Raw genomic sequence first — 72,089 nt, forward strand, 5'->3', positions numbered from 1 at the left:
TCTCAGCCACTGATCTTATTTGTTACACTTCTTTTCCCCATTTTGGTCAGGATGGAATTGTTGATCTCATGGTGCCAGGGCCAGATTCATCCCTGTGAGTCATCTCCCACGCCATCAGGAAAATATTCACCCCTGGATGTCATGTCCCACGTAGAATTTTGAGGGTCTTATTAAATGAAAAGCCCAGAGATCTGACAACTATTGGTAGAACAGCTAGATGAACATGAATATTATTGGAAGCAAACTTCTACCAGTGTCCATCCATGGGAAGAATCTTGGCAGGGCCTAGAATGTCTATCTAGGATATAGGACCAACAGTCTTATTGAGCCATAAGAGGGTGGGGTGGGAGGGGACATGTATGAAGCATAAAAGATTTTTATTTAGATTATATATTTCTGATTGATGAAGACAGTATTTTTTTACAGATATTTTTCATCTCGTTTTAAGTAAAATTAATAAGACAAAAAGTGTCTATGACACAGAATGTTATTATTATTTTTTTTAATGGGCATGCTGGCTGGGTGCCTCTGAATTATCATCAGTGGCATCCCTGTGAGGAAGAAGAAATGTTCTCTTCCCTTGAAGAGAATGAGACTTTTCTGTGAAAGTAGGGATGGGCCTACATTCTACCCCTTTAGAAGTAGAAGCACTTATATGAACCTGGTCCTCTCTTTCTTACTCCAGAGAAGATGAAACTGTTTGTGGAAGGGTTTCTCTCTCCCAGCACTCCTAGGTTCATGGACAGTGGCAGGCAGAAGACTGGAGGGGACAGCTAAGAAAAGAGCGTGGCTATGGCAGAGGAGAAAGGCTGGGACTGTGCCACAGGGTGGGAGTCAGGGGAAGGGGGCTCCTGTAGTGAGTTTGTGGAGAGAGGTTGAGGGGGCTCCTGAGTGAGCCTGTAGAGAGGGGGTGAAGGAAGTTCCTGAATAAGCACGTGGAGAGGTGGTGAAGGGGGCCCTTGAGTGAGCACATGAGAGGGGTTAGGAGGCTCCTGGACTAGTATGTGGAGAGGGAGTAGGAGTGGTCCTGGAATGAGCATGTGGAGAGGGGTGAGGGGGTTCCCTGAGTGAGCACATGAACTTGGGTGAAGAGGCTCCTTGAGTGAACAGTGTAGCTGGGTGAGGGGGAATCCTGGAGTGAGCCTCAGAGATAGAGTGAGGGGCGAGGGGGGATCTGAGCTTTGGCATCTAAATTAGCCCTCCTTCTCTCCATGCCTCCCCTCAATAATTTTTTTTTTTTTTTTTTTTTTTTTTTTTTTTACATGGGCAGGCACCGGGAACCAAACCCAGGTCCTCTGGCATGGCAGGTGAGCATTCTTGCCTGCTGAGCCACCATGGCCTGCCCCCCTCAATAAATTTTTAATGAGCACTTACTATGTGTGGGAGATGGAGGAAGGTATTGGAAAGATGCATGAGCCTGGGATCCTGCACTTTCAGAGTACTTGCAGTGGGTCAAGTGGGTGGTATCTGAGGGGAGCATCCTGAACTCTGGATGTGGGGGATGGACAGCGGATATGTCCTACTTGCTTGTTTAGACAACGCACAATGGTTTATGGGCCCTGTATCTGCTCATACATCTCTCTTTTCCAGAATTCAGTTTGCTCTACCAAGTGCTCGTTTTCCAAATTCAGCTGGAATATAACTGCTCTGCAAAAATTTCCTAACACTGAACACAGATGACAGCACTCATAATGCTCTGCTTTCCTCTTTGCCTCCTACTTTTACACTTGGAGGTCCTTGGTACCTGAGAGCGTGGCATAGTCATCTGTTATTCCCACTGTCCAGGACAAAGAAGGTGTGCAGCAGTTGCCCTTGAGTGAGTGAATGAATAAGCCTCTGGTCTTATATTTCATGTCTGAAGCATTTCTTGTTAGATTCATTTTCTCATCTGCCTGCAGCCTCCCAGACTTACCATCAGCCATCTAGTTTAATAAAGAACAGCATGGAGCAAGCCTGAAAACCTTCTGTTTATAAAACTATTTGTCCTGTGTATTAGGTTTCTATTGCTGCTGTAACAAATTATCAAAATTAAGTGGCTTAAACAATACAAATTTGTCTTCTTACGGTTCTATAGAGGTTGGGAAGACTAACACAGGTCTGACTGGATTAAAATATGGGTATCACCAGGACTCTGATCCTTCTGGAAGCTCTAGGGAAAAATCCTTTCCCTTGCCTTTTCTAGTTTCTAGAGGCTGCCTGCATTCCTTGGCTCAGACCCTTTCCCTCCATCTTCAAAGCTAGTGACAGCGGGTTGTATACTTGTCACACCACCATCTTTCTGGTTCTCTCTCTTCTGCTTCCTCTTTCACTTATAAGACTCTTGTGATTACATTAGGCCCACCCACAACCCAGGAAATCGCCCCATCTCAAGGCTGATTAGCAGCCTTAACTCCTAGTTTATTCAAAAGTGTCAGAGAGTAAGACGTGGACTTCTTTGTGTGTGTGTGTGTGTGTGTGTGTGTGTGTGTGTGTGTGTGTGTACATTTTTCAGTTAACATAGCCTGAGATACATTTCAGATCCCAAGCAGGGAATCTTCTGATTACATACAGTGCTGGGTTGAAAGGATGTATGTCCCCTAGAAAAGCCATGTTTTAATCCTAATCCCATTTTGTAAAGGCAGCCATTTCTTCTTATCCCTTTTCAGCATTGTATGTTTGCAGCTGTAATTAGATCATCTCGCTGGAGATGTGATATAGTCAAGAGTAGTTGTTAAACTGGATTAGGTGACGCCATGTCTCCACCCATTTGGGTGGGTCTTGATAAGTTTCTGGAGTCCTATAAAAGAGGAAACATTTTGGAGAATGAGCAATTCAGAGAGAGCAGAGCAGAACGACATAGTCACAAGAAGCAGAGTCCACCAGCCAGCGACCTTTGGAGATGAAGAAGGAAAATGCCTCCTAGGGAGCTTCATGAAACCGGAAGCCAGGAGAAGAAGCTAGCAGATGATGCTGTATTTGCCACATGCCCTTCCAGCTGAGAGAGGAACCCTGACTGTGTTCACCATGTGCCTTTCCAGACGAGAGAGAAACTCCGTGTTTGCCATGTGCCCTTCCACTTGAGAGAGAAACAGTGAACTTAATTGGCCTTCTTGAACCAAGCTATCTTTCCCTGGATACCTTTCCCTGGAGACATTTCTATAGACTTGCTTTAATTGGGACATTTTCTCAGCCTTAGAACTGTAAACTAGTAACTTATTAAATTCCCCTTTTTAAAAGCCATTCTGTTTCTTGTATGTTGCATTCCGGTAGCTAGCAAACTGGAACACGTACACATAGGTTTTTTCCATTACTGCTAATGATTGAGAGAAAACTGCTTTAGGTTTTGCCATTAAAGCCAGAGACCATCATGGATGTAGGAAGTGACTGATCCAGAAAGAAGCAGGTGGCTGCTATGAGTGAACACCTCACTCCACACATGTGGGAACATGAGTCAATGTGAGGCTGTTGGCTTTTCTTTGGTTCTCAGTCTTGATCACAAGGATGCACTTAACCACAAATCAATTATACCTGGCCTGAAATGACTGTTAATGTGTCAGGAACTCTTTTGCATGTATCAATTCAATTAGTAGCTTCCCCCAGACCTGGGTATTATTGTCTCCGTGGTTCAAGTGACGAAATTGGGGTTGAACTGAGTTAAGTAATTTGCTCTAGGTCACATAATAAGTGGCAGAGCTGGGTGCCTGGGCTTATCTGATGCCACCCCATTAAACATCAGCACCAAGGAAACCATTTCTTAAAAATCCTCTTGATTTCTTTCTGTTAATTCTCAGGGGAGAGGATGAACATTAGCATTACCTGATGTTTTTTTTTTAATTGTCAAACCTTAACAAACAAACTACAAACATTCTTGACATAATAACATTCTATACATGGTATACAGTCAGCGGCTCACAATATCATCACATAGTTGTATATTCATCACCATGATCATTGTTTTGAACAATTGCATCACTACAGCAAAAGAAATAAAAAAAAAAAGAAAACAACTCATACGTACCATGTCCCTTACCCCTCCCTCTCATTGACCACTAGTATTTCAATCTACGCAATTTATTTTAACCTTTGTTCTCCTTATTATTTATTTTTTATCCATACTTTTTACTGATTTGTCCATACCCTAGGTAAAAGGTACATCAAACGCATGGTTTTCACAATCACATAGTCATATTGTAAAAGCTACATTTTTATACAATCATCTTCAAGAAACAAGGCTGCTGGAACACAGCTCTATGGTTTCAGGTATGTCCCTCTAGCCACTCCAGTACACCATAAAGAATAATCTCCAGGATAACCTCTCAACTCTGTTTGAAATCTCTCAGCCACTGATACTTTATTTTGTCTCATTTCTCTCTTTCCCCTTTGGGTCGAGAAGGTTTTCTCAATCTCTTGATGCCAAATCCCAGCTCATCCCAGGATTTCTGTCCCATGTTGCCAAGGAGATTTACACCCCTGGGAGTCATGTCCCATGTAGAGGGGGAGGGCAGTGAGTTCACCTGCCAAGTTGGTTTTGAGAGAGAGGCCATATCTGAGCAACAAAAGAGGTTCTCTGGGGGTGACTCTTAGGCCTAATTTTAAGTAGGTTTAGCCTATCCTTTGCAGGGATTAGTTTCATAGGGGCAAACCCCAAGACTGAAGGCTTGGCCTATTGATTTGGTTGCCCCCACTGCTTGCGAGAATATCTACAAATGGGGAATTCTCCAAATGGGGAAGTTGAATATTTCCTCCTCTCTCCCCATTCCCCCAAGGGGTCTTTGCAAATACTTTATTCACTGTCCAAATCACGCTGAGATTTATCAAGGCATCACACTAACTTGAACAAACCAACAGAATTTCATGCCCTATTCAAGATTCCATGTACTTATGGTATTCACTTAAACTGACCTTACAAATTAAATTAGAAAATGCACTAGTTGAAATATAAATTTTGCCCCAAATAAACATGTCTCCCTTTAGTCTCACATAGAAGTTGAAGTTTTAAAATATGGATGACCATCTATTTTCAACACCCTGCAATACTGACGTTCCTTTGTTCTTCCTCATGCAAAAACATTTTAAAATTTGTACATTTAATCACCATCATTGAACACTCTAGGCATTCCTAAATTATACCATCTCAGTCTTTATCATCTGTCTTTCTTTCCAGTTTCATACATGCCCCCCGCCCTTCTCCCTCTATCATTCTCATATTCAGCTTCATTCAGTGTACTTACACTATTGTGCTGCAAACCTGCTCGGCTTTTAAATAATTTCAGTGATCTGCTTCATACCAATTACATCAGACTCTTTGGAGGTGGGGCTTGGTCAACTGTATGTGTATATGTTTGTTCCCCAATTACTGTCATGTGTGGTTAGGGCTAAGAACCGCTGCCTGAGAGGATGTTGTGTGTTTTCACAGAGCCAGCTTTGTATCACTCTGTGCTCTTAACCTCTGTTGGGTTACCCCGCTGTTCTATGGCAAAGGAGGAAGAGGTCAGCAGGTTGGGTTTCTCTAATTCCCTGTAGCTACCTGGCCCCCAGCTTGTTGGCGGACTTACTGGTTAATCCACAGATTGGCAAGAGCGTCTCTTCCTAACTTTGCCATTTTGTCGACTTGGCAGCCACTGCAGGCCTGGGCATCTGTGTCGACCCAGGTGAGCCGGGAAGCAGAGAAAATGGCCCCACGGGTGCGGAAGTAATACGCTGCACTTCAGAGGAATAAAAGCACTTCATTTTCACTCTCTCGCTCCCCTTTCCCTCATTGATTTTATGTTGGAATAAGCTCCAGCAGAAAATAGTCGTTTGCAAAGATGGTGATTTAAGTTCTCCCCCTGACTTCTTGTTGGTTTAGTAAATCCGCATAACACTTTAGAGGAGAAATAACTACTACCAGGATGGCAGACATGCTGTTTTCAGAAAGAGTGGGCAGCTGGGATGGAGGGGAGCTGGGTTTTAGCCGCATTTCTGCCACAATGTTACCACTGTCATTCTGGAAGATGATTAAAACTCTCTCTGTCTTCAGCACAAAATTGCCGACCCCGGGAGACTGGTGGGAATACCTTTGGGAATTTCTCAGCTTTCTAGGTGAGAAGGTATGTTAATATATAAAACGTGTATGTATTTTTAAACTCATGAGAGATTTAAAAAATAAAGAACATTATAACATGATATAACCAATGCCTGTTATCATCACAACATTTAAACAGTGCTTATTCTTTTGTCATATTTGTTATAGATCTCTTAAAAAAAAGAAGGATAAATTAATACCTCCCTACACAGCTGTTGCCCTCCCAACAAAAAGTTGGTGATCCCTCACTTGAAGCTCATCTATGTTATTCTCATGCACGTTTAATATTTTAATTACATGCATATATATTCATAGTAGATTAACTGTATTTTATTTTTCCTGTTTTTTTTTTTTTTACTTTTGGTGGTAAGAAATCCTGCCCTGCTTCAAATTCATAAGAGATATTCTCCTATGTTTTATTATAAAGGTTTTACAATTTTGCTTTTGCAGCATTTAGGTCTTTAATCCATTCAGAATTATTTTTTGTGAAGGTATGAGGGAGGAACCTATTTTTATTTTTTTCCACCTTTCCCTAGTGGTTATTAAGGTCACCTCTATTGTATGCCTGTTTTTTCACATATGGAGTCCTTTTATGCTCTGTTTTCAGTTTCATTGGTCTAGATGTCTATTCCTTCACCCACATCACAATATTTTAATTGCTATAACCTCATTAGTTCTTAATTACTATTTTTTGTTGAGATATAATTTGCATATCATAAGATTCAACCTTTTAAGGCTTTCAGTTCAGTAGTGGTTAGTATATCCACCAGGTTGTGCAACCATCACCACTATCTAATTTAAAACATTTTCATCTTTCAAAAAGAAACCCATACCCAGTAACAGTCTGTTTTTGTTCCCCTCTCCCCGTTCCCCCGGCAAACACTAATCTACTTTCTGTCTCTATAGATTTGGCTACCCCGGATATTTCAAATAAATGGACTCATAAAATATGGGGTCTTTCCTGACTGGCTTGTTTCACTAGCATGATGTCCTCAGGGTCCATCTATGTTGTAGCCCATATCAGAACTTCATTCCTTTTTGTGGTTGAACAATATTCCATTATGTGGATATACCATAATTTGTTTATCCACTTACCAGTTGACGGAATTTGGGTTGTTTCCATTTTTGGACTCTGGTTAATAATGCTGCTATAAACAACCATGCACACGTTTTTATGTGAATATTTGTTTTAATTTATCTTGGGTTATATATAGGAGTGGACTTGCTGGGTCATATGGTAACTCTGTGTTTAACTGTTTGAGGGACTGCCAAATTGTTTTCCACCAGCAATGTATGAGGCTCCCAGTGTCTCCACATCCTTACCAATGCTTGCAATTATCTGGTTTTTTGATTGGAGTCATCCTAATGGGTGTAAAGTGGTATCTCATTGTGGTTTTGATTTGTATTTCACTAATGAGTAATGAAGCTGAGCATTTTCTCAAGTACTTATTGGCCATTTGTATATATTCTTTGCATAAATGTCTATTCAAATCCTTTGTCTCATAATAAATTTTGACATCCTACTAGGGTGCTTCCTTCCTTTTACTTCAAAATTGTCTTGTCTATTCCTGGCCCTACACTCTTTGATGTGAATTTTATGATAAGCTTATCACATACAAAAATTCATTAGGACTTATAGTGGAACTGATTGAATTTATAGGTTAATTTGGAGAAAATAATTTCTGCATACATCTATTAATATGGATGTGGCAAATGATATTAGCTGTGGGAAATGTACAGCGGGGGTGTATGTAAACATCATTTTATAGTTATGATTATACTTGAATTCTGATTTGTGGAAAATTTAAATTATCTCTTATTTGATATTTAAGGGTATTACTTTTCCCCCTGTCATTTATTAATTCAAATAAGTCATCTAAATAAGTTTTAGAAATTCGACAAAACTGTCAATAGAGTTATCAGAGCAGTTGCATTTTAAATTAATTTTAAACAGAAGTCTTAATTGGAAATGAATTAAAGTAATAAAATTATAAAAATATTAACTACCAAATATTTTGTCACAGAAATAACATTTTAAAGATATTAGGCTTTTTTTTTTTTTTTGCATGGATAGCCTCTGGGAATCGAACCTGGGTCTCCGGCATGGCAGGTGAGAACTCTGTCACTGAGTTACCATTGCACCACCCAGATATTAGGCTTTTGAGGTGAACACTATATAGTTAGATAATAATATTCTAGTTTTCCTTCATACATTTGTGCTTTGATATAAAGACAAATGTAAATTTACTCCAGTGGTTCCTGGTAGTAAAGGTGCTTAATCTGAAGGTTTATTTACTTAGAGAATAAAGCTTCATTCAAAAACAATTTTATGCCCAAATTATTCTTTAATGCTCATTTTATAAAAATAATCTTGGCAAATAATAAAATAAATGTTTGTTGGATTAAACTTTAAAGAAAGTGAAGTGAAAGTAAAGAATATCTTCCCATTAAATAGATTACTATTTGGTCCATCTTCCAGACCATCTCTGGATGCTTATCTTCATATTACACGAAAGAGAAAGATGTCTTTTTTTTGGGGGGGGGGGTGTCTCTTTTACAACTCTACCAAAACCATATCCCAAATAATAAATGGTAAAATTTTCCATTTATTTGCATTCTTTGTATTCTTCAATTTTTAAATAGCTTTGCCATATTTGTTTGATACATTTCTATGGTCTTTATGGTGTTTATTTGTTGCAATTGTTACATGCATCATATTTCTGTTTGTTGCTAATGTATAAGAACATTCTTGATTTTATGTACTGTTTGTGTGCTAACAACTTTAATAATACTTTTATTAGTTCTATCCGTTTTCTAGACTTTTTTGTTTTCTGTGTCCACACATCATCTGGGAATTATGATTTTTTCCTTTTCTAACTTTTATATTTTAAAATTTCTTACTGCACTGGTTAATATTGATGGTAAAAGTTTTTATAGAATCAATGACAGTGGGCATTCTTAGATTTTTCCTTACTTTAGAGGAGAAATCTCTGATTTCGCTATTAAATAGGATGTTTGCTGTTTGTTTGTGATGAAATTCTTTATGCCTAAAAAAATCCTTTCTCTTTCTATTAAGAACGGGAGTTTAATTGTACCATATGCCTGTTTTGAGTCAACTGAGATAATCATGCTTTCTTTTTACATTTAGTTTGTTAATGTGCGGATTACATGAATAGATCTTCTAACATTAAAACTTTTTGGAAGTCCTAGGTTGAAATCTAGAGGCAGGTTGGGTTTTTTTCTTGGTACATTGCTATATTTATTTTGCAAAAGTTTTTCTTTGCTTCTGTTCGTGAGATGAGTCTATGGTTTTCGAGTCTCATCTTGTTGTGAGTGGTTTTGGCGCCAAGGATAAGCCACACTTATAAAATGAGTGGGGAGCATTTCCTCTTTTTCTGTTCTCTGAAGCAATTTAAATAATATTGAAAATACCTCTTCCTTCAAAATTGGTAAAACTCACCTATGGAATCATTTGTGGTTGGGTTTTTTTGTGGGTATATTTGTGTACGTGTGTGTGCATGCTTGCGTGTGAATAAATTTAATCTATTGATTCATTTTTTAAAATGATCAAAGATGTATTTAAATTTTATACATTTTCTTAGACAATTTTGATAAATTATATTTTTCTAGAATATTACATCTTCAAGTGTTCAAATATTTATAATAAAATTGTTCGTAATTCTTAGGATTTTTGAAAGTCTCCACTGTATTTGTAATTAAGGTCCTTTTTTCCCTTTTCTTCACTGGTGTGTGTGCATGTGTACTTTTCAATCACTGATTTCTTAATCTTATCAGAAATTTATCTATTTTATTTAGCTGTTTTTTAAATATAGGCATACCTCATTTTGTTGTGCTTTGCTTTATTGTGCTTCATAGATACTGCTTTATTTTTTTTTTTTTCAAATCCAAGGTTAGTGGCACCCCTGCATCCAGCAAGGCTATTTTTCCAACAGCAAGTGCAGACTTTGTGTCTCTGTGTCACATCGTGGTAACTTATTCATTGTTATTCTTTCTGTTATGGTGATCTGTGATCAGTGAGCTCTGATGTTACTGTCTGATTAATATGGGGTGCCACTGAACTGCAGCCATATAAGATGGTCGGTTTAATTGATAAATACTGTATGTTTTCTGACTGTTTTGTTTTTTTAATTAATTTTTTTAAATACCAAAAACGCCAAGCACAAACATTCATAGCTTTTGATCATTCCATTCCACATATATAATCGGTATTCACAATATCATCACATAGTTGCATATTCATCATCATGATCATTTCTTGGAATATTTGCATCTATTCAGAAAAAGAAATAAAACAAAAACAGAAAAAAATTCATACACACCATACCCCCACCCCTCCCCCTCACCGATCACCAGCACCTCAATACAAATTTATTTTAACATTTGTTCCCCCCATTATTCACTTTTATTCCATATGTTTTACTCATCTGTTGATAAGGTAGATGAAAGGAGCATCAGACACAAGGTTTTCACAATCACATAGTCACATTGTGAAAGCTATATCATTATACCATCATCATCAAGAAACATGGCTACTGAAACACAGCTCTACATTTTCAGGCAGTTCCCTCCAGCCTTTCCATTGCATCTTGACTAACAAGGTGATATCTATTTAATGTGTAAGAATAACTTCCAGGATAACCTCTGGATTCTGGAATGTCTCAGCCATTGACACTTTATTTTGTCTCATTTCACTCTTCCCCACCTTTGGTCAAAAAGGTTTTCTCGATCCCTTGATGCTGAGTGTCAGCTCATTCTAGGATTTCTGTCCCACATTGCCAGGAAGGCCCACACCCCTGGGAGTCATGTGTCATGTAGACAGGGGGAGAGTGGTGAGTTTGCTTGTTGTGTTGGCTAGAGAGAGAGGCCACATCTGAGTAACAAAAGAGGTTCTCTTGGGGGTGACACTTAGGCCTAATTTTAAGTAGGCTTGACCTGTCCTTTGTGGGGTTAAGTTTCATATGAACAAACCACAAGATTGGGGGCTCAGCCTATAGCTTTGGTTGTCTGCACTGCTTGTGAGAATATTAAGAGTTCAACTTGGGGAAGTTGAATTTTCCCCCTTTCTCACCACTCCCCAAAGGGAATTTGCGAATACTTTTTGATTCACTGTTCAAATCACTCTTGGATTTAGCGGGGCATCACTCTGGACAAACCAACAAAATCTCATGTCCTACTCAAGGTTCCATGGTGTTCAATTCAGCTGTCTACGTAAGTTATTTAGGAAATGCACTAATCAAAATATAAATTTTGTACCAAATAAGCATTTTTTGCTTTACTGACTACTTTACTGACTGCTGTTCCCCATCTCTCTACCTCTCCTTGGGACTCCCTATTCCCTGAGACACAACAATATTAAAATTAGGTCCATTAATAACCAGTCAATAACCTACAATAACCAGTCAATAACCCTACAATGGCCTCTAAGAGTTCACGTGAAAGGAAGAGACGATTGATGAGGCAAACTTCACTGTTGTCTTATTTTAGGAAATTGCCACAGCCAGCCCCACCTTCAGCAACCACCACCCCATCAGTCCCAGCCTCCAATATTGAGGCAAGACCCTCCACCAGCAAAAGTTCTGAAGGCTCAGATGATTGCATTGTTTTGGTTTTTTTTTTTAGCAATAAAGTACTTTTAATTAAGGTACCTTGTTTTGTAAAGACATGCTGCTGTTAGGCTACTTAATAAACTACAGCATAATGTACACATAGCCTCTGTATGCATTGGGGAACCAAAACATTTCAGCGGCTCATTTTATTGTGATACTTGCTTTACTGCAGTTATCTGGAACTGAACCCACAATCTCTCTGAGGTTAGGCCAGTATCACTTTTGGTTTTATAATTTTTTTCTACAATGTCTTTTTTCTTTTTATTAATTTATGTTCTTATATTTGTAATTTCCTTTCTTATCCAATTTTTTAATGGCAGAGATTTTACTCTGTTGTTCTTTTCCCACCTTTTGGAATTGGGTTTTTAGCTCATTAATTCTCAGTTTTTCTTATGTTCTAATATATGCATTACATAAAATTTTCTCTAAGTGCTATATAAGCTGAATTCTCCAAATTTTAATATACGGTGTTTTCATTTTCCTTCAGTGCAAAATACTTTCTAATATAAACTTTCTTCTTTGACCCATGAATTATTTCCAAACACATGGGAGTTTGGGGTTAACTTTTTTGTTATAGATTATTTTCTTTGTTTTTTTGTAACCTTGGCGTGTGCTGGTCTAGGGCGTGGGGCCCTTTGTGCACATGCACACAGCAGTGGCAGCAGGCTGGTGTTATGACTTCATTGGTTGGGGGCAGATGTGACAAAGCTGCGCAGGTCAGCGCTTTCTCAAAGCTGGGAAGAGTGTGTATGCACGGGTCTAGGGCTGCCATAAACTGATTTTCCCAGAGCTGAAGGATGTGATTGGGGGCTCGTGTGCATGTGTGGGCCTAGATGTGCCATAAATTGAAGTTCCCAGAGCTGAAGGATGTGATTAGGGGCCCATGTGCATGCACAAGTCTAAGAATACCATACATTGATGTGCAGAGCTCAGTGGGGACAGGTTGAGGCTGTGCGACACTATGGGCGGGGAAGGGGGGGAGTTGCGGGTGTTGCCTGTGTGTGAAGGTGTGCGCCCCTAGCCTTTATGCACTGGCAACAGCCTGCAGGGAACAGGGAGGGGGAGGTAGTGCTCGGGAGGGGTGTGGGAGAGGTGGGTTGGGCTGCATTTGGGGTGGGGGTGTGGGGCAGGTACACACACTGGGGGTTGGTGGGGTGGGGACATTTGTAGCATGGGGAATGGGGGCAAGTTGATGGGGTTTCGGTGCGTGGGGTGTGGGGTATGGGGTGCGTTGCGGGTCGCAGGGCTGCGCTGGTGAGGGTAGCCGGTTCAAGGAATGTGTCCTGGCTTACTTCCTAGCCCCTGGCTCCCGTTCATGCACTCCTATGGGCTCCGGACTTCCATGCCAGGCTCCAGCTTTCTGCTTTTCAGTTCCTCAGCCTCTGCAACCAGGGCTGCCTTATGTGGTGCAGAAGGCTCTCCCAATCAGTTGCACTCTTGAATTGCCGTCTCAATCATCCTCTTGTCCCTTCTCTAACTTTTCCGTAGAGTGGGACTGAATTTGAGCTACCCTATTCAGTCATCCTCCCTGAACTCTCCCCTATTTTTTTTTATTAGAGAAATTGTGGATTTACAAAATAATCATGCATAAAATACAGTATTCCCATATACTACCCCAACCCCTACACCTTCCATTGGTGTGGAATATTGTTAAAATTGATGATAGCATTTTAAAAATAATTGTACTATTTTTCTAACAGTAGTTACTTTTGTTACAGTGATGAAAGATTATTAAAATCATACTATCTCTTATCCATAATTTACATTAGGTGTATTTTTCTCCTCTGTGTTGTACAGTCCTGTGTCTTAGCTATTAATTTTTATTCTGATAATACACAATCCTAAAGTCTTCCTTTTACCCCCATTCACCTCTTATAGTTCAGTGCTGTTGATTACACTCACAATAATGTGCTACCGTCACCACCATCTATTTCCACACCTTTACCATTGACCTGAATAGAAATTCAGTAGAAGTTTGACATCAACTCCCCATTCCCTAATCCCAATATATATCCTGGTAGCCTATATTCTAGATTCTAACTCATTGAGTTTGCTTATTCTAATTATTTCACATCACACAATTGAGACCACACAATGTTTGTTCTTTTAGTGTCTGGCTTCTTACACTCAACATAACGTCTTCAAGGTTCATCCATATTGTTGCATGGATCAGAACTTGATTCCTTTTTATAGCTGAATAATATTCCATTGTATGTATATGCCACATTTTGTTTATCTGTCCATCAGTTGACGAACACTTGGGTTGCTTTCATCTTTTGACAATTGTAGGAACGTCAGTGTGAAAATATCTGTTCAAGTCCCTTCTTTCAATTCTTCTGCATATATACGTAGTAGTGGGATTGGCAGATCATATTAATTCTATATTTAGATTCCTGAGGAACTGTCAAACTATTTTAACAGTGGCTGCACCACTTTACATCCCATTTATCTATTTTTTCTTCCCTTGATTGTGCTTTGGGTGCAAAGCCTAAGAAACCATTGTCTTCCACAGGGCCTTGAAGATGCTTCCCTAGATTTTCTTCTAGGGGTTCTAAAGGCCTAGTTCTTATATTTGGTCTTTGTTCTATTGTGAGTTAGTTTTTGTATAAGGTATGAGAAAAGGGTCCTCTTTCATTCTTTTGCATATGGATAACCAGTTCTCCCAATAACACTTGTTGACAAGACTATTGTCACCCAGTTGAGTGGACATGGCATCCTTGTCACAGTTCAGTTGGTCATAGATGTGGCCAATTAGATTTCTATTTTGATTGCATTATTATCAAAGGATGTGGTTATGTGATATTAGTGGTTTGGTATTTGTTAAGATGGCTGTGAGTCCTCATACCGTGTGTTCTTTAACTCTTTTATGCAGGGGTCTATATGTATCTCCTAGATCAAGCTTGTTAATCACACACATCAAAACTTCTATGGGCACCTGCTATTATACTTTCTCAAGATTTCTTTCATTAGATATCTAATTATTTTAAATGCTATATAGTTTTTTAATTTTAATTCTGTTTTAGGTTGTAATTCTATTCCATCATGTTCTTGTGAGTCCAGTATTATCTTTAGAGTATATTCTGCCTTTTGCTTATGTTTCTTCTTGTGGATTTTGAAATTTTACATTGTGAGCATATCATAGATTGGCCTTTTTTCCTCCATGAATCCCTTGTGGCATCAATAGTTTTGCTTTTTCTAGGGGAAAAAAAAAGCATCACTTGTCCAGGGCCAATTTGTATGCTCATTTCTCAACTGGAGAGTTCCTAGAAAATGTGGATAGTGTACATTTGAACATTGGACCAACCTAGGGTTCCTAATCACTAGGGAGACTTATTATTCATCAACTCAGGCAGGGACAGGCAGGACTCCTTGCAGTTTATCGGTGCTGAAATATTTTGTTCTTGTCCATTTTTTTCATCGAAAGGGGTCCAGTTTTATGCTGAGGTTTCAGCCCCAACTCCCTACCTTGCATTGTGTTCCATATATTGTATTTTATAATTTTGGCACTCAAAGCCATTCTATTATTTCCTCCTGGAGTGACCACAGTATTATCAGGTCCTAAGTGATCACTCTTCTTTTCTCCTTCTTGATACCTGGAAATTTTCACTTTTTTTCTTGTGAACTTAGTCCTGTAGCTAAAGCAATTTTTAGTTTATTTTATCGGCAATTCCTGGTTTTTGAAGCAAGAGTTTTGTGTTTTTGTGATTGGTTGTTGTCTTAGTCCTCTAGGTTTCCAGAACTGGAATTCATCCGTAGAATCTTCCACTTGTAAAAGAGGGGAGTTTCAATACACCTGGAGGCTATGTTTCACCTGCTGTTTCCTGTTAAATTCAGCATCCCAGCACTATTTCAACAGCATTTTTGCTGGCATGGTGATTTATGGAAGACCTTGGCAGGAGCCAGTGGCTTCTAGAGGACCATTGGAAGGAACTTCTAGGCTGCTGTTCTTGTTTATGGAGGAGATTTTTAATTTCTTTTTTAAATACCATTTCCTGGTCAAAAATAGCAGGCCCATGGTGAAATTTACTTGAGCTGCTTTCCCTGGTGAAGTGCCCTTTGGCATCTGCCCATCGGGAGATTCTGTTATCATTTTTTTCTTTGCTTAGACCAGATGAGAGAAATACATGCAAAGTGAGAAAGCATCAAAATTACCCAATGAAGGGACTTCAAGAGATGATTTGCTTATGTTATTCATTTTTATGGGTGAAATCTTCTGAGGCTTCTCTTGCTTGAGAAAAAATGATCAAATTGTTGAGAGCCCTCTATTCCTGTAAAGAAGAACAATTATTGCATAGCAGATGCCAGGAGATTTGGACCCCACTTAGAGATTCTCCTGTGGCTCTCTTATAACAGCCAGGAATAATAATATAACCATAGAATTACAATTTCAGTATAAGTAAGTACTGTCTTGGTTCTAGGAGTACAGAGGTTGAATAAGGTGATTTTTGCCCACTAGGAACTCACAGAGTAGTGGAGATAAATAGACAATTGCTAGAGAATTAAAATAAAACAAAGGGTGATGAATTGGTTTCTCTCAAAATTAAACACTTCTGTTGTTCACATGAAAAGATGTTCAACATCATTAGCCATCAGGGAAATGCAAATCAGAACCACAACGAGATACCATTTCACACCCATTACAATGGCTGCTATTGAAAAAAAGAAAATTACAACTGTTGGAGAGGATGCAAAGAAGTAGAACACTCTTATTGCTGGTGGCAATGTAAAATGGGACAGTTGCTGTGCAGCAGTTTGGAGCTCCTCAGAAAGTGAAGTATAGAATTGCCATGTGATCTGGCAATCCCACTGCTAGGTATATACCCAACAGAATTGAAAGCAGAGACTTGAACAGATATTTGTTCATAATGGCATTTTTCACAGTTGTCAAAACATGGAAGCAACCCAGGGTCCATCAACTGATGAATGGATAAATAAAGTGTGGTGTATACATGAAATGATATATTCTTCAGCCATAAAAAGACTTGAAGTTCAGATACATGGGACAACATGGATGAACCTTGAAGACATCATGTTGACTGAAATAAGCCAGGCACAAAAGGACAAATATTGTAAGATCTCGCTGATTTTAAACAATTATAATAAGCAAACTCACAAAGTCAGAATGTAGACTATAGATTAACAGGGGAGGGGGTGCGGATAGGGAATAGGAGTTACGACTTAAAAGGAACAGGGTTCCTATTTGGAATGGTGGAAATATTTTGGTAATGGGTGGTAGTCATGGTAGCATTGTGAACACAGTAGCACTGAAATATCTGTCAGAATATGATTAAAAGGGAAATGTTAGATTGCATATATGGTAACAGATTAAATTTTTTTTTAAAGTCAATCCGTGGAGCTACAAAACACAGTGAGCCCTAACTTAAACGATGAACTTTACTTAACAGTACAATTATAAAAATGTACGATCATCAATTATAACAAATATATTACACCAATGCAAGGTGTTGGTGGTGGGGTGGTGTATGGGGATCTTGCTTTTATGCATGATTGTTCTGTAAACCCACAATTCCTCTAATAAAGAAAAATAAATCAATTAATTAAAAATTTAAAAACTTCTGCTCTTCAAAAGACACTGCTATGAGAATGAAAGGAAAACTACAGATTGGTAGAAAATATTGGCAAATAATATATCTGATAAAGGACTCCTATCAAAAATACATAAAAAGGAAATGGGAAAACTGCAAAACACTGTGGAGTGCTCCTGTGTAAATAAAAAGAGGGAAAAAGTGTTTCTCAAGTCGATGCTGCACGACGTCGGGCCGCGCTGGGCGGGGGTCTGCACTCTCCCAGCCGCCACACGCTGGACTTTGTTGTGCCGCAACCAGCCCCGGTTCCCGTTGTTTGTGTTTTTTTTCAAAATATGACAAAGGTTCAGGTGAACAATGTAGCGGTGCTGGATAACCCTTCTCCTTTCTACAACCCCTTCCAGTTCGAGATCACCTTCGAGCGCATCCAGGACCTGTCTGAAGGAAGAAAAACATTTCTAAGCTAGGAAGTTACATTTAACCCAAGAGCAGAAATGTGTAAAAATATTTAAATAAATTTCCAGGACATATAATCACTGGCTTCTAAATAGTCTGAAATCAGGCGCTCCAGGAACGTGTTGAAACCAAATTAAAATAACTGCACATCCAAATAGATACAGAGTACACCTTGAATTTAAAACACAAAAGTGGGCTAGGAAATAAAAGACTTGGAATGGAAAATTATCTATGTGGGCTCTGCAGAAAGTGAAGAATATGACCAAGTTTTCGACTCTGTTTTAGTGGGTCCTGTTCCTGCAAGAAGACGTATGTTTGTATTTCAGGCTGGTACACCTAATCCAGGACTCATTCCAGATGCAGATGCAGTAGGTGTAACGGTTGTCCTAATCACATGCACCTATCAAGGTCAAGAGTTTATTAGAGTCGGATATTATGTAAATAATGAATATACTGAGACAGAATTAAGGGAAAACCCACCAGTACAACCAGACTTTTCTAAGCTTCAAAGGAATATTTTGGCACTAATCCCAGGGTCACAAGATTCCATATTAATTGGGAAGATAACACAGAAATACTGGAAGATGAAGAGAGCAGTAATCCAAATCTACAGGCATTTCTTTCAACCGATGCATTGCTTTCAGCATCAAAGGAATGGTCCATATCAGAAAACTCACTAAACGTCTAGTTAGAATCCCATATGGACTGCATGTGACCACCTGCCATCCCTTTAGTACAAATTAAGCTATAAAAACACAGAACTATTTCCCTGGAATTCCGTAAGTACATAGTCAAGACACAATGTGAAGAATTTGGTTTAAAAACATCCTATAGAAAGTTTATAAGAAAACCATTATTTGAGAAAATTGTGAAATATAAATACAACTATTTTTAAGTTAAAAAAAAAAAGAATATATAAAGAACTGACAAAACTCAATAAGAAAACAGCCCAATTAAAGTATGGGCAAAAGATTTGAAAAAAAATTTCACCAAAGAAGATATGTGCATGGCAAATAAACACATAAAAAGATGCCCAACACCATGAGTCATTAAGAAAATTTAAATTAAAACCACAATGAAATATCACTACCATGCTGGTTTGAAAGTATTACGTAGCCCAGAAAAGCCATGTTTTAATCCTGATCCAATCTTGTGGAGGCAGTCATTTCTATTATATCTTTTCTCCCCCACCTGGTGGTGACTCTTTTTTTTTTTTTAAATACCCCCCCAAAAAACCACACCAAATAAACTCAAACATTCCTATTTTGATCATTCCATTCTACATATATAATCAGTAATTCACAATATCATCACATAGTTGCATATTCATCATCATGATAATATCATGAACATTTGCATCTATTCAGAAAAAGAAATAAAATGAAACAGAAAAAAAATTATACATACCATACCCATTACCTCTCCCTTTCATTGATCACTAGCATTTCAAACTAAAATCTTTTTTAAACGTTTGTTCTCCCTATTATTTATTTTTATTCCATATGTTCTACTTGTCTGTTGACAAGGTAGATAAAAGGAGCATCAGACACAGGTTTTCACAATCACACAGTCACACTGTGAATGCTATATCATCATACAATCATCTTCAAGAAACATGGTACTGGAACACAGCTCTACATTTTCAGGTAGTTCCCTCCAGCCTCTCCATTACATCTTGACTAACGAAGTGATATCTACTTAATGTGTAAGAATAACCTCCAGGATAACCTCTTGACTTTGTTTGGAATCTCTCAGCCGTTGACACTTTGTCTCCTTTCACTCTTCCCCCTTTGGGTCAAGAAAGTTTTCTCCACCCCTTGATTCTGAGCCTCAGCTCATTCTAGGATTTCTGTCCCACGTCGCCAGGAAGGTCCACACCCCTGGGAGTCATGTCCCGTGTAGACAGGGGAAGGGTGCTGAGTTTGCTTGTTGTGTTGGCTGAAGAGAGAGGCCCATCTGAGCAACAAAAGAGGTTCTCTTGGGGGTGGGTGTTTCTTAGGCCTAATTTTAAGTAGGCTTGACCTATCCTTTGTGGGGATAAGTTTCATATGAACAAACCCCAAGACTGAGGGCTCAGCCTATAGCTTTGGTAGTCCACACTGCTTATGAGAATATCAAGAATTCAACTTAGGGAAGTTGAATTGTCCCCTGTTCTCACCATTCCCTGAAGGGGACTTTGCAAATACTTTTTTATTCACTGATCAAATCACTCTGGGATTTATTGGGGCATCACTCTGGACAAACCAACAAAGTCTCATGTCCTACCCAAGGTTCCATGTACTTATGGTGTTCAATTAAGCTGTCTACATAAGTTATATTAGGAAATGCACTAGTCAAAATATAAATTTTGTACCAAATAAACATTTTTTGCTTTAGTCTCACACATAAGTTGAAATTTTAAAATATTAATTACCATCTATTTTCAGCACCTTGCAGTAACAACATTCCTTTGTTCTTCCTCATGCAAAAACATTTTTAAAATTTGTACATTTAGTCACTATCATTATACACTCTAGGCATTCCTAGGTTATACCATCTCAATCTTCATCGTCTACCTTTCTTTCTGATTTCATTTCTGCCCCCAACTCTCCTCCGTCTATCATTTTCACATTCAGCTTCATTCAGCATTTTAACATAATTGTATTGCAGTTAGGTAGTGTTGTGCTGTCCATTTCTGAGTTTTTACATTCAATCAAATTGCACAATCTGTATCCCTTCAGCTCCAATTATCCAATATCTGACCCTATTTCTATTTCTTGATGGTGTCTGTCACCAATGAAATTCTTCAAGTTTATACACTAAATCATTTCATATCAGTGAGGCCATACAGTATTCGTCCTTTTGTTTCTGGCTAATCTCACTCAGCATAATGTCCTTAAGGTCCATCCATGCTGTTACATACTTCATAACTTCATTCTGTCTTACAGCTGCATAATGTTCCATCGTATGTATATATCACAGTTTGTTTAGCCACTCGTCTGTTGATGGACATTGTGGCTGTTTCCATCTCTTCACAATTGTAAATAATGCTGCTATAAACATTAGTGTGTAAATGTCCATTTATGTCCTTGCCCTCATGTCCTCTGAGTAGATATCTAGCAATGGTATTGCCAGGTCATATGGCAATCTATATTTAGCTTTTTGAGGAACCACCAAACTGCCTTCCACAGTGGTTGTACCATTTGACGTTCCCACCAACAGTGGATAAGTGTGCCTCTTTCTCCACATCCTCTCCAGCACTTGTCATTTTCTCTTTTATTGATAATGGCCATTCTGGTGGGTGTGAGATGATATCTCATTGTGGTTTTGATTTGCATTTCTCTAGTAGCCAGGGAAGTTGAGCATCTCTTCATGTGTCTTTTGGCCATTTGTATTTCCTCTTCTGAGAAGTGTCTGTTCAAGTCTTCTGCCCATTTTGTAATTGGGTTGGGGGTCTTTTTGTTGTTGAGTTGAACAATCTCTTTATGAATTCTGGATACTAGACCTTTATCTGATATGTTGTTTCCAAATATTGTCTCCCTGTCTTTTTACTTTCTTGATGAAGTTCTTTGATGCGCAAAAGTATTTAATTTTGAGGAGTTCCCATTTCTTTCTTTCTTTCTTCAATGTTCTTGGTTTGAGTGTAAGGCCTATAAAACTGCCTCCTAGTATAAGATTTATAAGATATTTCCCTACATTTTCTTCTAACAGTTTTATGGTCTTAGATCTAATGTTTAGGTCCTTGATCCATTATGAGTTAATTTTTGTATAAGATGTGAGATATGGGTCCTCTTTCATTCTTTTGCATATGGATATCCAGCTCTCTAGGCACCATTTATTGAAGAGACTGTTCTGTCCCAGGTGAGTTGGCTTGACTGCCTTATCAAAGATCAAATGTCCATAGATGAGAGGGTCTATATCTAAACACTCTATTTGATCCATTGGTCAATATATCTATCTTTATGCCAGTACCATGCTGTTTTGATCACTGTAGCTTCATAATATGCCTTAAAGTCAGGCAGTGTGAGACCTCCAACTTCATTTTTTTTTTCTCAGCATACTTTCAGCTATTTGGGGCACCCTGCCCTTCCAGATAAATTTGCTTATTGGTTTTTCTGTTTCTGAAAAGTAAGTTTTTGGGATTTTAATTGGTATTGCATTGAATCTGTAAATCAATTTAGGTAGAATTGACATCTTAATTACATTTAGTCTTCCAATCCATGAATATGGTATGCCCTTCCATCTATTTAGGTCTTCTGTGATTTCTTTTAACAATTTCTTGTAATTTTCTTTATATAGGTCTTTTGTCTCTTTAGTTAAATTTATTCCTAAATATTTTATTCTTTTGGTTGCAACTGTAAATGGAATTCTTTTCTTGATTTCCCCCTCAGATTGTTCATTATGGTGTATAGAAACACTACAGATTTTTGAGTGTTGGTCTTGTAACCTGCCACTTTGCTGTACTCATTTATTAGCGCTAATAGTTTTGCTGTGGATTTTTCAGGGTTTTCAACATATAGTATCATATCATCTGCAAACAGTGAGAGTTTTACTTCTTTCTTTCCAGTTTTGATGCCTTGTATTTCTTTTTCTTGTCTAATTGCTCTGACTAGAACTTCCAGCCCAATGTTGAATAACAATGGTGATAGTGGACATCCTTGTCTTGTTCCTGATCTTATGGGGAAAGTTTTCAGTTTTTCCCCCATTGAGGATGATGTTAGCTGTGGGTTTTTCACATATTCCCTTTATCATGTTGAGGAAGTTCCCTTCTATTCCTATTCTTTGAAGTGTTTTCAACAGGAAAGGATGTGGAATTTTGTCAAATGCTTTTTCTGCATCATTCGAGATGATCATGTGGCTTTTCTGCTTTGATTTGTTGATATAGTGTATTACATTAATTGATTTTCTTATGTTGAACCATCCTTGCATATCTGGGATGAATCCTACTTGATCATGATGTATAATTCTTTTAATGTGTTGCTGGATTTGATTTGCTAGAATTTTGTTGAGGATTTTTGCATCTGTATTCATTAGAGAGATTGGCCTGTAGTTTTCTTTTTTGTAATATCTTTGTCTGGCTTTGGTATGAAGGTGATGTTGGCTTCGTAGGATTAGTTAGGTAGCTTTCCTTCGTCTTCAAATTTTTTGAAGAGTTTGAGTAGGATTGGTACTAATTCTTTCTGGAATGTTTGGTAGAATTCACATGTGAAGCCATCTGGTCATGGACTTTTCTTTTTGGGGAGCTTCTTAATGACTGTTTCAGTTTCTTTAATTGTGATTAGTTTGTTGAGGTCATCTATGTCTTCTTGAGTCAAAGTTGGTGGCTCATGCCTTTCTAGGAACTTGTCCATTTCATTTACATTGTTGTATTTATTAGCATAAAGTTGTTCATAGTATCCTGTCATTACTTCCTTTATTTTCATGGGGTCAGTGGTTATGTCTCCTCTTCCATTTCTGATCTTATATATTTGCATCCTCTCTCTTCTTCTTTTTGTCAGTCTTGCTAAAGGTCCATCAATCTTATTGATTTTCTCATAAAACCAGCTTCAGGTTTTGTTGATTTTCTCAATTGTTTTCATGTTCTCAATTTCATTTATTTCTGCTCTAATCTTTATTATTTCTTTCCTTTTGCTTGCTTTGAGGTTAGTTTGCTGTTCTTTCTCTAGTTCTTCCAAGTGGACAATTAATTCCTCAATTTTTGCCCTCTCTTCTTTTTTGATATAGGCATTTAGGGCAATAAATTTCTCTCTTAGCACTGCCTTTGCTGCATCCCAGAAGTTTTGGTATGTTGTGTTTTCATTTTCATTTGCCTTGAGATATTTACTGATTTCTCTTGTAATTTCTTCCTTGACCCACTGGTTGTTTAAGAGTGTGCTGTTGAGCCTCCACATATTTGTGAATTTTCTGGCACTCTACTTATTATTGATTTCCAACTTCATTCTTTTATGATCTGAGAAAGTGTTTTGTATGATTTCAATCTTTTTAAATTTGTTGAGACTTGCTTTGTGATCCAGCATATGGCCTATCCTTGAGAATGATCCATGAGCACTTGAGAAAAAGGTGTATCCTGCTGTTGTGGGGTGTAATGTTCTATAGATGTTTGTTAAGTCTAGCTCATTTCTTGTATTATTGAAATTCTCTGTTTCTTTATTGATCTTCTGTCTAGATGTTCTGTCCATTGATGAGAGTGGTGAATTGAAGTCTCCAGCTATTATGGTAGATGTGTCTATTTCTCTTTTCAGTGTTTGCCTCATGTATTTTGGAGCATTCTGGCTCAATGCATAAATATTTATGATTGTTATGTCTTCTTGCTGAATTGTTCCTTTTATTAATACATAGTGTCCGTCTTTGTCTCTTGTAACTGTTTTACATTTGAAGTCTAATTTTTTGGATATTAGTATAGCTACTCTTGCTCTTTTATGATTGTTATTTGCATGAAATATCTTTTCCCAACCTTTCACTTTCAATCTATGTTTATCCTTGGGTCTAAGATGTGTTTCCTGTAGACAGCACATAGCTGGGTCCTGTTTTTTTAATCCATTCTGCCAGTCTATGTCTTTTGATTGGGGAGTTTAATCCATTAACATTTAGTGTTATTACTGTATGGGTAGTACTTTCTTCTACCATTTTTGCCTTTTGGATTTTGTATGTCATATCTAATTTTCTTCTTTTTTACCTTTTTTCATAGTCTTTGTTTCTACACTCTTCTCCATATCTCTCTCTGCTGTCTTTTTGTATTTGTCTCTAATGTTCCCTTTAGTATTTCTTGCAGAGCTGGTCTCTTGGTCACAAATTCTTTCAGTGATTTTTTGTCTGAAAATGTTTTAATTTCTCCCTCATTTTTTGAAGGACAACTTTGCTGGATATAGAATTCTTAGTTGGCAGTTTTTCTCTTTTAGTAATTTAAAAATATCATCCCACTGTCTTCTTGCCTCCATGGTTTCTGCTTAGAAATCTGTGCATAGTCTTATTGGGCTTCCCTTGTAGGTGATGGCTTGCTTTTCTCTTCCTGCTTTCAAGATTCTCTCTTCTTTTTGACCTCTGACATTCTGATTAGTAGGTGTCTTAGAGTATGTCTATTTGGATTTATTATCTTTGGGGTACGCTGCACTTCTTGGATCTGTAATTTTAAGTCTTTCATAAGGGTTGGGAAATTTTCAGTGATAATTTCCTCCATTAGTTTTTCTCCTCCTTTTCCCTTCTCATCTCCTTTGGGACACCCACAACACATATATTCGTGCGCTTCATATTGTCATTCAATTCCCTGAGTCCCTGCTCGTATTTTTCCATTTTTTGCCTATACTTTCTTTTGCTTGTTGGATTTCAGATGTTCCGTCCTCCAGTTCACTAATCCTATCTTCTGCCTCTTGAAATCTACCATTGTAGGTTTCCATTGTTTTTTCATCTCTTCTACTGTGCCTTTCATTCCCATAAGTTTTGTGATTTGTTTTTTCAGACTTTCAATTTCTTCTTTTTGTTCATTCCTTGCCTTCTTTATATCCTCCCTCAATTCATTGATTTGGTTTTTGATGAGGTTTTCCATGTCTGTTCATATATTCTGAATTAATTGTTTCAACTCCTGTATCTAATTTGAATTATTGGTTTGTTCCTTTGACTGGGCCATATCTTCAATTTTCCTAGTGTGGTTTGTTATTTTTTGCTGGTTCTAGGCATTTAATTACCTTAATTAGTTTATTCTGGAGATTGTTTTCACTTCTTTTACCTAGGATTTTCTTGCTGGATGAATTTGTTGTCTGTCTGTTCTTTCACATTCAGTTCAGCTTTTTCTGGACCTCTAGCTTAGGTTTTGTTTAACAGAGGAGAATTTTTCAGATCTTGCTTTCTTGTTTCTCGCCCTGCCTGTATGATGTCTTCCCCCTCCCCCATCCTTAGGAGGGTCTACTTAGGTATTATAGACCCCAGCCGGATTTTCCCAGACTGAACTGGCCTCCTGTCAGGAGGAAAGAGTCACCTGCTCCTTTTTTCCCTGAGGGTGAGACCCAGAAGGTTGAAAGACTTTCCTGTGAAGTCTCTGGACTCTGTTTTTCTTATCCTGCCTGGTATGTCATGCTTGTCTACCTGCAGGTCCCACCAGCATAAGATGATGCGGTACCTTTAACTTTGGCAGACTCTCCTTGCTGGGGGCATGGTGGAGACAGAGGAGAGGTTGTAGGCTGGTTTTATTGGCTTCAAATTACCAAGCTCTGGTGTCTGAATTCCTTAAGGGAGGGATTCCACCTGAGTTAGGCTTCACTCCTCTCCTGGGGAAGGCACAGGCTCCAGACAAGCCCTCAAACAAGCTTGTTTCTGCCTATGCCTGGGGCAGTTGCAGTATGAGAAGCCCTGCTGCTGTATCCAAAGGCAGTCAAGCCTTTGTAGAAACACAACCACAAAACCTGTGTTTCTTTTTTTTTCTTTTTCCGTCAGCCCTGGCCCCTTGGAGCCGGGGCAAAAATGAGCGACTTCCACTTTGACCAGGTTCACCTGAGCTCAGGACCTATTTTTAGTAGTCAGAATTTGTTACTTAATTCCACAATTGGTGTTTCGTTGCACTCAGCCTCTGCTGTTGTTAAAGTCTCTTTCCTTTCCCCTCTGGAAAGCAGCCTGTGGGGGAGGGGCGCCAGCTGCCATGGCTTCGGAAACTCACGGTTCTGGGGGTGCTTGCAGTCAGTCCAGCTGGTCCAGACTGGGGTATGCTGTGTGTCTTGTCACTGATGTGGCCCCAGGAGCTGTTCTGTACTATTCCTGGTCATTTAGTAGGTGTTCTGGAGGATGAACTAAATCGTGCACCTTGTTAAGCCACCATCTTGGCACTCTCTCTCTCTGGTGGTGACCCATTTCTATTATATCTTGATTCAATACTGTAGGTTGGAATTTTTTTACATTAGATTATCTCAATGGAGATATGACACATGCCCAATTATGGGTATTAACTTTTATCAGATATAGATGTGACTCCACCCATTCCAGGTAGGTCTTGATTAGTTTACTTGAATCCTTTAAAAGAGGAAACATTTTGGAGGAAGCCAGAAATGAAAGAAACAACAGAAGCCTCAGAGCCAGTGCCACCAGGAGTGGGGTGCTGCTGTGGTTTGCAAATACCAAATATGTTGGAACAGTTTTTTAAGTGGATAAAGGGAAGATTCTGTTGAGTTGTGAGAAGCTTAATAGAGAAGGCCTAAAATGCTTTGAAGAGACTATTGGTAGAAATGTGGACTCTAAAGATACCTGTGATGAGGCTTTATACAGGAATTATCAGTGAGTTTTTCCAAACTGGAAAGAAGGCTTTCTTAGTAGATGGAAGACAGAATTTGGGAGTGATGAACTTGGATATTTAGCATAAGAAATTTTGAAACTAAATGTGGAAAATGCAGTCTGGCTGCTCCTTGAAGCTTATAGGAAAATGTGAGAGGATAGCAATAAGTTGAGAACTGAACTCTTGGATACAAAGAAAACAGAAATTGGTGTGCTGGAAAATTTTGGGTTTCCAGAAAGTGAGACCTCAGTGAATAGGGTGCCACATGAGGATTTATCCAAGCATGGAAGTAGTCAGTCATTATAGGACAAGTGAGGATTGGAGATGGAGTTATACAGAAAAGAATTCTGGAATGTCCTTCTGTCTAATGGGCATGATACCAGTGTATTAAATAGAAAACCAACAAAAGTGTCATAGGATCTGTGTAAATGAAACCACTGTCACTTTGGCCTAAAAGGGACATAAAGGGAACAGAGTGAAGGAAAAATATCTTCAGAGGCAGAACCATGGAGGCTAAGGTCTGGAGCCAGGAAAGCTTGGGCCAGGATAGCAGACTGAGCCATACACATGGAGAGGGTGAGTTTGCCCTGGAAGCAGAGGTAGACCTTCTGCTTCATTTTTCAGGAAGAGTTGTGCTATCCCAGGACTTGGAGAGGGTGGAGTGCATAAAACCGGGGATTGTGGGGACCCTGGCTACCACCCCTTTGTTCTTGAGGTATTGAGCATGAACTCTGGAAATGGCAGAGATCCTGGGTGCTGTCCCAAAGCTTGGAGAGGGTGAAGCCAAGAAAAATGTGGTCTCCCCAATGTTCCTCAAGATTGCAGCCACCCCACTGTTTGGAGAGAGCAAAGCTACTTCATAGACCCTTGGAAAGAATGGAACTTCTGCTTTCTAAAGCCCCAATGAAAAATGACTCTCAGACTTTGAAATCTAATGGAGTTTGCTCTGCAAGTTTTTAAAATTGCTTGGGTCCAGTGACCCCTGTGTTCCTTTCAATATCTCTGTATGGAAATGGGAACATGTATCCTATGACTGTCCCTCCTTTGTATGTTGGCAGCAGATAACTTATTCTGAGTTTTACAGGTCTACAGCCAGAGGGGAATTTTACCTTAGAACACACCATGCCTGTAGCTGACTTTGTTGAGATTTTGTATTGTTTCTGACTTTGTATTGTATTTGTATTGTTACTGAGATGATTTAAGGTTTTGTGATATTGTGATGGAGTAAATGTATTTTGTTTATGGAAAAAACATGTCTTTTTGGGGGTCCAGAGGGTAGAATATGCTGGTGTGAAAGTATTGGGTACCCCAAGAAAGCCATGTTTTAATCCTGATCCAATCTTGTGGAGGGAGCCATTTCTTTGAATCTTGATTCAACACTGTAGGTTGGAATATTTTGATTAGATTATTTCCACAGAGGTGTGACATACACCCAATTGTGGATGTGTCCTTTGATTAGATGGAGACATGACTGTTCCCATTCTGGTGAGTTTTGATTCATTTACTGGAATCCTTTAAAAGTGGAGACATTTTGGAGAGAGAACCAGAAGTGACAGAAATGACAAAAACCTCAGAGCTGACAGAAACTTCATAGCCCATGTGAGGATTTGACTGAATTTGAAAGCAGTTAGCCATTTCAGTGCAAGTCAGGCTTGGAAATGCATTTATCCAGAAAGGAAATGTGGAAAATCCTATTGCTGATGGTTGGGAACCCAGTGTAGTGCATGTGAAACTGACAATTTTAAAATTTTTTTGCAAGATCTGTATGAATGGAATCTCTGCAGCCCAGACTAAAAGGAACAGAAAAAGGACAGATTGAAGGAAAAATGACTTCAAGGGGAGAACCATGGAAGATGAGATCTGGAGCAAAGATATTTTCTTGGGTGAAGACAGCAGATCCACCTATTTATGTGGAAAAGGTGAGTACGCCCAGGAGCATTTAGAAGACTGACCTTATACCACCTTGTTTAGAAGAGTGCTGCTGCTCCAGTCTTCAGAGAAGGTGATGCACCTTCTCTAGGGCTTGGGGAGAGTCTGGTTGCCACTCACTGTTCTGAGGAGGTTGAGCCTGTGTCCCAGAGATTATAGAGACCTTGACAACCACCCTGATTGAGGAGGGTGGGGCCTAGAGTCTGGCTGCCATGCTAATGCTTCTTGAGGGTGAACCCTAGACTTTGGCCTCCACTTTAGATGTTGCATGATGAGGGTGGATGGAGAGCATAGCCATCTTCCCAGTGCCTAAAGATGTTGGAGCCCTCACCCCAGTGTTTGGAGAAACTAGGGTTGCTGTTCAAGCCCTTGGAAGGGGTGGGGCTGGCACTCCATCAAGCCCGGAGGACAAAGCATCCTTTCTTAGATGACTCTTAGACCTTTAAACGTAATGGAATATTCCCTGCATATTGTTTGATACCTGTAACCCTGCTTTCCTTCCAATTTCTCCCTATGGATGCAAGAATGTTTATTCTATGACTGTCTCTCCTTTAAATATTGGAAGCAGATACACTGTACCAAGTTTCACAGGTTCACAGCCAGAGAGGAATTGTGTCCCAGGACAGACCTTGCCTATAACTGATTTTGATGAGACTTTGTACTTAATATTGTTACTGAAGTGATTTAAACCCTTTCAGATATTCTGATGGAATGATTGTATTTTGCATATGGAAAGAACATGGCTTTTGGGGGTCCAAAGGGTGGAGTATAATGGTTTGAAGGTTTTATGGATCCCAGAAAAGATGATGTCTTTAAAGCTAATCCATTCCCATGGATGTAAACCTATTGTGGGTAGGACCTTTTGATGAGCTTATTTCAGTTGAGGCATACCCCAGGTAGGTCTTATTCCTCTTACTGGAGACCTTTATAAAAGGATGAAAAACAGAGAAAGACACAGAAGCTAAGAGAGAAAACCACAGAAACAGAGAGGAAGCCACTAAAGCCAGAAGCCAGAAGTAATGAAACCAAGAAGAGAAGGGAGAGACCAACAGATGCTGCCATGTACCTTGCCATCTGATAGAGGAGTCCAGACAGTTTCTTGATGATACGTTGATTTGGACATTTTCATGGCCTGATAACTGTAAGCTTGTAAACGAATACATTCCCATTGTTAAAAGCCAAAAAAAAAAAAAAAGAAAAATGCAAAGACTTGTACACAAATTTTTATGGAAGCTTTATTTAAAAAAGCTCTAAATTGGAAACAACCCAAATGTCCATCAAAGAAGATTGGATAAACCAACTGTGGACTATCCATGCAATAGAATACTACTCAGTAGTGAAAAGGATTGAACCATTGACTCATGCAATCTGGATGTATCTCACAGTACTATGCTGAATATGAAAGAAGCCAGACAAAAAAGAGTATGTACTAGATGATTCCATTAAATCAAACTCTGAAAAATGTAGACTAATTTATAGTGATAGAAAGCACATCAGTGGTTGCTTGGTGATAGGTTGGAGGAGGTGAGAAGAAGGGATTAAAAAAGGGCACAGGGAGACTTTTGGGATGATATATATGTTCACTAATTTGATTGAGTTGATGCTTTCATAGGTGTAGACCTAGATACAAATTTATCAAATATGAACACTTTAAATATGTGCAATTTATCGTAGGTCAGTTTTACCTCAGTAAAGCTTCAATATCGAAAATACAGAGTGATAAGTGCCTTGGAAGAAGTAAATGCAGGGTGTCATCAAAGCAGTACCTCGGAGCATTCCTTAATTGAAACTTCCTGGAAGTCATGGAGGAGGAGGGGATGCCTGGCCTGAGATTTGAAAATTGAGGACGTGCTATTTAGGTAAATGGATGAGGAAGGGTGAGGAGAGCTCCCCACACTGAGGTGACACCAGATGCATAGGTTCTAAAGCGTGAAAGAATGTAGTATGTTCAGAGATCTGCAAGTGGTTAGCATAACTCAAACACATAGTACTCTTGGAGAGGAGAAGGGAGGAGAGAGGAAAGGAGAGAAGAAAAGAGAAGAAGGGAGAAGCAGACAATGAACCTCTTGGGTTCCTTCCAGCTATTTGAGTTTATGAAATCCTCATTATAATGTGCTGCTTACTTGTGTAACCTGCTTGTCCAGGCATCCCCCTCCCTGGCTACAAAACGAGGTCACATTTCCATTTATGTGCAAATGACAATAATCTTCTGCCTGTCCAGTCAGAAATTCACCCTTTTCAAAGATCCCCGAGCTATTTGGGGGAGTCCCCAGATGGGGTCTCATATATGTGCACAAAACAATCTGTGCTCTTCCTTTCCTTCTCAACTCACACCTTTTGACATCCTCTGCCTGGAGAAGCTGCATTGGTATTCCTGTTCAAAGCACCCATTGGGAGGAAGTTAGAGTTCACGCCAAGTTTACTGAAATACTGAGTGTGCCCAAAGCCATCAGTCTTGGGGATCAGATTAGGGGTAAAAAAAATCTTGTGGTGAATCCATATCGTGTTAGTTCAACTAGGCAGAAATTACCTTTCACAGAATTCCCTTTTTTTGTATAGGACCAGCTGAGCATTGCTCACAAGAGACATTTGGGGTGAGATTCGGAAGGTAGAAGTGAAGCAGCACTGTGAAAGCTCATGCATATTCGTCACTCATCTGTTTTTTGGGTGGGGTAGCTCCCATCAGATCTCCTGGGGGTCAACAACTCTTGCAAATCAGCCATGACATTGAGATTGGAGGTGGTGAGAAAAAGATGCAGATTCCATTTGCCCTTAGGGATCCCAGTTTGTCTTTGTGGTTTTCATTTTGTCCTCACCCCTGTCCACATCCAACTTTCCTTCCCAGCTGCTGTCCTACCAATTTCAAGCTCAACATTGGACAGAGGCCACAGGCTGCATGGAATGCTCTACTACCTCCCCCAAATGCAGATGGTCTAACCCCTATAATAAATAGTTTAGTTCTATATTATTTGCTACCATCTGCCTCTTTGATTGAGCTCTGGCTAATTAAGGTTTCTTACCCAACTTTGTGCTACCCAGGCTCAGAGCTAGCTCTGCTTTGCCAAAACCCCTCATGACAGCAGAGTGGCCAATGTCTGACTATTACCCTAATAATCAGAGACTCAAATCCCAGGGCTGGATGGGGGAGTTGTACCAATCCAATGTTGTCCCAACACCACCCAACCAAAGGCCTTCCTTCTCCCCCAATTAATAGAAACAAAAGCTTCCTGTTCTTCCATGGGTTTGAGCAGATGCTCTGTGTGAGTGTATGTGGTTATGGAGGGGCGGTTTGATGTCAGTACCAGCTGTCTTGGAGCCCTGCTCGGGCAGCCCCCAGTGCCCCAGTAGTCACTGTTAACTCCTCCCTGAGTCTTTGATTCTCCGTTCAAACAGTCCCAGCAACTTGACCCTTTTCTTGTATGTCCTTGTTTTCACTTATTTCCTCTCCATGGCACTTTACGGGGTTTCTGAGATGGCTCCCCAGGCCTGCAAGAGGAGCATACTGACAGAAGGAACAGAGAGACAGAGAAGAGGGATTTCCAAACCTTCATATGTCGGGCAACACCATAGTGGCAAACCTGAGAAACTGAGAAAATTCCAAGGACGGAGCTGGAGGAACTACTATGTGGGTAATTAGAGGACCTGAGTTTGAGTCCTCCTGTCTGGGTCTTTTGGATTCTGGAGGAATTCTTCTTCTCTAACGACGTTCCTGTAGATTTAACAATATTTTCTTCCTACTGGTCCTGCAGGGCATTGTGAGTATGATAAGGAGAAATTTTTCTGAGCTCTGAAATGCTCTGTCACCTGGTACAGTCCTTTTTAGACCTGGCAGCTCATCAGAACCCCCTCACTTGGGTTATCATTTATAAATATATATAACTAACACAACTTGCCAGTTCAACTGCCTCTTCCCCAATATTCTCATCGGTAGGCTGGAGTGTTTGGAAATCTGCATTTATAAAAACAAAACAAAACTCTCAGGTGATTCTGATGTTAAGCCAAGTTTAGGAACATCTGAGCTAGTGAATAGTAGCTGAAGAAAAGGACCTTACAAGTTTAGTGGTTCTGTCCATAAGGCAAAGGAAAATTGAAGCAATTATTGAGACAGTTTCAGCAAAGAAATGCATTGTCATTGGAATTGTATGGACCAAGAGAAATTATTTCTTGGTCCAAGAGAGATTGAGCAGAAAGCACACTGGTGAAGCAGAAATCTCACTTATGTAAATCCAGATCAAGCCTCAGGAAGAGGTGACAGTGGTGCGAGGTTGAGCAGAGAAGAAAGGGTTGCACTTTCTGACATTTCTACTTTTATTGTGGCTACTGTTATTCTGGGAGTCTTTTTAGTTCAGTTCATCTATTGTTAAGTATTCTCATATCTTACAAACCATAAATCCCCATTTTTGACATGGAAAAATGATTCTTGTCACTTATAATATACCATGTACTGGCTTAACCATCATAGAATAGATTTGGGGGCAACTTTCAATTTCCTCAGGATTTTAAAATCTTAAGGCATTTTTAAATTTGTATCTGTTTTAGCATCATCATCAGCTGCCTTGCAACTAAAATGAGCAGATATCCCAGATATTTCGGGGGGGGGGGGGGTTGCATATGTACTCTTCTGCCTGTTGTCTCCTTGGTGCCACCTGACTGGTTGTTTCCCTGGTTCCTAATTTGGGTGTGGGAAATTAGGGCTCTGTCTTTACACACTACATGATGCATGCAACCCTGTTTTGGGTCACTGTTCCAGGGACTGCATTTGCTGGACGAAGAGTTTTCTTCAACCTCACAGGTTTCCTGTGAGGAAAAAGCTGTAGTCTATTTTTGTTCCATCAAATCTTTTAGTTCACTGTTTATTGTCCTGCTCTGCTTAGTCACCCCAAGAGGAATGGGGGCTCCACAGGCTCTGTTATTACATTTCCTGTGAACACTGACTCAGTGCTGCCACCTCGTGGCCGGGAAAACTCTAAAATCAGTGATGTCAGTGCAACCTTCTGAAAAAGAGTCAGAACTTTATTCTCTCTGTGCAGCAGAAAAAATTTACCATAATTCCTAACAACTGTGACATCCTTGATTTTCTGTTTTCTGAATGAAGAAAGTAATTGCTACTTTACTAAGGTGTAGTGAATTTCTTTAAAGAGAAAAAATTTTATACTTGTTCCGTTTTTACTTATTTTAGGATCAGTCCTTAGGCAACATTAAAAAAAATTTTTTATTGATATATATTATATAGTTATATATCATGTAATCACCCAAAGTGTACAATCGATGGCTCACAATATCATCATATAGCCGTACATTTATCATCACAATAGACTTTTTTTCTTCTTTATGAAAAATAACATACGTACAAAAAAGCAATAATTTCAGAGCACACTGAAGCAATTAGTTGTAGAACAGATTTCAGAGTTTGGTATGGGTTACAATTCCACAATTTTAGGTTTTTACTTCCAGTTGCTCTAAGATACTGGAGACTGAAAGAAATATCAATATAATGATTCAGTTATCATACTCATTTGTTAAACCCTACCTTCTCTGTATAAGTCGACCATCACCGTTAGGCAATATTATAAGCCAATGTTTGAGAAGTTTGGAATGACTGCCTTAAAAATGACTATACTATTCTAGGTCAGAAAGAGAGATTTATAGTGGAAACAGGTGATTTTAGTTCCGGGGCAGAGGTTCTAGTGGTAGCTGCACTAGCAGCCTTGGTTGTACCTGGAAACTTGTTAGACTGTCTCTTCTTGGCCCCCAGCCCAGATCTACTGAATCCACATCTCTGGGAGCGGGCCTGGAAATCTGTGTTTTAAGTCAATTCTAATGCACACACGTTGGAGTGCTGGGGAATAGAAGCCATGCTTAAGCAAAGGTGAAGGGGATTTCACTCAGGGTCCGTTTGGCTCTCCATTATACTCACTCATCTTCAGTTCCCTTTCTCTGCATTATTTATTCAATAACCTTCGCATTTACTGAGTGGCTACTATGGACAAATCACTGTTTCAGGTGAAATGGACATAGGAGTTGGTAGGAGCTAGGGCCCAAGATTTTGCATTTCCAATGATTTCCCAGGTGACGCTGCTGCTGCGACTGCTCTGGAGATGACATTCTGTGAACCTTGTCCTCCGTGTAAGAGCAGCAGGCTGGGAGGACCATGTGGTTTTCAGATGGAGAGTACAACTCAGGATTCTGTGTGGCTGGGAGATATGCTTCTCATCCCTTCCTGCCTCCTACTGCTGGCACTCAGAAGGTACCGTTATTTGAATTGAACTCCAGTCCATTATAAAGAGAATAAAATAAACTGCGTAGGATTTCGCCACCCAAAGGTTAGGGAATTCAAAAGCCAAAGCAGACATGTGATAATTAAAAAGCCTTAGAAAAGACTTGGCAATAGTCTCAGAAATTTCAGCCATACATTAAAAGGTCCGTTTTGTGCTCCGAGAGGTCCCAACCTTATCAGTACCTCCTGTGAGCCAGCACACCCACCTCCTGTTTAATTTGCCATTTATGCTCAGTTGGCCCAATGAGTAATGTGAGAATAAATAAGAACAGCAAACCAAACTACATTTGTGTGCATAGTTATACAGTAAGAAATCTCAGAGCTGGAACGCAAAACCCTAATTGCAGATCAGAATAAAAATGTTTTTTTGTAAATCATATGCAGACTGTGCTATCTGCTGAATATAAACAGCTCCTCTGATCAGTCTTCTAGTCTGCATTGCCTGGGAACTTAAAAACTGGATTTTGCGTTACAAAAAGTCAAGTCATACCGAGGTGAGTGAGGCAGCCTAATATGGTGGAAATATATAGGACTTTGGGCTCAGGCAAAGCTGTTTCAAAGTCTTTTGTACCTTGTGGGGAGTTACTTGATCTTTCCAAATCTCATTTTCTTTCCCTATAAATTTGGAATGATGCAACCTACTTTGTGGGGTAGTTTTTTTTTTTTTTAATGAACAAAAGCTAATTTATTGTTCATTGTTTCGTTATTTTCCAGGACACTGTAAATTTATTTTTTGTGCTAGTTTAGGTCTTATTATTTTGATAGGATCTTAAAAATGCAATTGTATTATCTCTGAGATATAGTCACACACCAAATAATCCACCCGAGGTATAAAATCAATGGCTCACAGTATCTTCATATTGTTGTGCATTCATCACCACAATCAATTTTAAAACATCTTCATTACTCTAATAAAAAAAATTAAAAAAAAAAAATCCAAAACATTACATGCCCCTTACCCCCCCTCCATTATTTATTTATTTATGTCTTTATTTTCTTACTCATCAGCCCAAACACTGGGTAAAGGGAGTGTCTGACACAAGCTTTTCACAATCACACTGTCAAATGATAGAAGGTATATAGATGTGCAATTATCATGATAATCCAGTCTACTGGAGTACAGCTCAACAGTTTCAGGTATTTCCTCCTAACTTTTCTAATACACCATCAGTTAAAAAAGGGATATCTATATACTGCATAAGAATAATCTCCAGGATAACCTCTCGGCTCTATTTGAAATCTCTCAGCAACTGAAGCTTTGTTTTGTTTCATTTCTTTTCCCCCTGTTGGTCAAGATGGGTTTCTCAATCCTACAATGCTGGGGCCAGGCTCATCCCTGGGAGTTGTCCCACGTTGCCAGGAAGATTGACACTCCTCGGAGTCACATCCCACGTAGGGGGAGGGTGGTGAGTTTATTTGCAGAGTTGGTTGAGAGTGAGAGGTGTGTGGTCATTTTAAAGATCAAATGACAACCGATCCTTAAATAAGACATGTTGTAGGTGCTCAATATATAGTAGCTATTCCTAGCTCCCAATTTCAGAGGGCTACGGCCAGGAGAGACCATGTGCTAGTTTCCTGGGCCTGCCAGAATGAAGTACCATAACTTGGGTGGCTTAAAACAACATAAATGTGTTCTCTCACAGTTCTAGAGTCTAGAAGTCTGAACTCAAGGTGTCAGCATGGGCATGCTCCCCCTGAAGGCTCTAGGAGAGGATACTTCCTTGCTCCTTTCTAGGTTCTGGTGGTTACTGGCAATCCTTGTGATTTCTTGGCTTGTGGTAGTATAACACCAATCTCTGCTTCTTTCTTGACATGGCCATTCTCCCTCTGTGCAGAGGTGGCTGGGAGAAGCATTTGGGCTCAAGCAGGGAAGGTGGGAGAGTCACGGTGACAACATGTGTGGGGTGTCTGGGCTCTCATGTGGATGGGATGGAAAGAAAGAAGGGGTGCTTAGAAAAGAGGGGAGAGTGGGTATCGGACACTGGAGACTGTAATTCTTCTGATGACAGGTTCTCTGGGTGGGTTCCACTGTGAAGCCCCTTTCGTAGACCGTGAGGCTGATTCTTTTATGTTGTGGCCCCACTCCTTAAGGATTTTGTAATTGAACATATGAGAATCCAGACGAGGAAAAAAATTATGCTGGTGACAGTGCGATGCATATATGGTGGAAAGGGTTTTGGCTATGGAGTCAGATTTTGTCCTTTGTTTGAATCCATATCTGAATGACTGAAGCTGAATGACTGTAAGTAATCTATAAAATGCGGTTAATCATCTATCTGTCTCATAGGGCAGTTGTGAGGAATTACAGGGACAATGCAAGGGAACATTTACCAGAATGCCAAGTTTATGGCTAGTATGCAAATATTAATACTAAAATACAGAGCTTTTCTCTCCAGACTCCCCTGCCAGGAGTTTTAGCTTTGTGACCTTAGGAGGTTCACCTACTTTTTCTGCACCCTCTGTGGCTTCAGCGCTTAGAAACAGACATAGTCCCAGCTGCTGGCAGACGAGGGTGCAGACCACGTGACTCTGTTGTAGGGTTCTGGCTGTGTATAGACAGGGTCATTCATTTTGAGACTGAGTTGGGGATGGGCCTGGGTCAGGGTGTTTTTTGGGGGTGGAGTGCCAAAGACGGGGTATGATGCTCATCTAGGGAAATTCGTGTGGAAAGAAGCACATCTGTTTTGATTGAGAAGAAACGGAGAGGGGACGTGATCTAGCAGGCCTCAGACAGGGTTGGCTGATGACACTTTGTGGCTGCATGTCTCGAATGGAAATAAGACATTTTCACTCTCTATGACCCCCACTGGCTCAGGTCCAGATTTTCAGCCCAGGCTGTGTTTGCACCTGTCACTTATGTCCTCACTTGACTTTTGGCTAAGCTGCCACAGCAACTGGGACCTGAAAAATGGACCTGACATTGCATGGACCCACTTTCCAAATATTGTTGAATACCATTAATTAGTTCATTGCACATTTACTGAACACTTACTCAATGTTAGGTGCTGGGGATTCAGTGGGGGAACAAAACAGGTGCAAGTCTTGTTCTCAGAGTCCTTTAGGGAATAAAGGCAATATCCAAACAGTAGCCTACATACATGTATAATTAAGAGTTTTGCTGTGAATTAAAGGTTCAGAATGCTAGGAGATAGTGCAATAGGATAAAATCTAATTAGATTGGGGTTTAGGAGCATAAAAGAAAGGAAAAGATATTCAGATAGACTAGGAGAAAACAACATTGGACTGAAGTGGGGCAGGAAAGACAGCTTTTTTTTTCTTTTTAAATATAACTCCCCTCCCCTGGCATTGGCCATGGGAAAAGCAGTTCCTTTGCTTCCTGATATTATTGTATTCTGAATACATGCACTTTGTGCACACTCACAGCCCCATTCATTCGCATCCCTTCTTCACTTGCTCCTGTTTATATGAATGTTAACTTTAGGCTCAGCTCTCGTTCCTCGTCTTTTCTAAAGCCTTCCTGACTCTTCTGCTCTCAAAGTTCTCTCTTCCTGTAGACTTTAATCAGGGTCTGCCCGAGCTGCTCCTTCTGCCCTGATTCCCTTTGTCACATTGTTAATTCTGTGTGAGGCATGCTTGTTAATCTCTCCAATAAGAATATTGACAAAGTCATAGAAGTTTAGAACTAAAAAAGCCATTACAGATCTTATTCTCCTACCCACTCCTCCTGAATAAGTTAAAACTGAAACCCAGAGAAACTAAAGGACTCCCCCCTAGTCACTGGATGGGAATCTAAGACTATGCTAAAGTCTTATTTTATTTTTGTAGTTTTTCACTGCATTATCAGGATGTTTTTTGCAGAGTCAGAATTCAATGTATGTTTCTCACTGATGAATTTTTCCTCTTCTTCCACCATACATGTACATCTCATGTCCTTCCATCGCTTGGGGCAGGCAGTGGTGTGAACTGACATTATCATTTAGCTTCTTTGTGCTGATTGATTACCTTGTCTGTTTAAGTAAAGTAATCCCAGAGAACAAGCATGTATTAAATACCTACTGTATGTTCAGAACTTTGCAAAACACTGACAATATAAAGTCGATAAGACAGATATGGTCTCTACCTTAGGGGATCACTCTGTGAAAGATCCCCTAGAAAGTGGTGGAGGAGTAATTACAATATAGCAACCATATAACTAAGGAAGGTATAAGCAACATATGGAAACATAGATCAGACCAACCAATTTTGTCTGGGGGAGTTGGAAAAGTTCATTAATACCTTCTCTACTTACTTCAACATTGTATTAGGAGATTCCAATGAGATGCCAATGAGATAATGCAGTGAAAGTGTGGTGGAAAAATATATAAAACACACTATCCAAACTAAAGGTAGTATGGTTTGGGAAGGTTTAGAGAGAGGTCAAAGAAGAAAATTATGGCTGGGGAAAAGAGGAGAACAGTCCTCTTTTCTGATTTTACACAGATTAAGTTCAGGTCTGTGGCTACAGACCATTGAGCAACACTGTCCAGCTGGTAAATTGGGCTTCTTATCTTAAGAATGACCAAACGTATTCATCCTATTAACACAGCTGAAAACAGCTGCAAGCACTCTGGGACCTTGGAAGGTAGGCTCCCATTTTAAGAAAATGTTTGAGGAGACTCTAATAGAGGAGCAGATGATGTCAGTGGGGATTGGACCTTTGGAGTAGGAAACCTGTAGCTATGATTGTGCAGTCAGAGCAGCAAGTCCTAATGGGCTGGTGAGAGATTCACTTCTCTTCCCTTGTCCCCTGCATCCTATAACCATGGATATTTGAATATTGTGTTGTTTTGAAATAAGTAGTTTGCAAACATGAGCAGCTGACACAATGAAAACTCAAATGTTTAGAGACTTATTCCTTAGTTAGAATTCACAATAGTATGCATCGAAGGATATTGCCCAAAGCAAAGCAATTATGTATAGTAAAAGTCTGACATTATCCAAGGAGATGTTCTTTCTGAAAAACAAATCTCAGTATTAATTTGCGGCACTGTGGCTTCCCTTACTGTCCAGACACAGACAGGACTCGCCAACCCAGCACTGCAAGTAAGAAGGAAAAGTGACCACAGAGCTCCCTCTGGTGGTGAGGCAGACCCATTACAGTTCACAGCCCGGTTCTCTGCCCCTGCAGGAAACCCAGGAATCTTAGTATCACATTGAAGAACTGTTTTCAGTATCCCAGGAGTGGAGGGGCATCGCCTGCCCTTTGAGATAATGTTCTAAGGGTCTTCTTTCTGGTCTGTGAGGCAATAAAACAGGAAAGTAAGGTTCATTATTGGAGTGAACAGGACGTTAGAACAATCCCAACGTAAAAATTACTGTGACTGCTAGCCAAGTAAACCCGAGCTAAGGGCCCTCTGCCTTCTACAGCGTCTCTCTGCTTTGCTTCCTCCACTTAGCTGACATTAACCAGCAAGGGGTGCCTTTCTTTGAAGTTGCGTCTTTGCTGTACTGCTGTGATAACAGCAGTGCTTGTGGTGCCTCTCAAACCACAAGAGGTCTCCTCTTTGTGACTCAGTGTGTCTTTAGGAAGTGCAGATGGGAAGTGGAAAACTGGAAAGGAGATAATTCAAATGGCCCATGGTCCTCACACCCAAGGGGAATGGCTTCTTTCTCTGCTGACCAATACAGACGTTGCCTTGGCTCTTGGCAGAGGTCCCTTTGTGACAAAGGGCCTGTGATGTCTGGGGTCATGTCTGGAGCCGCCCTTAGCTCACCCTCATGGTGGCTGTGTGATGTCTAAACTGCAGTAAACACGAGAGGGGACTCAATCCAAATTGTGGCAACTCGATGCTGCCTGGTTTCTTATGTCTTTGATTAAAGTGACTCCAGACACCTGAGGCCGGCTGGCGATGACCCCACTGGCAATTCAACAGGACACACTTTCCCAGTCTGTGCCTGTGCATCCTTGGTCATTGTATGATCCTTTTAGGCTGGCCATTTTGTGTCATGATGCAACAGCAAATTCAGGTCAGAAGACTTAGATCTGACCACTCCCACTTTGCAAATAACTGGGGCAGACCTGCGATTATTGTTGTAGATGTTGAAACAATAGGTATTTCTTATTGATCCTCTGTCCAGATGTTCTATCTATGATGAAAGTGGTGTATTGAAGTCTCCAACTATAACTATAGAGACTTCCATTACTCCTTCCAGTTTTACCAGTGTTTGGCTCAGGTATTTTGGGGTACCCTGGTCAAGTGCATAAATATTTATGATTGTTGGGGGTGCAAGGGTAGTTTGAGGGGTGCAAGGGTAGTTCAGTGGTAGAATTCTCACCTGCCATGCAGGAAATCCAAGTTCAATTCCCAGCCCATTCTCTTCCCCCAAAATAAACAAACAAGCAAAACGAACAAACAAGACATTCAACAAATGGTGCTGCAGTAAGGGGATACTCACATGGAAAAGTAATGAAATGTGACCCTGCCATACAGCATACCAAAAAAAGAAAAATCTGTGATTGTTATTTCTTTTTGGTGGATTGCCCCTTTTGTTTATATATAATGTCATTCTTTGTCTCTTACAACATTTTGCTATACCTTTATTTCTTGATCTATGAGTTTTAGATAGTATTTTTTAGCTCCCAGCATGAAAAATGAGGATTTAACTTGTTTATACTAATACCCAACCTTACCTCACCTCTCTTCTTTCTTCTTCCATCAAATATTGGATAGTTATCATTGTGTTAGGATGCTAAATAGACTCCCCAACCCTCACTGGAAGCTGTGAAAGTTGAAAACAATGGAAGACAGATATCCCCACGTTCTAAAGATGCTAAACCACATACATATAGGATCTGCTAAAGGAACATCCCCATGGAATGTAGCCCATCACCACCTCCTAGTGATAAGTGGGAGCAGGGAAGAGTGGTGGGAGATTTCTTTAGGCCTGTGGGATGGTGGGTGTTTCCTTCTCACCTTAAACCAAAGGAAAGGAGTCTTTGAGGTCACTGCTCAGGAAGACGTTCTCTGCCAGAAAAAGAGATTGGAAAATGTTTTCAACTGTAGGAACCACACCCTCTTAGTCTCCTTTGATCTGACTGTTGCTTGTGGTTTCTCTGAGGCCCTGGATTCTAGAACTATGGGTCCAGTTTTGCCTTTCCCAACTTAATTGATGGCTGATTTAGACCCTTTGTCCAAGGGTGTACACTGACCTCATTTCCTGTCAGTGACGTTGAACCATGCCTTCATCTGATGCACGTCACATCCTCTAGGACCTTTTTTTCATAACTTTAGATAAAGTTGCGTGGAAGCCAGGTCTTTGTGAATAGGGGACATGGACTTCTTCTCTACGCCAAGAACTCAAGCTTTCAGACTCTTCTTGAATCAAATTGGGTTCCACTCAGCCTTTCTCACTCCCTTACTCTGACCAAATGATGTTCTGTAGCCCCCCAACTGTTGTCTATTCTCCCTGTCCAAGGACAGCCAAGAGTTTTTTTTTTTTTTACCTCTGGTGCCAATTTAATTAGTATTTGGTGGTCTCTGCCACAAGTGCTGTGAAAAGTTAGATTTCCGTGGGAGGCACCATGGCTGATTCCCCAACATCCATTCCAGCCCATATGGATGAATCTAAGACAGCCAGAATCATCTTCCCTAGGAAAGGGCAAGTGGCCCAACTCTGGACACTAAGGTGTGATGGGAAGACTTCACTTTTTTCTCTGGAACTTGTCAGCCTGGATGTGATATCTGGGACTGGTACAGCCATCTTACAACCAGTACAAAGGTGAAACCAACTTCAAGGATAGCAGAAAAGAAAAATGGAGAGAGACCAGGTCATTGATGACTTCAGTGGGTCACTGAATCAGCCAACCTTAAAACCTAACCCACTTCTGGAACTCTAGACTTCCTCTTATGTGAGATAATACACTTCCATATTGTTTAAACCAGTTCTAATCAAGATTGCTGTTACTTGCAGCTGAATTCAAACTAACTATACAATTTCTAAAAGGTGGGTAAGGAAGTTGGGATTGACTAGCTGCGCTTGTCAAAGGTGGAGGTGTGGGCATTTGCCGTCTAGAACCCTCCTAGACGATGCTCTAGAAAGATGCTCCTTTCTAGCATCTTGTATGCAGTTTCTCTATTTTTTTTAACCCCTTTTCTTCTACCCTAAATGGCACATTTAATGTGCACGCAGTGATTACTGCATAATATGAATACCCCTTCTTAATATACCTCATTCTAGGCTGTAGCTTCCTGAACTGCCCAATGTGGTCTACATCTCACTTTTTATTCTATTCCTTCTGACTCCTGTGGCTTCTGATCTTTTTGTAAACTTGTCTTTTCCCTGATGTAGAGATTTAAAAATCCACCATGGTGACAGGATGAGGAAACAGCATCTGGCCACATATTATTCAAAGCACAGATGAGTGGTGCTGGCAGTATTTGATTGGAGGCTGGACTGTCTGCTGTCCCTGTGACCCATCAATTGCTAGTGCTAATCTGGCTGATCTGAAAACTAGCCAGGTGTCCCTTCCCAAGCCCTCACTGACTTGTGTCAACCCTCCAGAAGGTATATGCTTGGCCAAAGAGGATGACCTTCCTTGAGAAGGAAGAGTAGTCCTTTGGACATGGATATGTAAGTACCATACTGATAACATGTAGAAACATAGCTTTTGAGTTTCTTGGCTGCTGACAATGTATTATGACCCTCTCTTAATTTCTGGAGTCCTTAATGCATTTTCTAGGTCTATAAATGAGACTGACTGGAGGTTGAGTGAAAACATCGGGGTTGCCATTTCTTAGGTCTTTTATTTTTTATTTAACTTGGAAACAAGTTGAAGGAGATCAAACCCAATGATGCTTGTAAATTCAGCAGAGAACAGGGAAGTATACAGAGGTGTGGCTTGTGGAAGAGTTCATGGCATCCCTTGGCAACACACTCTCACTTTTATCCTGCTTGCTAATTGACTGCAAACTACGTATGTATTGCAAAGCTCAATTATTGATGGAGAGAAAAGTGAAAAGGGTAGCTTCTCTAATTAAAACCGATTGGAGCTGTGAAAGTTTAATTAATTGGATGCATGTCAGTTCATTTCCATGTTATGTTGTGCACAGCACTCTGTTTTCATAATTAACATGTTGTGTTGGCGTGGCAGGTGCCTCTCTAATTAGCAGTCTGAGGGAAAAGTGGGCAGGCAGAGTGGGTGCAAAGAGAAGTCCCAGCGCAAGTCCATGGTCTGTTTTCTCTTTGGTCTGTTTCTTGCCGTTTCCTACCACCTTTTGTTTAGTTAGTGATTTTTTGGTCTCCAGGATCTTCTTGGAGACTACTGTTTATTTGGTTGTTTCCATCAGAGGATAGGAAGCTTCATGACACTTCCAGAGATTCCAGAGGTGAGACTCCCACCCAGCAAATGAGGGTCACATCACTCAGAACTCACATTCTCTCCACTCATGCCTTGTTGGGCTACCAACACTTGCCCACTTAACAAAGACATACCTCCCACCGGGTCCTCTAAGTGCAATGTATGGTGATAGGTAGATGGCTTTGAGTTCAGATTCCATCTTATTACTAGATGACCTTAGGGAAATTAACCTAAGTTCTCTGTGCCTCAGTTTCCTCATTTGTAAAATGGGAATACTCAGACCTTCCTCCTAGGTGTGAAAACTAAATGAAACAATGTAAATATCATACTTAGCACTTATTATATTTAGATTAGATTTATTGAACAATCTTCTCTCTCTTTTCTTTATAGCACTTTTCTTTTTTTAAGTCCTTATTGGAACGGCAGTATTGGAGATTGCAACTCCTAACCCACCTCACCCCAGTGCCCTTCTCCTCAAATCCATGTTCTTAATTGGATTCAGATTTTTTTTTTCTAAAATGAAGAGTTGATACATGAATGCCTTGGTGAGACCCATAAAGGTGCCCTCTTGCCCAGGCGATGGCATTTAAACTCTGTGGCATAGGAATTCCAACTCCTGCATAAGCTGGAGCTGGCTGTGTGGCCAGCCTCATCTCCTGTGGCTCCTCCCTCAGCTCTCCAATCCCAACCCCACAATGTCCTCACACCTGATACCTCTGGGACATCGCCATGTGCCATTTCCTGAGTGCAAATATGCTCTTTTTCTTACCCATATTGTCCTTCCTGCTCAGAAGGCTCCTTTTTCTGTGACAAGGAAAGTCCTATTTTTTCCCCCAAATTCTGCTTAAACATCTCATTTTCGGTGACATCAGCTGTCTCCCCATGGTTTGGAGTCTCTCTTCCTGACCTAGGCGGGAAATTCTCGTGGGCTGGGACTGGGTCTTGGTCATCTTTGTATGGACAGTGCCTAGCAAGAGTGTGTATGAAGCAGGTTTTAAATAAGTGTTGTTGAATGACAGAAAAATCCATGGTTTTCTTCGTGTGGGATTTCTATTTAGTGGCTGCCTTCCCAGTAGGCTGTGGCGCCACTTGGGGAGAGGATATTTCTGTCTTGCTCTAGATTGTTCCCTGTGCCTGGCAAAAGGTAGGTGCTCATTCCATAAATGAAATTTGCATAGCACCTGTTCTATATAATGCATAGAATTTGTGGTGAGGGCAAGTTAATGATGAATGCAAAATTTCTTTAGATTTAAAAATGATTGAAAATTATGACAACATTATTTATAATAGAACAATAATTGCTATTGACATTATTACCACACAATAATTTATTATTCTTATTGGGAAGTGTGCTGTTACCCTTTTGGAGATTTTCGGAGGAGCAGTGGCATCTGGGCCCTTGTGCATGTTGTCTTTACAGCTGGGGTTGTATCCCTGCAGAGACCCTGAGCCTGCTCTTGGAGAAGAATCCTGAAGTCTTTGCTCAGCATAAATGCAACTGAGCTGCTCATGCATCTCATCCTGTCCCTTTTAAAAAATCTTATAACCCTCTGGTCTCCCTAAATGTTATTCTCCTATGTTAGTATAATATATAATAAATAATGCATCCTGGTAATTTTAGAAGATCATTTTATATCCAGGCAGTTGTATAGAGTCTAATCAATATTTATACTTATTCAAGGAGTTTTTTCTCTCTTTTTTTTAATTAGGAAAGGTTTATTTTTTCTTCTTATGCCTGTTTGACCTTGTATCAAATAACAAGTCTTTTCCCCAGTGTAAAACCCATAAAACAAAACCCCAGCCATGAAAATTATCATCCTCATCCCTTCTCACTAAGGTGTGCTTACGGGAACTAAGCCGCCACTCCTTTTTCCACTTTTGCTAGTTCTTCATAAGTGAATTGAGTTCAGAAAACTGGATAATGGACCAGGCCTGCCATCCCCAGCCCAATGCCAGTGTAATGCTCTCAGCAGTATTTACAGAGCTGGGAGCTTGAACTTATAAAGACCCAAGGTTAGTAAAAATAACTCTGGAGACCGAAGATTCCCTTCCTCCATACCAAAAATTAATATTAATTAAAAAAAAATCAGAGCATGAATGATTTCCCAAGTATATCTTGACTCTGATAGAAAAGCAACGAAAGCTGGACTTGCGGAGTTTGACTAGGGTGTGAAGTGTAGGGTTGAAAGCCTGGGATCCAATATCCAGGGTCTTCACTGGCTCTGGCATTAGTTGGGGTGTGACAGGGAGATGCCACTCAACTTTCCTGGCTTCCTTTCCTTATCGGTTTAATGAAAAGGTTGGCCCTGAGGTTCCACCTGAGTCGGCAGCCGGCTGGCCCACAGAACACTTAACTGCACTTCTATGCCCCAGGCTCCAGGAACCTCAATGAAGGAGACTTGCTGGCCAAGGTATCAGTTCAAAACATAGATGTGCTTGGCACCCGGTCCCCAACCAGAGTGCCTGTCTGCCTTTACCATGAATGTTTGTGTGTGTTGAGCCAGGGTCATTAGTCTGTCCTCCTACTCCCCAGAGTGTGTTTCCCTTCGGCCCTTATAACCTGTCATGCCAAGTGCTTTTGGTGGGATCCACCCCAGTGCAGAATATAGGAGAACTTTTAAAAACATTGACTTTTGAAAGAAGAGTAAATGGTCAGAGTTTAGCTTTCTTTCCTCACAGGAGGTTCCCTGGCTCCCTGTCTTCTGCCTGGCACAGCATAGAGTTTTCAGGGGCTTGTTTGAACAGGAAGTTTATGCCAGTTCTACAGATGGTCCTTTTAGAGCAAAGGGTGTCTCCTCCCTAACTAAGAAGACCCCTTTAGTGTTCAAGGAAGAGTCAGAGAGAGTCTACTACAAGGTCATATTCTGTGCTCATTCAGAAAGTAGAGGCAACTTTTCCTACAGACTTCTGAAAATATCTCTTGAAAATGAGCCACTTGTGATTGAGTCGTGTAGTCAGCCTTCAGATTCCTGGGGTAAGGATGATGATTCCTTTGTTCTATTTCTGCTGGAGGACAAACAACCATGCTATATATTATTGAGATTAGATTCTAGAATGTCCAGGGATATGAATAGATAGTCATTGCATGGTCTCCTAACCATTCTCATGGTATTCAATAAATATTGTATGCAGCAACAAGAGCAGTTCTGAAGAAGAAGTTTGGAGGTGGCCACAATAAAGATGAAGTATTTGGAACAGTAAAGGAAGATGTATCATTATATGGATATAAAAATATTTGCTATCACAATCTTCCCCTGCCCCATTGAGTGCAGCAGTGAAAGAATTACAACAGATTAAAATTAATGAGGTACAAACTGCCGCGAGTGCGGACATTAAGCATCAAACATTTCAAGCATTTCCTATTTCTTGAGAAGCTTTTCAGGCTTAGGAAAAATTGAATAACAGATAGCTCAGCTATGTGTAGTTGGAAATAGATATAAAAAATGAAATTATAATTTTAGCCATATAGAACTAAAAGATTTGCCAAAGAAGATTCCCAAGGATTCAGTTATCATTTCTTTCTGTAGAACATTCTCATGAAGAAAACCATTTGGGTCCATAGTTTTTATTTATTTGATCTTGGATATGCATGGAATTTAAGAAAACAGATGCTGTATTCTAGCTGCAAGAGCCCTTTGCTAGAAACTGTAGAAAAATAACTACAAATGGATGCAATTAGAAAGATTGAGATGGATAATTGAGAAGAATTGACTACAGACTTCCTTTATGAAGACGTATACACCAAGCAATATACTCACAAGCAAAGTTTTGCAAAATCAAAGTTATTATGGGGAGAAAGAGGATTCAAAGACTAATTTGGGGTCCAATTGAACCTGAAGCCACTGCTGATTGAATCATTATATTAAAAATTACAATACTAAGTTTTTTAAAAGTCCAGCTTTTGGTACAGGAGACCCAAAATCATTCCATGTTGATATATAGTAGGGAAAAGACTGTAATAAAAATTAGCACTTTTCACTACTGTGGGTTTTTAAAATTAATGTTATAGAAGACTCATGAATTCTATTTTGTGTTAAAGCTAGATAATGGTTCAACAAGGTAATATTTAATTTTGGCCCAGTTTTAATAGAATGATGGTTCCACATGTTCACGTAATTCTTAAACTTTTATATTGTAAGGCCAATTCTAGAAAGTCAGTGTCTCAAAGTAAGATGCACTTTTCACTCCTTAGTGAGACATCTGAATGTTTTTTTAGGGTGAGAGAAAGACCTTAAAATATTCATACTACTTAATGAATGTGTTAAGGACCAGGTTAGATTATTTTCTAAGCTGAAAACTTATTGTGCCTAGAAAAGGTGGACAACTGCTTATTTTGAGGAGCAGTACTAACTTTGTCAGAGTGTGGGATATGTCTGCAGCTTTGAAACACACAATGCCTTATTGTAGGGTAAAAAAAAAAAAAAGAAGTAGCAATTAGGAAGGCTCTGAGGCACTGTGATGGAGCAAAAAGAGGCCAGTGTGTGTAGGATGGCGAGGGAAGGGAGTGGGGGGTGGGGCGGGGGGTGGGGATGGGGATTGTGGGTAGGTAGGGACTGGATGGGGCAGTGCTGGGAGGTACAGGAAGACACTTGTCTTTTATCCTTAAAGAGTGGTTCTTCAACTTCAGTGAGCACCAGAATCACCTTTAGGGCTTTTCAGTCTCAGACTGATTACTTCTGATAAAGTGAATCTGGGAATTTGCTTTTCAAAAAGTTTCTAGAATCAACAAGTTCTATTGATTCTGCTTTTGAGAATCACTGTGCCAAGGCCAAATGGCTTCAGGAGAGTGTGATCTTAAAGAGTGTTATATTGAATTAACCCAAATCTTCCTTGAAATATTCACATACCATGATTAAAAACCACTGGATGTGTTGAGTACCATAGAAGACTCTGTAGTGGTGAGACTTTAAATTGGTGCTTCTCAGTGTGGTTTACAAGTCACTTTGGAATTACCCAGACCTTGCTACTCCAAATGTGGCCCCCACACCAGCAGTACCTGTGTGTTTATTGGAAATGCAGAATCTCAGGCCCCACTGTAGACCAACTGAACCAGAATCTACTCTTTATCAAAGTTCCCTGGGTGCTTTGGGTGCACAATACAGGTTGAGAAGCACTGCTTAAGGGGTTTCCCAGATGTGCCTCTGGGGTGGTTGTCACTGGGGTTGGGGTTGGGGAGGTAGGATATGCTGTTATTATATTCAGAATTGTTGCACTAGCTCAGCCCACGTGTTGGGGTGCATGTATAGTCAACTTTTTGACCATCAGTGTGCAATTTACTTCTTTAACTTCTTTATGTCAGAGGAAGTATGTAAGGTTTGGGGAATAGATCAAAACCTTTTGGTTATTTCCACTATTTGATTATTGCTAAAATTGAGGCGCAAAAATGGGAAAGAGGGATCTGCGATCAGGCTTGAAATTTATAGCCCAACTGGAAAAGCCCAATACTGTATTTCTCAGGGTTCGGGGGGGTCAATGAAATGAAAATATTTGGCAGTGTCTTATTTCCTGGCAACCATCTCTAATAGTATCCTTTCCAAAAGGCTTAGTATGTTTTAGGTATTTTTAAAAGGCTTTATTGAGATGTAATTCATAAACAATACAATTCACGCATTTGAAGTGTACAATGCAGTTCTTTTTAGGATGTTTACAGTTACGCAACCATCATCCCAATCTAGGTTTACAACATTTTCATCACCCACAAAAGAAACCCTGTACCCAACAGTAGTCACTCCCCGTGACCTCCCACCCCCTGCCAGCTTTAGGCAACCACTAGTCTACTTTCAGTCTCTGTGGATTTGCCTTTTCCAGATATTTCATAAAAATGGAATCATACAATATGTGCTCTTTTGTATGTGGCTTATTTCACTTAGCATAAGGTTTTCAAGATCCACCCATTTTGTAGCATGTATCAGAACTTTGTTCCTCCTAATTGCGGAATAGTATTCCATTGTATGACTATACCACATTTTGTTTATCCATTCCTCACTAGATGGATTTTTGTGCTATTTCCACTATTTGATTATTGTAAATAAAGTTGCAATAAATATTCATGTACCTAAGAGTGTAATTCTGGGTCTTATGGTAACTCTACATTTAACCTTTTGAAGAATTGCCAGACTCTTCTCCAAAGTGCCTTACCATTTTACATTCTCACCTACAACCTCACCAAAACTTGTGGTTATCTGTCTCTTGATCACAGCTATCCTAGTGGGTGTGAAGTGGTATCTCATCCTGGTTTTGATTTGCGTTTCCCTGATGGCTAAGGATGTTGAACATCTTTTCATGTGCTTACTGGCCATCTGGAAAAATGTCCATTCAGATCCTTTGCCCAATTTTTAAGTTGAGGTTTTTGTCTTTTCTATAATTGAGTTGAGTTCTCTGTAAATTCTAGATACCAGTTCCTTATTGGATATTTGACTTGCATATTATTCTCCCATTTAGTGGGTTATCTTTTCATTTTTTAATGGTGTCCTTTGAAGCACAGAAGTTTTTAATTTTGATGAAGTGCAATTATCTCTTTTTCTCTTGTGCTTTGGTGTCATACATAAGAAGGCTTTGCCTAGCACAAGGTCACAAAAGATTTACTCCTATATTTTCCTCTGAGTTTTATAGTTTTAGCTTTTACATTTACATATGATACATTTTGAACTAATAGTGTCTGATGTGAAGAAGGGGCTAAACTTTTGGCATGTGATATCCTGTTTACCCAGCACCATTTGTTGAAAAAAACTATTCTTCCCTTATTGAACTGGTCTGACACCTAGAACAGTTATTTTTAACTCTAGCTCTTGATTAGATTCTCCTAGGGAACACTAAAATATACCTATGCCTGACCTCTCCTCAGAACAATTAAATCAGAATCCCTGGGGGGGGTGGGGGGTGGGCGGTGAGAATCCTCAGGTGATGCTGACATGTAGTCAGGGTTGAGACACGTGCCTAGGGAAGTGGTTCTCAAAATATGGTCTCCAGCTAGGCACATGGGCATCACCTGGGAATTTATCAGATATGCAAATTCTCACTCCCACAGAATACTACTTTCCTTCTAACCCCAGATACTACATCTCAGGTTGAAGTGGTTCAGAGTCTAAAATAAAGAGTGAAAGTTAAATTCTACAGTTGGCTGGTGGTAGTATAAATTGGTACAACTATTCTTGAAGACAGTTTGGCAGTATGTATTGCCATAAAAGTGTTTATACCCCTTGACCTAGCAATCTTAATTTCAGGGTATTTATCCTAGGGGAATGATCTGATATGTGGGCCAAGATTTAGGTAGAAGTTTATTTATTGTATAGCATTTTTTATCTTAAGAAAAAAATGATCATGAAAAAAAAGTCCAATCATGGGATCAATCAAATAGATTTCAGTTTCTCAGCATTTCCTTAGGATGGAACATTATGTAACCATTAAAAATTAAGTTCATAAAGAATTTACATCCATAGACAATTGATGGGATAACTGGTGTTTAAATTCTTTTCCTTATATTTTTATTTTGTATTTTCTGATTTTTCCATAAGGATGACATCAAATCACAGGCATAGGTTCAGTGGCCACCTCCCAGTCCTCTCCTACTTCCTCCTTTTCTATTGTGTGCACATGTGTTAGTCTGTTTCCATTCTGCAGCCCTAATATAAAGGCATGACCACACCTCAAACCCAGAAACCTGGAATAAGTAGACCTAGATGCTTATCAGGGTGGGAATAGTGCCCCCTCCCCTTGGGGTTGCAGAAATACCCAGGATTCACATAGCACAGGGTCTCTCCTCTCCGATGAGAAGTAGGGCAAGCAGAGGTGCCATTCACCGACCCTGACCCGAATAGCTTGGTCTCCTTGGGGGATTGGCCATGATGGGATCTCTTCCCCTACTGTTTTGGACCCTTTGTGCTGTGTAGGTAATAAAGTGGTTGTTTGCTGAAAGTTTCTGCTGTGCCTAAGCCTGTAACGACTCACTCCACAATTGTGTCTAATCTTCAGGGCAAGATCTAGGAGGGCAGGAAATAGAATTCTCCTTTTATAATCATGTGTATTAATCAGGGTTCTCCAGAGAAACAGAACCAAAGGGCATATATGCAAATACTAAGAGATTTTTATAGAAATTGCTTCATGTGACCATGGTGATTGGCAATTCTGAATTCTGTAGAGCATGCTATGAGTTGTAAACTCCACGAAGGTGACAAATTTGAATTCCCCATGAGAAACTGGGTGGCTGAAGTAGAGAGAGACAGTCTTCTTTCTGACTGCTGAAATCTCAGTTCTCCCTTTAAGGCCTTTAAATGATTGCGTGAGGAGGCTCTCCTCATTGCTGAAGGCAATCTCCTTTTTTGATTGTAGATTTAATCAGCCATCACTGAAATCAACTGACTAGCAATTTAAATCCATTTACTAGGTACCCTCACAGAAACAATTAGGCCAGCATTTGCTCTATCAAACAACTGGACACAACAGCCTAGCCATGTTGACATATGAAATTAACCATCACATCATGAAAAAAAGCTAATAAAAGCATTTTTCAGCAGTGCATTCTATCCACCTCAACTGAATTAGATGCTTGTACTTAGAGGTGAGGGAAGTGGCAGGGGAATGAGAGTTTATGGGCAGCATTGATTTTGCACTTTTACTCTTATAACTTATAACCCATTTAGGGAAACCTTTTGCCACACGATGTATCTATAGGAAGTACAAATCAGAGGCCGGTATGATGCCTGGTGGTGGGTACACTCAGGAAGCAGGAGGGCATTAAACAGGCAGTTTCCCAGGATTGGCTTAGTTGGAGTGAACAGCCAAATTTGTCTTTCAAATTAGGGAATTGTAAATGTTCACTATTTGGGAAATTGAACTTAAATCACTGCTGAGCATCATGGGGCCTGAAAAATTTCTGGCAAGGTTAGGTGCAGTCTCCTGCTTCCAAGGAAAGCTAGACTCCTCAAAGATCAGTCCTAGCCAAAGGGTGAACGTGGTGATACGTATCCGTGTCTCTCTTCCTTTCCTTGCCTCCTCTTGACACTCAGGCCTTGTCTGTCTTGAAGATCCCACTGCTTTCTTTTTGCCTTGTTACTGTTCTGGCTTTCTGTGGGCCTGACAACTTCCCCACAGTCCCTATGCTCTGTGCTTCCTGTCAAAACGTACATGTCAGTTGCCCTGGGCCTTCACGCATTTTCATCTCTGCCAACTTGGCAACATGGGTGGTTTTGGTTCTGGGAAAATGGACAGACTTTGAACTCTCTTCTCAGGTAACACTTCTGTTTGTGTTGAAGTGGTGGCTTCCGGTACAATGACAAGCTGGAATGACAAAAGCAACCTCCCAACCCTCTAGAGCCCTTTTCTGGGTTCTGCACAGGGCCAAACTTGACTGTTTATATGTCATTGTAGACTGTTTTAAGAAAGGAGTATGCACTTCCTGAGGAAACCAATCTCATAGATGGCATCTCACACCAGACTCTTTTCCTGAACAAATCTAACTTTCATTGCCTGTGGAGAGTTGTTTTCTTAGTTCTCCCCTCTCTTTTCCCTTTAACTTTTTAGGTAGGTAGTCGTGGTACTTAGCCAGGTGAAGGTGCCTAGTTATGTTGCTGTGGACATGAGCCAATGATACATGAACCTCATCTGTTGCTTATTACATCTGCGGCCAGCTAGGAGGCATGCCTGCTGCAGTGAATGATGTTTGATTTAATTGGCTGGTGCTTAAATGAGAGAGCTCAATATAGCACAACCCATGCAGCTCAGCATACCTCATCTCAGCACTCACAGCTCAGCCCAGGCCTTTGGAGATGCAGAAAGAAAACACCCCAGGGAAAGTTGTTGGAACCCAGAGGCCTGGAGAGAAGGCCAGCAGAGATCATCCTGAGCCTTCCCACATAAGAAAGAACCTCTGATGAAAGTTAGCTGCCTTCCTCTGAAGAACTAATGAAATAAATCCGCTTTTATTAAAAGCCAGTCCATCTCTGGTGTGTTGCATTCTGGCAGCTAGCAAACTAGAACAATAGTACTTTGAAATAAGTTCAACTTCAAATATGATAAAAACATGGAGAATGAAGGCCTCACACCCATCTCTGCCCCCATCTGTCCAGTTCACTCCCTTTCCATCAAAGAGGACTGAGAGGGTAGAGCCAGCTTTTCCAGATGGCTGCCCAGTGGTCTCAACTCCATTTGTTGAACAGTCCATTTTTCTCCACCGATTGGAAAGCATATCCTAATGTCTCACATATATTTGGATCTATTTCAGTTGCACTTCTGTCTGTCTGTTTCTATGCCAACACCATGAGAAGTAAAGGCAGACAGCAGTTCTTTAACCCTAGAGAGAGGTGTGCAGATTTTTCTTCCTTGGCCTGTTCTAGACTTTAGTTCTTCTCCTCCCTTCAGATTCAATGCCGATACTAATATGAATATTCCTTACAATGGCCTTCTGGGATAGTACTATTATCTCCATTTTATGAATAAAGAAAGCGAGGAACAGAAAGGTTTCAGTGACTTGTTCAAGGCCACATGGATGGTCCATGGAGAGCAGGAGCTATAACCCCAGGCAGTAAGAAGCAGGAGACATTTGTTTTAAGTACCATGCTATACTCTTTTTTCCCCCCAGAATATTATTATTATTATGAATATCAAAAGCTACTACTTACTGAGAGCTCACTATCTGCTAGGCATTGTTTTGAGTGCTTTGAGTATTTTGCTTGTGGTGCCTTGTTTAACTTACTCTCTGTAATAACCCTATAGGTAGATATGATCATCAGATATGTTATGGATGGGAAACTGAGGCTCAGGGAGGTTATTCTAATTTGTAATGGTCATCTGACTTTTATGTTGCTCCAAAGTCCATGCTGTTTATCATCCAGCTTTACTGATTTTCTATTCTCACTATCAAGTATTCTTCCTTATTCCTTTGCTATCACTTCCTCAGCCCTCAAGTACTTTCCAAAGGCCCAGAGGCAGGGGGGGCACAGTGGTGGAGGACTCTTTAGATCTCTCTCTTCTCTGATCTCCTGAGCCTTTCCCATTCTTCTGACCCTCAAATTTTTGCTTTCTTAGGCTGTGAAGTTCTCTCAAGCAATATGTAAGCTCACAGTGTGGGGTCTTTGTCTTATTTTATTTTTTCATTTGTTTGAAATTCCTAGGACTTAGCATCTGTTAAACTACTAAATATTTAATAAATGTGTTGGTGTTGAGAAAGCTGGATGGGTAGGTCTGAATCAGGGAAATGAAGGGAAAAAGGGTGAGGCCAGCTAACAGAGAAACTTAAAACCCAAATAGGGAAGTTCAGACTTGATGGGCAGAGTGTGGGGAGCCACAGAAGCTTCTTGAGCTGAGAAATAATGTACAAATGCAGTGTTTAAGGAAAAGTAGTCACGGGATGCAAAGAAAAGGAAAGACCCAGGACAACTACTAAGCAGAATTAATGTTGTTCTTAAATGCTTTGATCTTCAGGGGCATTTTACTTTGTCCATCTGATCTAAACACCTCATCATGTAAATGTCCCAGTACCTCATTATTTTTCTCTGCATCCTAAGAATCTAAGAGGGCATGGGAATGCTTTCTCCTTTAGATCAATTTCTATATTCCAAATTAGACAGACCACATAACCCTTAGCTCAGATGCCAACAGTCTTCCTAATCTGGCCTTATCTCTCTGGCTACCACCTGCCGTCTTATGCTTTGCTGGCTATCTTCATGCTTTGCTAGCAATCTTCCATCTGAAACAAACATTTTCAGTTCCCAAATGAATGATGTTCTGTTTTGACCCTGAGCAGTTTCTTGGGACATCTTTTGCTCTTTTTGATCCTTTTTGTCTAACTCTTTCTCTTCCTTCTTTAAGTCTTGGCTGAACTGCTCCCTCCTGAGGAGTCTTCCCTGGGCCCTCTAAGGTGGTTTGGGTATGATGGCTCCCTATGCCATTGTGTCCTCTCCCAATCATGCCCTGCCGGCTCTGTGATGGTCTGATAACTTCCTTGTTCACCTCAAGTCTAAGCTTCTAATGGGAAAGGCCCATGTCTCACTTGTCCCAGGGCCTGGCACTCAGAACTGTCCAGAAAATGCTTCTGGCACATGAATAATGAAGGAGCACTGCCATGGGCCGGCTGTCCCCATCTGTTGCACCAACTGACTAGTTGGTGATTCTTGGCTCCTTGAAACTCCTCCTTGTCATCCCTACAGGAAAACCTTTACTCCCCAGCCAGACGCAGAACACCCCTTCCTTCCCAGGATGACCCTCCCTCCTGGATTCCTTACCTACCTTCTATGTCATGACTCTCTCACAGTGCTCCCTTCTCTCCACAAGGCCAGCAGGGACCCTTGCAGGCTCCTTTCCTTGTACCAATAAATAACATATCAAAACCTTCATTAGTCCTGTGACTCCATGAAGCTACAAGGCTGCCTCCCCATCCCCAACTTTGTATACCTTTGCCTCGAGCCTGTGTTCTCTGAGATGCAATAGCTCTTCCACTTACTTACCTTCCCATGTCTTTCACATCTCCTCCTCCTCTTCATAGCACTTAAAACTTTCCTCTCTGGCAGTTTAATTATTCCCTTTCCTTTGAGTTCTGAGATCCTTCAGCATTTGTTTTTCCTCCCCTTCTATTCTCTCTCCAAGCAGATACTTTTCCAACCACTTCTTAAAGATTTTTCCAATTTGTGTTTTTAACCCTCTGCTCCTCTCACTCTGAGCACATTTTCTTTCCAGTGAGTATACTCACAAGTCCTGAACATGGATATAGTTGAAACCTCTTAAACAATGCTTAAAAGTTACCTGAGAGTCCAAACACAGGAGGTGTTATCTGGGATCAGCACAGTCTGTGCTCTCAAGGTCAGGATCTCCTCATCTCTTTGGGTTGATAGGCTTCTTGGGGCCCCTCAACATGGTGGTCTGGATGGAGTGGGGTCTGAGATACGGCCTATGGCTCAGCCAGAAGCCAACCCACCACGAGGTGCTCAGTGATGCTCAGTTCCCTGGAGATCCACTTGGGTGGTCAGCTGCAGGGACTACCACTGCCCACTGAAGAAGACTAGGGCTCAGGGAGAGGCTAAAGGAGCCAGTGTTCTAAGTGTCCAGGTTTCCAGGGAGTGGCAGGATGAGTTGTGTACCAAGTGCCAGGGAAACAGGATGTATTGTCCAAGGTGAAGGCCTGTCAGGCTATTCTGGTGAGCACAATTCCAAGAGTCTTCACATGTGCTGGATCATTAGTTTTGCAGCTTTGATAGCCCTTTTGTGGCATCCAAGCCAGCTGTAGGCTGATTGTTCTGGTAATTCAAGAACATTGTTCAGATAAATATGTCATCACTGTTTTGAATACTCATTATATAATCTTTGATTGGATTTGAGATCTGTTTACATTATTACAAAAATGTCAATATTATTTGTCAATGAAAGAAAAGAGTAATTAGGTTATTTCAATGCAAATTTTTTTCTTCATTAGTAAAGTTGTGGGTTTATGGAACAATCATGCATAAAATACAGGATTCCCATATTCCACCCTGTTAAGACACTTGGATTTGTGTGGGATATCTGTTACAATTGATGATAGCACATTTTTACATTGCATTACTAATTATAGTCTATGGTCAGTGTAGACTTTTTTTTAAAGGGGAATTTAATAAGTTACAAATTTATAGTTCTAAGGAAATGAAAGTGTCCAAATTAAGTCACCAACAGAGGTTAACTTCGCTCAAGAAAAGCCAAGGGGTCAGGAACACCAATGTCAGCTGGGTAGTCATGTGGGTGGCATCTGCTGGTCTGTTGGCTCTGAGGCTTCTGTCACTTTTCAGTGTAGATTTTTGCATTGTTATAAAAGTGATTTTAAAAATTTGTATTACCTTCTGTGTCAACATAGTTTCTTATTGATATTCTTATTGATGGTAACTGTATTAGGCAGGTCCTCTGGAGAATTAGAAACAACAGGATATGTGTGTGTGTTAAGAGATTTATTTTAAGGAATTCACTCATTTTGTTGTGGGGACTGGCAAGTCTAAAATCTGTAGGTGGTCAAGCCAGCAGGCTGGAAATTCTAGTTAGAGTTGATGTTGCATGCAGTTGTGAGTCCAGAATCTGTAGGGAAGGCTAGTAGACTGGAAATTCAGAGAGGAGTAGATAGTATAGTCTTTATAATAATAATAATAATAATAATAATAATAATAATAATAATACCAACAACTATTATTTTTAATGCAACTTTATTGAGATATATTCACACAACATGCAATCCATCTGAAGAATACAATCCATGGTTCACAGTAACATCACAAATTTGTGCATGCATCACCGTGATCAATTTTAAAGCATTTTCATTACTTCAGATAAAGAAATAGAAATAAAAAAGAAAACCCAAAACATACCATACCCCTTATCCGTCTCCACCTCAGTTATTAACCCCTAGTATCGGTGTGGTACATTTGTTACTATTGATGAAAGAATCTTAACATATTACTGTTAACTATAGTCCACAGTTTGCAATAGGCACATTTTTTCCCCATTATACCACTCTATTATTAATGCCTTGTAATAGTACTGTACATTTGTTCTAGTTTGTGAAAGAACTTTTTTATATTTGTATAGTTAATTGCAGTCATTGTCCACCACAAGATTCACCGTGTTATACATGCTCATATTTTAATCTGTCAGGTTTATTTCTGGTGTCATACATAACTCTAACCTTCCCCTTTCCACCACATTCACCCACAGTTCAGCACTGTCAATTATATTCACAGTAATGTGCTACCATCACCTCTAATCCATTTCCAAATGTTTAACTTTGACTTAGTTAAAATTCTGCAATATTAGGCAACTGCTCCCCATTCTCTACCCTCATTCTATTTACTGGTAACCTACATTCTAGATTTTCTGTCTATGAGCTTACATATTATAATTAGCTCATATTAGTGAGATCATGCAATATTTGTCCTTTTTTGTCTAACTTATTTCACTCAACATAATGTCCTCAAAGTTCATTCATGTAGTTATGTACTTCAGGACTTTATTCCTTTTCACTGCTGAATAATAGTCCATCATATGTGTATACCACATTTTGTTTATCCATTTATCTGTGATGGACACTTGGGTCATTTCCATCTTTTGGCAATTGTTAATAACACTGTTATGAACATTGGTGTGCAAATGTCTGTTCACATCCTTGCTTTCAGATCATCTGGGTGTATACCCAGTAGCGGGATTGCAAGGTTGTAAGGCAGCTCTATACTTAGCTTCCTGAGGAACTGTCAAATCATCCTCCACAGTGGCTGTACCATTTTACATTCCTGCCAGCAGTGAAGAAGTGTTCCTATTTCTCCAAATCCTCTCCAACACTTGTAATTTCCTGTTTGTTTAATAGCAGCCATTCTAGTAGACGTGTCATGAGATCTAATAGATATCTCATTGTGGTTTTGATTGTCATTTCTATAATAGTGAAGATGAGCATCTTATCATGTGCTTTTTAGTCATTTGTATTCCTCTTTGGAAGAGTGTATGTTCATGTCTTTTGCCCATTTTTTAAAGTGGGTTTTCTTTTTTTTGTTAAGTTATAGTATTTCTTTATATATTCTGGATATCGAACCCTTATCAGAGATATGGTTTCCAAATATTTTCTCCAGTTGAGTCAGTTGCCTTTTCACCCTTTTGGCAAAGTCCTTTGAAGCACAGAAGTATTCAGTTTTGAGGAGGTCCCATTTACCTATTTTTAATTTCATTGCTTGTATTTTGGGTGTAAGGTCTAAGGACTACCACCTATCACTAGATCTTGAAGATGTTCCCCTACATTTTTTCCCAAGAGTTTTTATGGTACTGGCTCTTATATTTAGGTTTTTGGTCCACTTTGAGCTAATTTTTGTATATGATGTGAGATAAAGGGTCTCTTTCATTCTTTTGTATATGGATATCCAATTTTCCCAACACTATTTATTGAAAAGACTATTCTTTTCCAGTCAAGTGGACTTGGGAGCATTGTCAAAAATCAACTGACCTTCCATTCCTGTTCCATGCACTTCCCAAAAAACAAACAAACAAAAATTCAACAAATGTCACTGCAATAACAGGATACTTACATGGAAAAATAATGAAATGTGACCCCGCCATACAGCATACAAAAAAAAATCAATTGACCATTGATCTGAATGTTCATTTCTGAACTTTCAGTTCGAGTCTATTGATTGATATGTTTATCTTTATGCCAGTATGATGCTGTTTTGACCATTGTGGCTTTATAATATGCTTTAAACTTAGGAAGCATGATACCTCCCATGTCATTCTTCTTTTTCAAGATGTTTTTGGCTATTCAAGGCCTCTTATTTTTCCAAATAAATTTGATAATTAGCCTTTCCATTTCTGTGAAGTAGGTTGTTGGAATTTTGATTGGTTTTGCATTGAATCTGTAGATCAGTTTGGGCAGAATTGACATCTTAATGAATTTAGCCTTCCAATCCATGAACACAGAATGTGTTTCCATTTATTCATGTCTTCTTTCTTCTAGCAGTGTTTTGTAATTTTCTGGGTACAGGTCCTTTACATCCTTGGTTAAGTTTATTCCTAGATATTTGATTCTTTTAGTTGCTATTGCAAATGGAATTTTTTTTTCTTGAGTACCTCCTCAGATAGTTCATTACTAGTATATAGAAACACCACTGATTTTTGCATGTGATTTTGCATCCTGCCACATGGCCAAACTCATTAGCTCAAGTAGTCTTGTCTTTTTTTTTTTTAAGGATTTTCTAAATATAGGATCATGTCATCTACAAATAGTGAAAGTTTTACTTCTTCCTTTCCAATTTGGATGCCTTTTGCTTATTTATTTTTTTACCTAATTGTTCTAGGTAGAATTTCCAGTAGTGTTGAATAACAGTGGTGACAGGGGGCATCCTTGTCTTATTCCCAATCTTAGAGGGAAATCTTTCAGTCTCTCACTATTGAGTATGATGTTAATTATGGGTTTTTCATATAAGTCCTTTATCATGCTGAATAAGTTCCCTTTGATTCTTATGTTTTGACGTGCTTTTATCAAGAAAGAATGCTGAATTTGTCAGATGCCTCTTCTGCATTAATCAACATGGTCATGTGGTTTTTCCCTTTTGATTTGTTAACGTGGTATATTACCTTAATTGATTTTCTTGTACTGAACCACCCTTGCAAACCTGAAATAAAACTCACTTGGTCATGGTGTATAGTTCTTTTACTGTGCTGTTAGATTCAATTTGCAAGTATTTTGTACCAGATTTTAGCATCCATATTCATTAGAAAGATTGTCTGTATTTTCTTTTCCTGTAGTATCTTTATGAGGCTTTGGAATTAGGGTGATGTTGGCTTCATGGAATGAGTTAGGTAGTGTTCCCTCCTCTTCAACTTCTTAGAAGAGTTTGAGTTGGAATTCTTCTTGGAGTGATATGGTATAGTCTTGAGGTAGAATTTCATCTTCTTCTGGAAACCAGAAGTCTTATTCTTAAGATTTTTAACTGATTGGATGACCCCCATATTATTGAGAATGATTGCCTTAAAGTCAACTGACTGTAGATGCTAATCACATCCTCAACATACCTTCACAACAACATCCAGGTCAGTGTTTGACCAAACAACTAAACACCATAACCTAGACAAGTTGAAATATAAAATTAACCATTAAAACTATGAAGAATTTGAGGCAATTGTCATTAAAAAGTGTTTACATAGCACTGCTAATTACATAGCACCTGTGTTTCCAAGAGAATGATCTCCTTATCCCTTGGGGAAGGGATGCAAAAAGTTATGCTCATGGAACTAAATTCAAATTTTCACTTAAATATTTGAAAATATTCTATATGGAAATTTTATATAAATTTGATATTTAAAACTTTCTGAAAACTTTGTATTTTCTTTTTCTTATCATAATGTTATAAAGTATAATGATTTTTTTCCCCAGTAAATTCGAAATTTCCTCCAGTTTACCACAGGGTATGGTACAAATGCTATCATTTTCTCTGTATGTTATAACATAAAAAATGTTGGGAAGTTTTATTTTTTTAACATACCATACAATTCACCATTCACAATTCAATGACTTTGAGTAAATTTACCAAGTTAGTCAACTATCACCATCCAGTTTTAGAACATTTTTATCACCCCAATTAAATGGGAAGCTAGTTTTGAAGAGGCTTAGAAGGGACTAGAGAGCATTCCTGGGAAGGGCAGGCCTTTGGGGTCCTGAGCGGCCCGAAGACAAGTGTGAAATTGCTGAATTCTTAAGAGAAGGACCCAAAAGACAGCCCAGAAGACCAAGGAGGAGGAGATTTCTCAGGGGTTTTTTATAGCTTAGCTCAAATATTACCACCTCCAAGGAGGCTTTTCCAGCTCACGCAACAGCCCTTTGCTTCCTTCTCAGTGGTCCAAAGCCCACCTCTTACAGCATGACAATTACAGGTGGATTTTACATTCATTCTTCTGCTGTTCCTGTTAGACTGCATTCTCCTGTGTCCTGAGAACTTAGTCCCATCTCTGGCAGATTGGAGGGACACAGTTGATGTTTGCCCAATGCATAAGTGATTTCCAGCCCTTTATCCTTCCCTCCAAGGTTGCAGATCTCCCAGTTTACAACTGTAACCTAAGCAGAATTAGCCTCTCTCATCAGTGTGGGATGACCGAGAGTGTGGGGGCTGGAGCTGGAGCCCTGGGTTCTTATCTGGCTCTGCCTCTGACCATTTGTGACCCTGTGCCAGTCATAGCGCTTTCAGCTGTTCCCTTACCTGTGAAATGACAGCACTGGATCATATGCTTTCTCAGTTTCCTTCCAGCTAAAAAGCCCCATGGCTCCAATGACTCATCTTCTTCCCCTTGCCTAGTGGAGCTACCTGCATCAGAAGGGACCATTTCCAGGGGAACAGGGAGTCTACTGCAGTGGCCCCCAGGCATCCCTGGCTCTGCTTGGGGACTTGCATCATAGCACTTGCCCCTTCTCCTGCAGCCATCCCAGACACAAGTGAAGCAGCAAGCAGATAAATTGCCTTCACAACCACAAGAAGCAGGTATATGGGTAAGATGGCTTCTTGAGGTACAGGAAAAATGAAGTTTACAGCCCGCACATCAAGCTGTTTTTGAGTGCACTTAACAGCTGCCAGACTTGCAACCCCCTTTTAAAAAAGCAAAGTTACTTCACTAACAATAGAGCGCCATTATTCTTTATCACTCGACTCTCAAGTCTGCTGCATAATTCCCCTTGGTGTTCTCCTGCTCATGAACCCATTTATCCTGTCTTTTAAACCTATACTTAAGGCCTACATAAAATGCAGCTGTGATGCCATGGAAAAGCTTTCTCGTGGTAGCTTGAGCTAGCAAAGTGATTGTGGTGGTGACAGAGAATCCTCCCCTGACCATTTTTGTTTCCAGGTGTATCTCAAGTCTGACTCTGGGTTGGGAGAGGGTGCTGCTTCTTCTCCAAGTTTGCTTAAAGGGATTTTAGAGCCTCTGGTCTCTCCTGGGGCTCTGGTGGCGATCCCTTGGGGTTGGGACGGGGGAGGCAGTCAGCGGCTCCCTGCCTCCCCACTCCATCCCAGCCCCCCTATTCTAGGACCAGTCTGGCACCCTGGGACAGATTTGACCTAACTATGGTTTTCCTGTCTAATCATGTCGTTAATTAACATCACAAATCTTCACAGCTGGTGGCTGTGGTTCTCTTCTCATCCTCCCCTCCTCCTCCCCCGTCTACGCTAATTAGTGCAAAAGCGGGGAGCAAATCCTTAAGCATTGATTTTCAATTTTGTAGTAATAATTATTTGGGGAGCAACTCAGCCCCCTCTAAGCAGATAAATACCCCTCCCTACCCCGCAAGCCCCTCCCCCAACCCCATACACCGAGTTTGAACCACAGGCTTCTCTTCTCATAGATTTTTGGCCTTGCTAGGCCAGGGTGGGGAACCCAGTTATTGAGGAGAAGAATGACACATTTGTCTCCTCTAGTTTTAAAAGACAGAAGGGATTGTGAGAAGGGAAGGAGAGACAACAGACCAGAGGATGTGACTCATTTAAAGGTGTTTGCTTGTCTTCTTTTCGAAAGGTCAGCTCCTTGACAGTGGAAACCTAACACTTTGCCACTTACTAAGAGGTTTACACTTCAGCTCAGATTTCTGCCTTGCTGGCCTCATTGGCCCAGCACCGTGTCTGTCACTCAGCAGGGACTGATGCTGGCCTGTGCACCTGGGATCCTGCACAGCAGCAGGCTGGAGGGGCCTCTGGGGACAGAAGGGTAGAATGATTTATCCTTTGAATGTTCAAAGGCAGAGGCAGAACTCGAACCGAGTCTCTATGGCTAGTTGGTCCCCTAGTGATGCAATAGGGTAACACAGCAACAGTGTTGGAGCACTGGGCCTTCTTCTCACTTAGAAGGACTTTAAAATATAGAATAGAGGTTACCAGGGGATGGGGTGGGCGTAGGAATGGGAAATTGAGGCTTAAAATGTACAGGGTTCCTATTTGGAATGATGGAAATGTTTTGGTAACGGATGGAGGTGATGGTAGCACAACGTTGTGCACACAATTAACAGCATTGAGATATATATCAAATACGATTAATAGGGGAAATGTTGGGTTGTATATATGGTAACAGAATTTTTAAAAAGTTTTTAACTCCGTAGAGCTACAGTATACAGTGAACCCTAAGTTAAACCATGAACTATAATAGTACAGTTGTAAAAAATATGCTATCATCAATTATAACAAATATTCCACACGAATGCAAGGTGTTAGCTGTGGCGTGGTGTATGGGGATCCTGTATTTTATGTAAATCCACAACTTTTCAACTTCTCTAATAAAGGAAAAAATAGAATATAATGTATTTGAGCAGGTGTTGTCCTACCTATTGTGTCTTTTTTTTTTTTTTTCCCGTCTGGTACTCTTTTCCAATTTTGGAGGAGAATCTTCTTGGTTTCTCCCCAACTCTCACTCTTTTCTTCTCCCAAACACACATACATATACCCTTAACGATTTCAGTCTGCCCATCTTCTCTCACACTCTCATCTCCTGCATCAGAGGGTCTGGGCTGTGTGTGGAAGTGTGGAGTAATCAGTTAGCATGGGGCACAGTGGAGGTGGGGTTGATCAATTAGCAATGACTGCTATAGGGGGGCTGGGAGGCAGTGCCGTGTCAGCTGTGCACCATTCATCCCAATCCAAGCACCTGCCTCCATCTCCTTTAAAACTTTTTTAAGGACTCATTGATCTAACTCAGTGGTTTCAACTCTGGCTACATTAGAATCACCTGAAGAACTTTTGGACAATGCTGTTGTCTGAATCCCCCCCACCCCCAATTAAATCTGAGTATCTAGGGGTAGAGCCCATTGATGTAACACTTTGTTTTCCAAACCGACTTTAGCTCAAAAGTCAGGGGCGTATGTTTAAAATACAGATTCTCTGGAAACTGAAATTTAGTAGGTCTGGGTGTTTCCCAGAAATCAGTTCTTTTAACAGAGAGTCTCAGGAAATTCTCATGATGGGGCATTTTGGAAATTGCATCTAAATCATTATCTCAAGATCATCCTAACCTCTACAAAGCCTCTATTCTTTGGTCATAAATGACCTCAGACTCTTTTCTAGTTAGCTTGTGTATCTTGGTCTTATATTCCCAATGGGACTGTAAATTCATAAGAGTGTAGGATTTGTGACCTCAGAGGTGCCTTAGCGACAAGATAACCTGATCAACTGAGTCCACACGCCTAGTCGATTTCAGGGCTAGGCCTAGAAGCAGTTCAAATTTCTATTCAACCATCATTTAAAACTTTGTCTTCCCACAGTGCCAAGGCAGGTGAGCCCTATACATTTCAAAAAAGACACGTGTGACTATGTAGGTTCTGGTGAAGATTGGGTGCTTATGTGTATGTATCTCCTGCCACTCTGAGAACCCCCTGTCAGTCAATGATTTATATAGGATTCACGTAGTGTGAGGGATTGGACGAGTCAACTGGAAGACAACATTATTGAAAAGGTGTTTTGTCATAAGCTGTGCCTCCCATTGTGCTAAGTCCAGATAATTGGCTTGACGTTTACTCCAAGTTCAGGTCCACGTCAGCTGTGAGACCCAGGATTAGTAGGTAACTTGACAGAGGTAATCCTCAGCCTCTGTATCTGCAAAATGGATGCAATGATGCCAAATTCATTGGGCCATTTATAATAAAAGCTTGTATTAATTGAACATTGACTATGCACCAGGTGCTATGCTAAATGGGTCACATGTGTTATTTTATAGAGCTATGGGGAAACTAAAGCTTAGAAATGTTAAGTGACTTGTCCGGGGTGACCAAGCTAGCAAGTGACAAGGCTCGTATTCAAAGTCAAGTTGTCTGATTTCTCAGCTCATCATCTTAATCACTGTGCTGTTTTGTGATGATGAAAAGAGATAAGGTAAGTAAAATACTTAATGCAGTGTTTAGTACCTTGGAGAAGCTTAATAAATGGCTGTGATAATCATCATAATCATCATAATATTAATAGCAGCCAACCTTTATATAGCTTTTATTATATGGTGGGCACAGTTTCAAACATTTAATATATATTTCTTTTCAAAATAACACTATGAGGTAGTACTATTACTGCAGATTTTACAGAGGAGGAAACTAAAGGACAAAAAAAGGTTAGGTAACTCAAAGTTATACAGCTAGTAAGGGGCGGAGGTGGGATTTGAACTCAGGGAGTCTGGCCCCAAAGTTAATGCCATTAACCAGGACATGATGCAGACTTCACATGTAAATGGTAAATATTAAGAATAAGGGTTGATAATAAGACCTTTGGTTTCTTTAAACACAATATGGTCAATAATATTCTTCTACATGTTTTCCTTGTAGGTATGCCATTAAGATAAAAACAATATGATAATGGATTCACATTGTCCTTTTTATGTCTCTACTCTCTGGCTCCTCAAAAGTCATATGATTTAACCTAAAACCATCTCACAGCATCTGATTTCCAAGTCGTTTTGGAATTGACATTATATTTTTTTGAGTTGAAAGAAACCTTTAGACTTGTCTAGGGCAGAGGTCTCTAAAGTAAAGTGCGTGTGCCCTACAGAATGCACAGGGTTATCCATTGGAGTTGGGGAAGAAAATATTAATAGAAAAAACAAAAGGAATTAAGGGCCGTAGTGACCTCCTTGTTAATGCCATTGGACACAGTGATGGTTAGTCTTGTGTGTCAACCTGGCTATGCTATAGGAACAGTTATTTCATCAAACATTGATCTAAATCTTGCTGTGAAGGTATTTTGTAGATGTGATTAACATCTACAATCAGTTGACTTTAAGTAAAGATCGCTCTTGATAGTGATGGTGGCCTCATCTAATTAATTGAAGATATTAGAGCAAAGAACTGAGATTTCCTGGAGAAAAAGAAAAACTGCAATGTAAACTCCTGCCTGTGTTTCCAACCTGTTCTATTTTGAACCTGCTAGACTCCTCAATTATGTGAGCCAATTCTTTAAAATAAATTTTAGTATATATATACTTGTATATGTGTCTACATATACATACAACACACACACACTTAAATATCCTATTGCTTTTGCTTTTCTGAAGGTTTTTGACCGATACAGACCCCTCCTGGCCATTTTCATAGTAACTCCTAGGCACCAGTTGTCCGTGCTGGACCTCCCTTTTCAAGCATTCTCATCCCTTAACCTAGTGATGCCATACTCTCATGGCTGCTCACTTCTCTCTCTGGTTGCTCTTTCTCAGTCTTCTGTATAAGTTTCCCATTTTTCTACCCTACATTTAAAGAAATCAATATATGGATTGAGGTGGCAATGCTCTATGCATCAGAAGGTCACAGGTTCCATATCCTAAGGCGAGGGTGATATTCTACACCATGGACAAAGTAGCCCCCACCCTCTTCCATTTCCTTCTAGCATATTTATGCACATCTACTTAGGTAGATTTATGATTTCTATTTCCCTGTTTGAATGAAACTATCCCTCACAAAATGCCTATCTGCAAAGACAACACAGTTTGAAGATAATGTCTCTAATGTTGAAGACAGAGCAGGCAGCACGGATCTATTCACTAGAGAAAAACAGACAGTCCCATCAAACCACAGAAGGCAGCCAAAAATGTCTTGAAATTATCAAGATTTTGATCTCTAGATGAACATCTACTATTATGATCTATCAATCTTGCCCCATTTTATATTACCTTGAGGTATGAGCTGATGATAGTATCAAGCCGTCACCATCAACAGGACATTTAAAAATATTCCTTATTTCATTTTTACCTCATCCTTTTAAATATTTTATTATTATGCTTTTAAATAATCTATGCAATATTTCTACATTTAAGTGCATATTTATGGCTTTAAAAATGAAAGGGTAAATAAATGCACATATATCGGCTATATGTGCTCATATTTTTATTGATGGGAGTACGTGATCAAAGTTTGGAGTCCCCTGATTTAGTCAATACCCACATCTCATTTAGGTATGAGGAAAGAGGTCCAGGGTGGTTATGTGAATTAGTTGCCCAAAGTCAGAACTTGGACTTGAATCTTCTGACTTCAGGCTTGGGGTCAAGCTTCTATATCACTCTCTCTGTCTCAAAGACGTAAGATACACACCTTCCTTATTTTAGCACTGTGGGCCTTGAGAGCCTTTGGACAAGATGCTCCTATTTAGCAAGGCTTGGGGTGAGCAGAGGTATTCCAGCAGGGTTGGGCACAGGTAGGCTTGGGTCCTGGCTCTGCCATCCACTAGCTCTGTGATCTAGGGTAAGTGCCTTTACCTCTCTGATCCTCACTTTCCTCAATTAGAAGATGTGGACAATTGTATTTATGTGATACATAATGTTGTCAATGTGTAAACTATCTGCTCTGTAAGGTCTAGTTGTAATCCTTATGGTTGATATTACTATTGTGATCATGAAGGCACAGAAGATACAGTTCAGTCTTAGTTGGAGGGGATTTCTGGGACTGATGGATCAGATCTCTGTCCGATGCAAATACGGTTTGCCTGGCAGGCCTGTGGCACAAGGATGGTATGTGCGATGTGCGTGGTGCTCCCAGCCGAGGGATCCCAGGGTGGGCTGACGTGAGTGGTATGAGACCTGCCAAGTCCCACTACCTTTACCTATGCTCAGGGCACACTCTTGGAGCTAAGAAAGCCACATGGGTTATGGGAGTCAGATCACTTCTTTTGTCATGGTCACAGGCAAATGTCTTGATGGAACGTCCTCTCTTCCACCTCTACCCACTCCTCAGTCTCCTGTAATCTGGTTTTGACCCCTCAGTTCCCCAGAAGCTGCTCAACCAAGGGCCATGGTGACTGCTCTTTTGTTAGGTCCAGTGGACACTTCTTGGTGGTTACCATAGCTTCTTAGCACCATGTTTCACTCTTGACCTCTCTCTTCTTCTTGACGCACTCATCCTCTCCTAACTGAGGAACACCACACTCTCTTGACTTTCCTTCTCTCCCAGTCTGCTCCTTCTCATTCTCCTTTGCTGGTTTCTGCTCTGTTGCTTATGCTGGGGATTATCCTGGTTCTGCTCGCAAGCCTTTATTCTGACATTCCTCCTGAGTGATCTCATGTATGGGCTTGGCTTCCACTTCCCTTGGCATTACTGATTCTCAAACAGAGGAGAGCTGTCTAAATCACCTGCCAGAAGGGCAGATTTTCAAACTACACATGCTGCAGGAGGGGTTCTGATGTGCACCACCTGTCACTGACATTCACTGTCATAGCAAGTCCTTTGTAGGGATGAGGTTCCCATGTATGTCTATATGGGTGTGTGCTATGTGTGGGTACTGAGATGCTCTTATTTCTATGCTGACTGATTCTAATCTGTTACCAGCCATATTGCATTCTTGAGCTGCACACCGGTACATGCAGGTGCTACTGTACACATTCACTTGGATGTCCTACAGACATCTTAAACTCAACCTGACCCAAGGGACACTTAGCTATCCCATGCACTTTTTTGTTCCTGCACTCCCAGTTTCAACGAGACATCACCACTCACAATTGCTCAAGCCAAGAACCTGTTATCCTCCCTGACACCCACAATTAGTTACCAAGTCCTCTGAAAATTATTAGCATCAGATCATTTCTCTTGTTTCTCATTGATGCTACCCTCCTCATTTCCCATCTCCACCCTCTCATCCATTGGCCATACTTAAACCTTTCTCAAATGCAAAGTTCATTACGACTTTCCCTGCTTGAATGCTTTAGTGGTTCCCATTGTCTTTGGCATTGAGTTGGGCCCTGCCTACATCTTCAGTCCCATTTCTTGCCTCCTCTCACCTTGCTCAGCACACTTGGGTCGTACTTAGGGAGACCAATGATCATCCAGACCAGAATATATTTGAGAATGAAAGAAGGTGCGATTGATACTCACTCTGTGACAAGAGAAAACCAGCATTCTCTTGAGAAGAACAGGAGATGTAGTCAACCCAAGTCACACTGAACCTTCAGTTCCTCAAACATCTAGACCTTTGTGTGTGATGTCCCCATTACTGAGGTACCCTTTACCTTGAGACTCCCCTGCTTCTGTGTGTTCCCCTAGCTTCCTGGACCTCCCCTATACAGCATGTAAGATATTCTATTTTGAGGTTCTCTTCTTCACCCCCACCTGAGAGAAAAAAACTAAGTCTCAATTTGGATCTAGAATTACTTTAATCCTTCAACTACTTGCTGAACTGCTTCCCACACCACAACACTACCCTTTTTTAAACAAGAGAGAGCAAGTTTCAGGCTTAGATTCATTGATTAGATGATAGAATCTAGCCAGAATTAAAAAACATCATCTTGTTTTCATTTTCTTTTTTCTTTTTTCCTGATTGTTATTCTTCTTTATGGCAAGTTGGAGTGATTTTCTGTTTATGCAAATGAAATTAAGTCTCCTTTCAAAGTACACTTAAGTTAAAAAAGGAGTTAATTCAAATAAAAACATTAAATTAATAATATCCCAGTTGATATATGGATATGGAAGAAAATCGTGACTGTCTACACGAATGACTGAAATTTGGACAATAGGGTCTAACCTGTTAACTTATGGGTCTGCAAACGATTTGCTTGAATACCCCTAAAATATTTTGAAAAACTATGGATCCTCTTATATGTTTTGAAATTGACACCTAAGGTTTTCATCATAAATCAAAATGGTTGTGAGGATATAATTTCTTCCCTTCAACTCTTATGAAGCAAATTTCAGACCTTCAGAAAAGTTGAAAAAATAGTACAAGATTACTCATCTACCTTTACCTAGAGTCAACAATTATTAACATTTTGCATTATTTGCTCTATTATGTATTTTCTGCATGCAATGAGGCATTTGAAAGTCAGCTGCAGGCCAGACATCCTGACTTTCACTCCTAGTTCTTCAATATGCATCTCCTAAGAATAAAAACATTTTCTTACTTTATGAAAACAAATATCATTTATTACACCTAAGAAAATTAATATAATGCAAAGCATAACTTCTGACATTTTAAATATTAACATTTAAAAGAAATGATTACATTATTTTAAGTTTATCCAATGTCATGTAAATACTATAGGGGTTTTATATCCAACTTTATTCATTTATAAATAATGAACAAACTCTTTCTTAGTATTTGAACATTTTACATCTTTACCTTCCTTGAACTTGTATTCAGCTTACTCCACAAAATCTTATCCTAATGTATAATCATTAATGCTTGAACTTTTTAATTGATTATCCTAGCATGTTTTCCTGAAACAAAAATGTATTGTTTAAAATAGAATACATTTCTTTGT

The 72,089-nt window shown here is 40.0% G+C and overlaps 2 pseudogenes; both read left to right on the plus strand.

Annotated features, from left to right (window-relative positions):
* The first annotated feature begins 17,551 nt into the window (after window positions 1–17,551).
* Window positions 17,552–18,387, plus strand: LOC143676281 (histone chaperone ASF1-like; annotated as a pseudogene).
* Window positions 18,388–28,753: 10,366 nt separating this feature from the next.
* On the plus strand, window positions 28,754–48,264 carry LOC143675735 (twinfilin-1 pseudogene; annotated as a pseudogene).
* Window positions 48,265–72,089: the final 23,825 nt, after the last annotated feature.

Source organism: Tamandua tetradactyla, chromosome 3 (assembly GCF_023851605.1).
Source record: "Tamandua tetradactyla isolate mTamTet1 chromosome 3, mTamTet1.pri, whole genome shotgun sequence".
NCBI classification, from domain to species: domain Eukaryota; kingdom Metazoa; phylum Chordata; class Mammalia; order Pilosa; family Myrmecophagidae; genus Tamandua; species Tamandua tetradactyla.